Source organism: Borostomias antarcticus, assembly GCF_949987555.1.
Source record: "Borostomias antarcticus genome assembly, chromosome: 16".
Classification (NCBI taxonomy): domain Eukaryota; kingdom Metazoa; phylum Chordata; class Actinopteri; order Stomiiformes; family Stomiidae; genus Borostomias; species Borostomias antarcticus.
Window position 1 is genome coordinate 15,765,177 of NC_140249.1, and position 70,000 is coordinate 15,835,176.

Below are 70,000 nucleotides of genomic sequence, written 5' to 3' on the forward strand. Positions count from 1 at the left end.
CTTATAGTGAAAACAATCTATCTTCCTGTCTCCTACTGGTGTCTCAAGTGTGGACGTCCTTGAATCTGCTGTAATTTTGCTTCCCTCTGGAATATGTAGGAGTGGTCGTATGCCCACCCTCCCATTGCTCTCTGTAAAGCGCATTATGTTGCCTCTGTGTATGAAATGCGCTATACAAATAAAGTTTTATTTGATTTGATGATCTGATGACGTTGTTGTGGTGTGTGACCGACAGGTGAAGGGGAAGGAGTTGAAGAGGGATGAGAAGTTTGACCTGTCCGTGTCCGACGACGGACTGACCTACACTCTGAAGATCAAAGACGTCCGGGCCAGCGATACCGGAGAGTACACCGTCGACATGGGGGACCTCACCGCCACCGCGCCCCTCTTCATAGAACGTATGTCTGCCTGTCTCTCTGCCTGCCTGTCTGTCTGTCTCTCTGCCTGCCTGTCTGTCTGTCTGTCTGTCTGTCTGTCTGTCTGTCTCTCTGCCTGCCTGTCTGTCTGTCTCTCTGCCTGTCTGTCTGTCTGTCTGTCTGTCTCTCTGCCTGCCTGCCTGTCTGTCTGTCTGTCTGTCTGTCTGTCTGTCTGTCTGTCTGTCTGTCTCTCTGTCTGTCTGTCTGCCTGCCTGCCTGCCTGCCTGCCTGCCTGCCTGTCTGTCTGTCTGTCTGTCTGTCTCTCTGCCTGCCTGCCTGTCTGTCTGTCTTTCTGTCTCTCTGCCTGCCTGCCTGTCTCTCTGCCTGCCTGTCTGCCTGTCTGTCTGCCTCGCTATCTGTGTGTCTGTGGAAAAACAACCATGATGATCTATATCATTCCAAGATGGCCACATTCCTAGACCAAGCAGTCCTTGTCTCCTTTTGGGGGAATAACATCCCACAATTTGCATCAGATTCCGTTCAGAATTTCACCTCCCAGATCAAAAGACTTGTGGCAATCGTCTCTCTAGTCGTCTATTAGAGTCTCTCTGATTATAATCCAATAAAATCCCTGCTCACGCTCCGCTAATTCATTCCAGAACAAGTTTACCTGGGTGTTTACCAGCTCAGGGTACCAATTTAGTGTGTAAACACCTTCACAAGGACACGAGCCTCTCCCATGACAGCAGAGCTACAGAGTAATTGATTTTTATTTTATTGAAATGTAACCTTTATTTATGCGTGGAGTCCCACTGAGAAAAAGATCTCATTTGCAAGGAGGCTTGCGCACAACAACACATACATAAAACACAGAGCACGGATCTTCGCCCGTGAATGCGTTATGTGGCTCGGTGCCATGGATGTATTAGCTCGGTGCACACACGGTTGTGTTGGAGCAGGGCATTGTGGGATATTTTGCCCCGACTGGTTGATGTCTTGATTCTCAGATAGAAAAGTAACAATACTAGTTTGAAGAGAAAATACTCTCACGCAAAAGTTAAGAGTTCAATGATTCTCGAAGATTTAATGATTAAAAATGATTAATTTCATGAACTTTTCAGTACCACATTGGAGAGCGCTCAGACCCATCTGACAGATTTTTCAAGGTTCTATACATTCTCCAAATCATAAACGCCACTGCAGTGTCCAATCACAGATTAGCTGTAACATATCTTTACATAATGAACCCAGCTAATGACCAGAGCCCCTGCTCACCTATCCTAGTACTTTTCCCTACCTGACCAGTGGGTGCAACATGAAGTTACACCACCGGACAGGCCTGAACCAGCCCCCCTTCAAGGACAAACAGGTCACCCAGTCCCCTTCAGACCCACAGCCCAACACTTAATAAGCAGGCCTGTCTCAGAATCAAAATAACCCACAGCATGTTTGGTATTGCTGTATTCGTTAGGTCGAGAGCTTTATCCTAGTCCAAACCCTGTGTCTCTGTGACCTCTTCATGTCGAGATATGGCCGTTTCAATTCCCCCTATTGACAATGAATGAGGGGAATTTTTCACTCCTCAACTCCTATTCAAAATCCAAACCAAATCTTTCACAGCGACTGTGCAGAGTAACTAAAGCCGACTTTCCTAGTTCTGAATTGATCAAGGGAACCTCAAGGGTTCACCAGTCCTTAGTTCTAGAGTTAAGAGTCCAATAGTTATCAAGGAGCCTTGCAGGACTCCCTCCATATACTGTAGATTCACACAGAAGCACAGACTTGCTCTCTAGGCTAATTGCCGTCATTGCCAGAAGCATTGGTCTGGGAAACGAATAGATCCCCCCCAAATGTGCTGATGAAATAAAACGTTCTATCGAACACTACATAGGCTATTATATTTTATTCAGTTGTATTCCCACCACTCATTGGCTGCAGGGATCCCCATCAAGTTCTCGCACCATCTGAAGAACGTGCACGTGAAGGAGAAGGGCACGGCGCGTCTGGAGTGCGAGATGAGCGCCAAGGACGTGCACGTGCGCTGGCTGAAGGATGGCCGCGACATCACGGACTCCCCGCGCTACAGCTTCACGCGCGAGGGCAAGAGGGCCGACGTCACCGTGGAGGACTGCGACCTGGCGGACGCCGGCGAGTACGCCATCTTCTGCACGCAGGACAACGACGCGCACGAGTACGTCAGCTCCGCCAACCTGTTCGTGGACGGTAAGGCTCTACGTCGTTGTCGTCGTCGTCATCTTCTTCATCATCATCATCATCTTCTTCTTCTTCATCTTCAGTAGCAGCGGCAGCAACGTCATCTTCTGCTGTCCTGTTATCTTCTGGCGTCGTCTCCATTCTGTTGAAATGAGCGCATTTCATCCAGTTAGGCCGGAAAGTTCCGTCGTCAATAAGCCGGTAAACGCGTTGTGTGTGTGTGTGTGTGTGTGTGTGTGTGTGTGTTGCCAGAGCGCTTCGCCACGGTGAAGAGCGGGATGTCGGATGCCCAGTGTCCCACCGGCTCTCCCGCGGAGCTGTGCGTGGTTCTGAACGACGAGAAGGTGGACGGAGTTTGGCTGAAGGACGGAGTAGAGGTGAGAGCAGCTCCTCCTCCTCGTGACGCGGGCACAGGAAATGACCTCGTCTGACTGGAATTGTGCTTCTGAGATGGACATAGTACTTTCCATGTAGGGTTACAAAATTCACAAACTTCCCAAAATTCCCAACTGGTCAACCCTTGAGATCCTATAATTCCCAACCGGAATTTATGGGAATTTACAGGAATAAACTGGAAATGTATGGGAATTAACAAGAAGAAATTCTGTTTTTCCAGTTTATTCTTGTTAATTAGGGCCCGAGCACTGGCGGTGCGAGGCCCTATTGAATTTCGAAGGATTATTATTATTCTTCTTCTTCTTCTTCTCCCCAAACAAATGCCTTTTCGGCGGCCTAAACATCGATGAAAACGGATGAAACTTTGCAGATACGTCAGTCCCGGTGAAAAATTTGATAATTCATGGGTGACGGAAATAGGCGTGGCAAAACGGCTCAAGAGCGCCCCCTGGAAAGTTTAAAATGGCGAGCCCCACCTTTCAGTTTGATGTAGGCGAACGAAATTCGGTGGGCATATGTATTTCATCGAGCCACACTAAAATGTCTCTTGGAGCTATACCCAACATGCAACAGGAAGTCCGCCATTTTGCTCTTAATGTGCCATTTTGTCCTTGTTTTGACCATTTCCATGCCTCGTACTTCGACGAACTCCTCCTACAGATTTCATCCGATCAACTTCATATCGGGTCAGCTTCATCTTAAGACCTTTGTGATCAAAAGTTATCAAAAAAATTGAGTTTTCACCAAACACCCTTGCCGTGGCGCCCCGCCAAAGTTTGACATTTCGCCATAAAACACGAAGTCCTCATAACTCCTCCATACATTATCCAATTTGTCCGATATATCTCACGCTTCATGACGGTTCTGTCCTGAACACATCTATGTTTCAGTATTGCGTCATACTTATAGCGCCACCTATTGGTGAAACAGGAAGTCCTCATAACTCCTCCATACATTATCCAATTTGTCCGATATAGCTCACGCTTCATGACGGTTCTGTCCTGAACACATCTATGTGTCAGAATTGCGTCATACGTATAGCGCCACCTATTGGTGAAACAAGAAGTCCTCATAACTCCTGCATACATCATCCGATTTGCACCAAATTGCTGACGCTTCATGAAGGTGGCCTTCTGAACCCATCTATGTGTCGGTATTGAGGCACACTTACAGCGCCACCTACTGGTGAAACAGGAAGTCCTCATAACTCCTCCATACATTATCCAATTCGTCCGATATATCTCACACTTCATGAAGGTTCTGTCCTGAACACATCTATGTGTCAGTATTGCGTCATACTTATAGCGCCACCTATTGGTGAAACAGGAAGTCCTCATAACTCCTACATACATTATCCAATTCGTCCGATATATCTCACGCTTCATGACGGTTCTGTCCTGAACACATCTATGGGTCAGTATTGTGTCATACTTATAGCGCCACCTATTGGTGAAACAGGAAGTCCTCATAACTCCTACATACCTTATCCAATTCGTCCGATATATCACGCTTCATGACGGTTCTGTCCTGAACACATCTATGTGTCAGTATTGCATCATACTTATAGCGCCACCTATTGGTGAAACAGGAAGTCCTCATAACTCCTACATACATTATCCAATTCGTCTGATATATCTCACGCTTCATGACGGTTCTGTCCTGAACACATCTATGTGTCAGTATTGCGTCATACTTATAGCGCCACCTATTGGTGAAACAGGAAGTCCTCATAACTCCTACATACATTATCCAATTCGTCCGATATATCTCACGCTTCATGACGGTTCTGTCCTGAACACATCTATGTGTCAGTATTGTGTCATACTTATAGCGCCACCTATTGGTGAAACAGGAAGTCCTCATAACTCCTCCATACATTATCCAATTTGTCCGATATATCTCACGCTTCATGACGGTTCTGTCCTGTTCACATCTATGTTTCAGTATTGCATTATACTTATAGCGCCACCTATTGGTGAAACAGGAAGTCCTCATAACTCCTACATACATTATCCAATTCGTCCGATATATCTCACGCTTCATGACGGTTCTGTCCTGAACACATCTATGTGTCAGTATTGCGTCATACTTATAGCGCCACCTATTGGTGAAACAGGAATTCCTCATAACTCCTGCATACATCATCCGATTTGCACCAAATTACTGACGCTTCATGAAGGTCACCTTCTGAACACATCTATGCATCGGTATTGAGTCACACTTACAGCGCCACCTACAGGTGAAACAGGAAGTACTCATAACTCCTACATATGTTATCCGATTTACTCAAAATTGCTCATGCTTGATGAAGATCTCATCTTCAACACTTCTGTAAGTCAGTATTGCGTCATTCCTACAGCGCCGCCTGCTGGTGAAACAGGAAGTCCTCATAACTCCTACATATGTTATCCGATTTACACCACATTGCTCACGCTTGATGAAGGTCGCGTCCTGAACACATCTGTGGTTAGTATTGAGTCCTACTTATAGCGCCGCCTACAGGTCAAGCAGGAAGTCATCATAACTCCTACATACATTGTCCAATTTACTCAACATTTCTCACGCTTCATCAAGGTACCGTCCTGAACACATCTATGCATCGGTATTGAGTCACGCTTAGAGCGCCACCTACTGGTTACAGGAAGTTTCTCTCAGTACTGGACACCGAAATAGCACAGCCTCTAACGGCGCCACACCCCGACACGCGTGGGGTGCGAGGGCCCGCTCAATGCTGCTCGCAGCCCTAGTTCCCATTAATTCTCGTCAATTCCCATGGGAAGTTTGCGAATATTACCAGAATTGTCCAACCCTATTTCCATGTAGGTTTGTTTATCTCTGTAAACACACATGCAAACACACACACACACACACACACACCTGTCCATCCCCACAGGTGTCGAAGCTGAGCGGGGTGCAGGTGGTGAAGCAAGGGGCGGTCCACAAGCTGCTCATCGCCGGGGCGACCGGCGCCCACGAGGGGAAGTACACCTTCAGGGCCAAGGGGGCGGAGAGTGAGGCTGTCCTCACCATCGCAGGTGTGTGTGTGTGTGTGTGTGTGTGTGTGTGTGTGTGTGTGAGAGTGTGTGTGTCTGAGTGTATGTGTGTGTGAGTGTGTGTGTTTGTGCGTGTGTGTGTGTGTGTCTGTCTGTGTGAGTGTGTGTGTGTGTGTGTATGAGTGTGTGTGTGTGTGTCTGTGAGCGTGACTGTGTGTGTGTGTGTCTGTGTGTGTGTGTGTCTGTGTGTGTGCGTGTGTGTCTGTGTGTGCATATGTGTGTGTGTGTGTGTGTGTGTGTGTGTTAGTTAGTGCCCGTGTCCCTAGCCCCCTCTCCCTCTCCGTCCCTCTCCTCAGACCCCCCAGAGATGGACTCAGCGATGCTGGAGCTGCTGGGGTCTCAGCCGGTGACAGTGAGGGCCGGTCAGACTGCCACCATCAAGATCCCCTTCAAGGGCCACCCTCCCCCCAAGGTCACCTGGTACAAGGACGGCCTGGAGCTGGCCGACGATGACCGGACCAAGGTGGAGCGCACGGCTGAGGCCACCACACTGATCCTGAGCAGGTAGGGGACCGACACCTCGACTAACCACGTCCTGCACTCCACCATCAGCTCTTAAGTAACGTTTTATGATCAATAATTGTATTTCGTTACAAAGTTACCTCCCCTGAATGCTTAATTTCTCTCAAAAATAAAAAACGACACCAGATAAAAACAGGAAACTACTGTAGTAGTCTAGGCGTTTTTTGGGGACGGAGATGCTGTGTTGAGCCCAGTGTGACGTGTGTGTCCTGTCACCCAGGTGTGTGAGGGACAGAGATGCTGTGTTGAGCCCAGTGTGACGTGTGTGTCCTGTCACCCAGCTGTGTGAGGGACAGAGATGCTGTGTTGAGCCCAGGGTGACGTGTGTGTCCTGTCACCCAGGTGTGTGAGGGACAGAGATGGTGTGTTGAGCCCAGTGTGACGTGTGTGTCCTGTCACCCAGGTGTGTGAGAGAGGACAGCGGTGCCATCATGCTACGGCTGAAGAGCAACTGTGGGACGGCCATAGCCAACCTCCACCTCAACGTGTTGGGTCAGTAGTATCACTCGTCTTTCTCTCTCTCTCTCTCTCTCTCTCTCTCTCTCTGTCTCTCTTTCTCTCTCTTATGCTGGTCTCACACTACAGGATTTTTGGGGCCGATTTATCCCCGATTCACCCCTCCCGACAATCGGAGGAGAACTCAGGTCTGGAACGTTGGTCGGTACCCAGATGATCTTGTAATGTGAGGGGGCAAGATCCAATCTTATACCTCCTGATCGGCTCACAGACCCATCGGGGCGGCCCTGATAATATCAAACATGTTTGATATTTAAGATTATTACGTCACTACTTTACAAGCGAGACCAGTGGTTCGTTACTCCCTCGGACATGATCATATCCTGTAGTGTGTGATGAGCCGTTACTTTCAAATCTTGTAGCATGTGCTTGTTTGAGATTCACGAGAAGAACATCTGATAAGATTCTCCTTACTGTATGTGTATGATGCAACCCGATTTTGAAATCAGTTTGAAATTTTAAATGTCCTGTGGTGTGAGGCCGTCATTAGCCTACTCTCTCTCACAAACATGTAATTGAATTGAATGTATTCTTCGAATGCAAAATCACACCGAGGTGCCTCAATGCACTTGTGCAAATGTGAAAGCGCATGGACAGAAAAAGACAAGCAATATACCGTACAAGCATCACAGTACAGTGAAATAGAACAATATACACAAAAAAATGTGCAATATAATATATAAATAGAACACTATAAACGTTGAATAGTGCAATAATATATACGTTGTATGTATACAAACGTATACAAATATGTTCGGTGCTGTGCGTGATTGTGTCCCTCCCCCAGACCACCCCAAACCCCCCCAGGGCAAGGTAGAGTTCCTGCGGAGGACGGCAAGTTGCATCACCATGAAGTGGAAGGCCCCCCGCGACAACGGGGGCGAGCAGGTGAGCAGCTTCGTGGTGGAGCGTCGCTCGGCGGGGAAGAAGTCCTGGTCCAAGGTGGGGGAGGTGGAGAGCACCACCACCACGTTCAGCGACGCCAAGGTGGAGGAGGGCAAGGCGTTCCAGTACCGCATCCGGGCAGTCAACTCCCTGGGCGTGAGCGATGCCCTGGAGACCGACGAGGTCTACGCCGGAGAACCCATAGGTACGAGCCACAACACTCTCAACTCATCACTGGCAGCTTTTTCAAGATCAAAGTGTTTTCCTCCAAACACCATTTTTCTGTGCTGAGATCCATCTAGATTCTGTAAGCACTGAAGCGTGGTAACTCCTCCATCTCCCTACCTAAGCAAACTAACTCTGTTACATATAAAGAGTAATGCTTTTCAATAATTACAGGTCCTTAAGGGTCTTTATTTGCCACACGGCAAGTGACACAAAAACACAAGTGAGCGGCGATACGGCACACAACACACACACACACACACAAACATCTTCAGCGGTCGCCGGTGGAATTTGTCCTCTGCATTTGACCCATCCAAGCCGTCCTCCTCCAGGGGCAGCCAGGAGCAGTGGGCAGCCTCGTCAGTGGCGCCCGGGGACCAAGTCCCAAGTGCTCAGTCCAAGTCCTGGTCAGAGCGATCTGTTCTTCTGCAGGAAACCCTTGTGAACACGGCGAGAACATGCAAACTCCGCACAGAAAGGCCCGGGAGATACCCCACCTGAGTACCTGACCACCCTGGGAGATACCCCACCTGAGTACCTGACCACCCCGGGGAGAACATCCCCAGTGTCATCATCCCAAGTGGGAACTGAACCCAGGATTTTCTTCCTGTGAGCGGACAGTGCAATGTACTGTACCACTGCGCCACTGGAGAACTGCTACTGTCGTGCCTAATCTACAGTATCTCATCAGGCTTTTTATTTGAAAGCTTGATGTTTAACCTGGCCGTGGCCAGACAGCCTCTCCTAGCCTCAACAAAAGAACTCGACAAACTGTAAATCTTTTTCAACTCACGCACGCTACACTGACGCGGCTGAGAACGCGGGCTCTATGCAAGTGTTTGCGTAAAAGTTGCAATTTTATACATGACACACGTTGCTATGCAAGGACGCGTCAAACACACCCTGCGTAGCCATCAGTAGCCTGTGTAGCTTGCCCTAGCATAGCTTGTCCTAGCGTAGCTTTCCCTAGCATAGCTTGCCCTAGCATAGCTTGTCCTAGCGTAGCTTGCCCTAGCGTAGCTTGTCCTAGCGTAGCTTGCACTAGCGTAGCTTGTCTAGCGTAGCTTGCCCTAGCGTAGCTTGCCCTAGCGTAGCTTGCGCAGAGTAAGAACGTGCCCTAAGAAGTCAACGAGGACAGATTTGCTGCTTCACTGACTGCTGAATCATTGACACATATTTTTAACTCCCAGAGCCCCCGGGCATGGCGTCCCAGCCCCAGGCGTCCGACATCACCAAGGAGACGGTGACGGTGAGCTGGTCGGCGCCAGTCCAGGACGGAGGAGCGCCGGTGCTGGGCTACGTCCTGGAGAGGAGGAAGAAGGGCAGCAGCATGTGGGTCCCCACCAGCAAGGAGCTGCTCACAGGTCAGACGCATCGCACGGCGACGCTGGCGTCCAGCGCCACACACAACACCACCCACCGCTGAGACCACCACCAGACCACCACCAGACCACCAGCACATACAGCACCACCGCTGAGACCACCACCAGACCACCATCAGACCACCAGCACATACAGCACCACCGCTGAGACCACCACCAGACCACCACTACATACAGCACCACCGCTGAGACCACCACCAGACCACCACTACATACAGCACCACCACTGAGACCACCACTGAGACCACCACCAGACCACCATCACATACAGCACCAGCGCTGAGACACGTACTATCACTCTCTGACCCGAGCGTGAAGTCTGGGGCCAGCAGAGAGGAAGTGTGTGTTCTGCTCACGCAGCCGTCCTGATCTGCTGAGCTCACGTTCTGTTTCTCTGTCTGTCGTTCTCCACCATAACGTGTCATAATACTACAGTCCAAGCAGCCTGTGTGTGAAGTCAATCTTAAAGGTGATGATGTACTGTAGATAACATTTGTATGTAGATGAATCATAAAAATATAAGTAAAAACATCATAAGATAGGTGCGGAATAAAAGTATTGCCCCCCCCCCCCCCCCCCAAAAGAAATGTATTTGTTATGAATTCATCTCTATCTGAAGATTTGGTTTCCACCTCCAACAAGTCTCACTTTAAATGCTGTTGATGCTAGTCATTTCCTTAATGTACTTTAATAATTATTCTGCGTTGTCGCTTTTGTATAAAATACTTTTGTATTTTTGGTGAATTTCTCATGAGCCAATAGTATTGTGGGGGCGGTATCTCTGTTGGCTGATGAGCCTTGTTAGGGTTTTTTTTTGTTTTTTAATGATCAGTCTACATAAAAATGTTCTACATCCCCTTTAATTTCCTGCCCATCTGTAGATACCAAGTGTGTGGTGGACGGGCTGGTGGAGGATGTAGAGTACGAGTTCAGAGTGACCAGCGTGAACAGAGCCGGACCCGGGACGCCCAGCACCACCTCCAACGCTGTCCTGGCCAAAGACCCCACCCGTGAGTAGAACTACAAAACCCCACCCCTGACCACCCGTGAGTAGAACTACAAAACCCAACCCGTGAGTAGAACTACAAAACCCCACCTGTGAGTAGAACTACAAAACCCCACTCGTGACCACCCGTGAGTAGAACTATAAAACCTCACCTGTGAGTAGAACTACAAAACCCCACCCGTGAGTAGACCTACAAAACCCCACCCGTGAGTAGAACTACAAAACCCCACCTGTGAGTAGAACTACAAAACCCCACCCGTGAGTAGAACTACAAAACCCCACCCGTGAGTAGAACTACAAAACCCCACCTGTGAGTAGACCTACAAAACCCCACCCGTGAGTAGAACTACAAAACCCCACCTGTGAGTAGAACTACAAAACCCCACCTGTGAGTAGACCTACAAAACCCCACCCGTGAGTAGAACTACAAAACCCCACCCGTGAGTAGAACTACAAAACCCCACCTGTGAGTAGACCTACAAAGCCCCACCCGTGAGTAGAACTACAAAACCCCACCTGTGAGTAGAACTACAAAACCCCACCCGTGAGTAGTGCAACTACAAGTACCAACAGGAGCATCAGGGGAGCCATAAGGGGGGGGAAAGTTAGGATGATTCCAAGGGCCCTGTACTGCCAGGGGCCTGCATAAACCACGATTATTAATAATATTATTATTATTATTATTATTATTATTACTATCGTTATTATTATCACTATTATTATTATTATCACTATTATTATTATTATTATCATCATCATCATAAGGTCTAGGTTTGGGGGGCTCAATATTCTATTCTTTTATAGGGCCCAAAATGTCTAGTGGCAGCCCTGGGCTTCATACAGCACCCTGCTTCTCAAACGCGCCTCTGCTCCAACCCAGCTAGTGCACCGCTAATACCTCAATCACACACACATGGTCATACTGTGACGTCACTTGATCCAGGAATGTTGAATACTAGTTAGCAGAACGTATTCCTGCCCCTTCCCTCCCTCCCTCCCTTCCTCCCTCCCTCTCTCCCTCCCTCCCTCTCTCTCTCTCTCCCTCCCTCCCTCCCTCCCTCCCTCCCTCCCTCCCTCCCTCTCTCTCTCTCCCTCTCTCTCTCCCTCCCTCCCTCTCTCTCCCTCCCTCTCTCTCTCTTCCTCTCTCTCCCTTCCTCCCTTCCTCCCTCCCTCCCTCTCTCCCTCTCTCTCTCCCTCCCTCTCTCTCCCTCTCTCTCCCTCCCTTCCTCCCTCCCTCCCTCTCTCTCTCTCCCTCTCTCTCTCTCTCCCTCCCTCTCTCTCCCTCTCTCTCCCTCCCTTCCTCCCTCCCTCCCTCCCTCTCTCTCTCTCTCCCTCTCTCTCTCCCTCCCTCCCTCTCTCTCCCTCCCTTCCTCTCTCCCTCTCTCCCTCCCTCCCTCCCCCCAGGCGCCCCAGGCACAGTGAGGGACCTGAGCGTTTCTGACTCCACCAACTCGTCCGTGTCCCTGACCTGGAAGCCCCCGGCGCTGGGCGACACGCCCTCGGGGTACATCCTAGAGGTCCGGCCCGACGACGCCAAGGACTGGACCAAGGCCACCAAGATCCCCATCGCGGCCACCGCCTACACCGTGGGGGGCCTGCAGGAGCACGCCAAGTACTTCTTCCGCATCCGGGCGGTGAACGAGGGAGGGGTGGGCGAGCCCGTGGAGCTGGAGGGGGGGGTGCTGGCCCTGCCCCCGCCGGCGCCCCCCAGGTTCGACCTCCAGGGGAAGGTGAAGAACCAGCTGGTGGTGAGAGCTGGGTCGGCCATCTGCATCCAGCTGCCCTTCACTGTAAGAGCTCTCTCACACACACATGCATGCACAAGCATGCATGCACATACACACACACACACACACACACACATGCATGCACAAGCATGCATGCACATACACACACACACACATGAAACGTTTTCTTTAAAAATAAAATAAAAAACTTTATTTATGCAGGGAGTCCCACTGAGACAAAGGTCTCTTTTACTAAACACACAGGACTCCCTAAAATAAAGATAAATTAATACATCAATTACAAATGACTACAAAATACAATATGTCGAAAGTACAAAGTTGCTACACACTTAATGAAGCAAGTACAAGCATAAGAAAAAAGGTCACTGATCGGTCCTTTTGAATTGACCTAATGAATGCTCTACACCACCCCAAGCCAAGATGGAGCTCATGGCGGTCAGCTGACTGTTGTGTCAGTTGTGTCTGTTGTGACTTCAGCATGCAAGGCAAAGGTCCAAATAAATAAGTTAACTTGCTAGCTAGCTAGCTGTTTGGCTAACGACAGCGACATGAGCTCGAGTCCTGAATGTGATCCCAGCTCGAGGGCTAACCACAGCGCGAGTATGTAGTTCTACAACATACTACTTACTTTATTGTCTTTATTGACAAACTGTGGCCCATCCAACCTATTACCTGTCTCCCCCGACTACTCATGCTCCTCCCCAGGGCTCCCCGCCCCCTGTGGTGACCTGGCTGATGGATGGCGTCCCGATCCAGGACAGGGGGGTCATCACCACGGGCCAAAACCACTCCCAGTACCTCGTCTCCTCCTCACAGCTTTCCGACACGGGCATCTACTGCGTCCACCTGCGCAACGACCACGGAGAGGCCCAGTACCACATCAACGTCCAGGTCACGGGTGAGGAAGTTTGACCCTGGATTCCCCTGACTGACTTGTGACTGACCCATGGTTGACCCTTGCCTCTTAGGTTTAGGGTTACAATTGGTTGCTTGGGTTAGGGTTCCTTAACCCTAACCCCAACCCTACAATTGGTTGCTTGGTTGGGAATAAATCCCGACACTGAACTGATAACCCCCTGCCCCCACCCCCCCCCCCCTCCCGCAGACTTCCCACGGCCCCCCAGGAACCTCTGTCTGGTGGAGGAGGTCCCCGGGACGGTGACCCTGCAGTGGGACCACTCGCCGGACCTGGGGGACGCTGACGGGGCCCACTACGTCATCCTCAAACGGGACTCCAGCACCACTTCCTGGTTCACCACCGCAGAGCGCGTCTTCAGCAACAAGTACACCGTCACCGGACTACTTCCTGGCAGGAAATACTACTTCCGGGTCGTTGCGCGCAACTCCATCGGAGACAGTGACCCCCTGGACTCCAAGGAGCAGCTCTTCATCGCTAAGGAGAAAGGTGGGCGTGGCACCCAGGGAGCGAATTCAAGGAATATATAGAGACTCACATATTATAATGTAATCAGTTTTATTGAAACGACTATCTCTGATGGTTCCTTCTCTATACTGTACCTTCTGTGAAGAAATTCAGGAAGGAGGAGGTTATATTACTTGTGATGTCACGCTCTGTGTTTATCTCAGAGCCAATCAGCAGCCTGCTGATGGCAGAGCAGGCTCGTACGGAGCGCCAGGCGAAGCCCACCTTCATCCTGCCCCTCAAGGACCACGCCGTTCGCTGCGGCAACGACTGCACCATGAGCTGCGCCTACGTGGGCACGCCCACTCCTCAGGTAAAGTCGCTGTGGAAACGGGAGGTCATTGTTTTCGCGTTTGTGGTGTTATAGTGTTTTCTGTGTTACAGTATACAACCGCAGCAAATATACTTTTTTTTCCCACTTAATTTTTATTAGAAAATATTGGCAAGTACAAAATAGAGAAATACAGAGGTACATTTCCTCAATTTTGTTTTTTAAGCTTACAACCCACCCACCCACTCGAACACACAGAACACCCACCTAGGTGTACATAAATGGAAATAACAAAATACAATTGTGCATCCATCTGTGCAGATACCCTCTCACAAAATAAATAAGCAAATAAATAAATAAAAAAAGAGAAGAAATGTAATAAATCCAAGCATGCACTACTAAGAGGCAAGCAAATCTACATTTGAGCGTGGATCCCCCCAGGCGAGCTGGTACAAGGGCGACGTGGACATCACGGGGAACCCGCGGTTCTGGCAGAGCACAGCAGATGGCGTGTGCACCCTGACCATCCCCGCCTGCGTGGCCAGGGACCACGGGGACTACACCCTCCTCCTGGAGAACCCTCTGGGACAGGCCCGGTGCTCCTGCACCCTGCTCATCTTCGGTCAGTAACACCTCCTCACCAGCAGGGGGCAGACTGGGATGGATGGATGGATGGGTGGGTGGGTGGATGGATGGATGGATGGATTTTAACCACTGTTATATCTATATGTTTTTATTGACTAACAGATAAAGATGAAAAGAGACTCCTGGATAGTCTGACTGATTGGGATTCAAAGGAAAAGCTCATCATGTGAAGCTGACTCAAACTACAGTACCCAAGAAGCAGTTGGAATGGCTTTTTATCTCTCTTTGATGACTGTGTTTCTGTTTAAAAAATAGTGGTTAGATGAAGGAAAATTCTAAATGCTGAATCATAATTATGACTTTAATGGTGGGTGAAAAGTGAAAAAACGATATACCAATTATACAATGCACAGCAGCCACAACCCCACACAATCAAATTAAGACAACACAAACGCAACAGCACTTACCGCACAACAGCGCTTTCAAACGTGCGTCAGCCACAGCACAACCAAATAAGCAACAATAACAACAACACAACTCAGGCCACTACACAATCATATTGAGTTAAGAAGAAGTAGTGAGAGTGCTTCTGATGTTCCAATGACTTCTCTCTCTCCTTTTTGTATGGGACAAGCACAGGGCTATCGTAATATGACAACATGCTTATTAATTGTCTCAATTTGCTTGTGCTTTAGCCTTAATTTGATGTAACATTAAGCAACATTATAATTGGGTTGGAAGAGGCTATACATTGGTGTTGCAAAAACAAACTTTGGTACAATGTTGGTATAATGTTATAAATTAGGCACAGCTCAATGGAAATCCTGGCCAACTTCAGTTACACTCCAAAAATATTCTTAGTCCTACAACATGTCTTCATAATTGTCTAAATTTGTTTGTGTTGGCCTTAAAGTCGCACTGAAACGGACGCTTGAGATCATCTAACTTCCGTAGTTTGACGTATTTCCGATACAAACTATGAGGGTGGGACATATGTTTAGAGGAATTTGATTGGAACATTGACAAGTGGATGGGTTTTAAGAACTTTAGAGAGATTCGATAGAAGGATAGCGTTGATTGACGGGTGGATGTCGTGAGATTATTGGCCTAAAATCTAAGGTACCTGTACCTGTACCTACCGTTTTCCAGGAAGTAAGAAATTATATACTTTGAGATTACAACAAAAGTAGAATTTTGTAATTTTTTTGTCATACATCGTTGAATAGGTGAACACTATGACTAATTATGTGAACCAAAATGGGACAGAATGCTTTTTTCATTTCAGTGCGACTTTAATTTGATAATGTTGTCTCATTTGATTGTGTTGTGCTGTCGGAACTTGAAAATGTTTGTTTGCTTGTGTTGTGTTGTCTTAAATTGATCATGTTGTCTGAATTGGATTGTATTGTGTTGTGACTGCCTGGATTTTGTTGTTTTGATGTTTGCTGTGCTGTTGCTGCTGCACATTTGTAAATGCTGTTGTTCTTGTGTTGGCTTAATTTGTTGAGGTGTGTGGCTGCCACAAGCTTATGTTTGGTTGTCACTCTTGTGTTGCCTTAATTTGATTGTGTTGTGGAGCCTTGTATAATTGTTATTGTGTTGCGTTGTAGTGCATTGCCTTTTTAATTTGGGTTGCTCTTCTTGGTCACTGTAATTTGTCCATTAATTACTTTACAAACACACGTTTTAATCCTCTGGAAATCATTTCTGCCGTATGAAACAATTATTTAAACTTTCTGCCATATTAAATAATGATAATTAGCTCAATAAATAAAGTTGGTAGTGTCCTTATTGTAAGGCCAAACATGTAGCACATCTCATAATAATCATGATGAAGGCTATGTTATGATCAATGTGGACAAAGACAGTGTCATTCATTCAATAGACACCAGAGGTCAGACTTGCTCAAATCCTGACACCATAAGATTCCACTCACAGAATCACTTTGCTCCTGGGACAGGTTACTTGATACAGATGTAGCTCTCTCTCCCCCTCTCCTTATCCTCCCAACCCCTCTCACCTACCTGACACGCCCCTCTCACCTACCTGACACGCCCCTCTCACCTACCTGACACGCCAGATGGAAACAGTTTGGAAAAGGGCAGGCGCTTAAAAAAAAAAATACTGGTCAGGTGATTGAATGAACCATCTGTCTTTGGGCTGATTTCAACCGCTCCAATTGTTATACCTAACCCCACCCTCATAGAACACTGATTGGCCCGGTTATTTCTTGACCGGGCCCGAATGGATCTTCCAGACTGATCGGCAGAGTGAAACTGTGAGGTGGCGAGATCAGGATGGTCTCACTAGGCTACCTCGCTCCCCTTCTCCCGGTCCAAACTACATTTCTTTAGTCACTATTAGTTCCACTCAGAGCCTTTCTCATTAAAACTTGTGACTGACAAAACCTCTCAACGTGAACAAAGAGAGAGAGGGTGTGTGTGTGTGTAAGGCCTGCCAGCCTGGCTGTGTAGGAGAGTGTGTGACCCCTCTCCATCCTGACGTCACTGGGCTGGCCCCAACACACTGGGTATCCGGTGGCCCTGGCTGCATGACCCCCTCAGGCTGCCAGGGACCAATCAATTAAGCACCATTAGGCTAAACACCTGTGTCATCGACTCCTTCCTTCCTCTGCCTCACTATTCACTGCTCACATAGAGGTGGACGTGCTATGAATTGGCTCCCTGAGGAACAAACTGCTGTGTTTTGGAGAGAACTTGGAGCATAGTTTTTGTTAACGCTGAATTAGACCAATCTGAATTAGACCCCCCCCCCCCCCCCGTCCCCCCCCGTCAACTGAAGTGAGTTTGATTTGGCTTCGAGGGCAGATCAAGTTATTTCGATCTCACTGAAGGAGTCTGAAGAGAAGGAGAGTGTTTGGAACTATTGAGATGCACCCTGATAACCGTGGCGACGGCCGGCCTGCCTTTCAGCAGCACACCTGTTAATGGAGGACTTCTGAAGGGAAGGACGCACTAGAGCGGTCTGCTTTCTTCTTCTTCCCGGCGACCACATTCCACCACTTCTCTCTGGACGTCATCTCGTGTCATGATAGGATCCAGGACTCTCCTCAGTAAACCCTCACGACGTCTAATATAGCACAGTTCACGGCCGTCAAGCAGATATTTCATTAAAGGCTCATTTTCGCAGAAGAGCGAGGTCATTTGCTGGGAAGGCTTGGCAGCGTCTGAATGAGACGCATTGGCACGACTGGCATAGCGCCCGCGGGAGTGAAGCCTCATCTTTGTGTGCGAGAGAATATGAGAGAACGAGAGGGAGAGAAAGAAAGAGGATTGGACGAATTCCCAACATAGTGAAACCCGTTCAAGTTTCCTCCAGACAGACAATAGAGTGTAACAGAGCGACTCGGCGAAACATGACCCACTCTCGTCCTCTGCCTGGGGCCGGACTAATGATGCAACCCCGGAGCCGTACTAATGACGCAACTCGTCCTCTTCAGACGCCGTGAATCAAACCAGGGCTCGTAGTTTATTGATTATCACCCAGCGTGAAACAAGTGTCCAGCCATGGTGGCGTTTCTCACTGGCGAGTGACTCGTCATTCTGCTAGCAAGGAGGAACAAGGGAGACGGGTTTGAAGTTGCATTGTGTTTGCATTTATTTGTCCTAAAGGTCCAGTCACATTCAGAGCAGGTTCATTGCAGGGAAGGGACAGGCGTGATCCTTTCTGTCTAACGTCATGAAATAATAAAATCACAAAGTGAAAGTCAAGGACGGCAAGGGGAAATATTGGGTAAAACTTCACCTTAATTTTACATTATTTACCCCCAGGGGAAAGTGATTAATATTGATCTTATGTGGGTAACACATCATTTGCCCAGTCGTCTTTTAATGCCCATGGCAATACACTACAGGTATTTGCAATTATTGTAAATTTAAGGTAAAGTCTTACCAAATATTGCAATAAGGAATGTCTAAGGTGAAAAAAACAACAAACTCAGCATTCATCTGCAATATGATCAAGTTAAATCTAGAACTCTTTTCCCATCATGGCCTCTGTTGATGTCATCTTTTGGTGAGCTTATAAAAGTATAACACTTTATAAAGGCTACACATATGGGTGATAACTAAGACCTTGCGTAAATAAGAAAGTAATAATGCCATCAAAAGAAGATCTGAGGAGATGCACTCCGCGTCTGATTCAGCCGGCCGGCCACACACACACGCACACACTCAATCGTCTCGTACAGCGGCTTTCATCCATTCCTCTCTTCACATCAAATGGAGGAAAGAAATCCCAGGGGCAGAGGAGGAAGGAGAACACTTGAAAGGATTTACGCAACAATAGTGAATACCACAGAGGCCAAACGGACACACAGATTGAGTTGAGAAGCCATAATCTGACTGGTGCACTAAAGATACCTGGATACTGTTTACTGCCCACTACTCCTAATGAAGATTAAAGGATCAAAACCTGTCGAATGTATCAATATAACTGAATCAAATTCGTAGAATTTGCTGCGTGTAGGCTATCTGATTTTGTCAGATTCATACATTTTTGTTGATCCAGCAGGAGTGAGAGGCACCATTTGATGTGTTTGCGTGTGTTTATCCTCACAGCAGAATGGACAGTCAGCCACGGTCATCAACAGCACCTCTATGGAGACCACTGACCCCTATAGGCCTCACATAACCTCCCCTCAATCCCCAAGGGACTATCAACAGCACACAGGCACACGCACGCACGCACACACACAGAAGAGGTCATAAGAAATACAGCAAATCAATAGAGCAGTATGCTTCCCTCCCTCCATATTCTTTCCTATACACACTCGTCTAGCTCATCACTCACACACCACAGCCAAACAATACCGGCCTCCCACGTGCCTTTCTAGCCCCTTCACCTTTCTGACAGAACAAAGGGGAGGAAACGACAGGGCTGTTGATAGCTGAGGTAAAGCGATGCGCGCGCTAACCAGACGGCCTGCCATCTGTAGCAGGCCAGATACGAGTGGGAGTCGTCCCCTGTGTCACCTCTCCTACTTGGAGCTGTCTAACAATAGCTCGCTTCTTAAGAGTAGCCTACCTATAGAACACATGCTGCTAATTCTGTCCATAACACAATGAAGACAAAGAATGACCTGATGGCACTTGGGAGAGTTGTAGATGAGATCTTGAATTCTAGAGGTTCCGTTAACAGAATTCGAATTCTAACTGCCCTCCTGGGCGCCCTTTGCATGTTGGTTATCTGTGTCAACAGTGAGGACATGCAGAAAGCCTTCACCATCCAATCCACATCACGACACCTTATCTGACAAATGACCATTATTAACCCATAGCTAGTTCTTTGAGCCAATCTGGGTTTTTGGTTCGTTTATTTTGCCTTACAGGCCATCACACACATCTGTCACTCTACAACTTAACTTAAAGCCTTAACAACATTTCAGTAATACTCCCTTTCACATGGAAAACAAACACTTATTTGGGAGATAAGGGAAGGAAGGAAGAAAAGAAGCAGAAACTGCTGAGGTGATGAAGACGGGCCGACTCAGACCTGGCCTTCCCTCATGTTTCGGTCAGCGCCCGCACCCGATCACCGACCGGTTTCTGACTGACCAGGCTGAAATATACTGCTGATACAGCACTCGACCAAATACAGAACTTGAAACCGTGTGGCGAGCACTATTCCAAAAATATTGACACAAGCTGGTGTCCGCGAGTTACCCAGTAATGTCAGCGCCAGACTTGTCGTCCTCCACGCCGCTTTGATTGTCAACACCACGGTCTGCCTGCAGATCTGGGATGGCGGGGGGTATTTTACGCATAAACACACTTTGGTGTGTGCGCGTGCGCGAGTGTGACAGCCTTGGGGTCGCTGCCCCAGGTGACAAAACAAATCTGCTGTTTTTTGCCATCCGTTTTGTTTGTCCCTTATTCAGTTTTCCACGAATCATGATCCATCCACGTGGCTAAAGACACCCACCACACACAGAAACTTATATTCGGATGCTTTGATGGTCTATGTGTCTGGGAATGGACATGTAAATACTCTGTATAAACAGCCACCCATGAACAATAGGATTTGTCTCTGAGATTCAACCAAAAGAAGCAAATATACTAAATTGAGTACGTTAGAAATCAATGTCAGAGTTAAAGTAAAATCAATACTTTTCATGCCTTACATTTTTAACACATTTTGTAAGTAGCTACATTATATTCATTCCAAAACAAAGTTAGTAGCATCGATTATAGTTGGATAAAGCAATGTGGATAACGGGCAACAAACAACACAGGCAAAATGAACAAACATTTAGTGGAGTCAGCATTTCCCCAAAATGTCCTATGAAGGACACATATCCACTCCCTGCTGTGAGGGTCTGTGTCAAACTGGTCTCCTGTCCCTGGCATAGAAAATAATAAAAACAAAACCACTTGAATGGCACTGATTGGTCCCAGACTGAGGAACCAATGGGGTCATGAGACGAGATTTGGGAGGAACACTAGATATTTACAACCGATAAGAGTACAGTATTGAAGAGTACAGTATAAAATTCAGCCTAGTGGCAGCTGAAGGAGGCATCAATGATTATACGACGACCGTTCACAGGAGTTATTCCTCTGAGTGGGCTTTGACCTGTCAGTGATACAAACTCATCCTCTCGCTCACTCAAAAAAAACACATACACTCGCTAACACACATGCAGATTTTTCTGTACATATATATTTTTGTATATATATTTTTCTATATATCATTGCTGAAATATGCTCTACACCGATTGAAAGTAGACATCTTAATCACTGTGGGGGGAATGGTGGATGACTAGGTGGTCAGAATAGGGCTGGACTTGGATGATATCTACCCTATAAGCAGTGAGGAGGGATATCTACCCTAAAAGCAGCGAGGAGGGATATCTACCCTAGAAGCAGCGAGGAGGGATATCTACCCTAGAAGCAGCGAGGAGGGATATCTACCCTAGAAGCAGCGAGGAGGGATATCTACCCTAGAAGCAGTGAGGAGGGATATCTACCCTAGAAGCAGTGAGGAGGGTAGTTGTTTCCTAGCAGCCGGTCTTCTCTCCCTTTCTTGCTCCTGAGTTGCCCTGAGGGCAGTGTGCGGCCTGAACACCGCTGGTGAACACCGCCAACACCTTTTCACCACAAATCTGGTGGTAATGTGGCGGCGGGAAAGTTTCCAGCAATACGGCCCCAGCAGCTCATTTTAATAACTAAACCAGCAGGATCTGAGTGTGAGGACAGTGAGAGAGAGGGAGAGAGAGAGAGAGAGAGAGAGAGAGAGGGAGAGATAGAGAGAGAGAGAGAGAGAGAGAGAGAGAGGGAGAGAGAGAGGGAGAGAGAGAAAGAGAGAGTGTGTGTGTTGTTGGGTTTGCTTGAGTGAGTGCATAAGGGCACAGAGTAACAAACAGTGGGCAAGGAGAACACTCACCTACCTGAAGAACAGAGGGCACACACACACACACACACACACACACACACACACACACACACACACACAAAAACTAAATTACGACACTGAATGACACTGGGCCGGGAACACTATACTGTGAGAGACATACTGTATGTTAGGAGTGATACAACTAGGACGAGGGCAATATCCTTTCAAAGTGCAAACACCTACATTCTTTATCGTTCCCTATCCACTTTCACCCTTTTCTCCCTTTCTTTCATTATATTTGCTCAACCAGACATTCAAGGACTTCCCATAAACATCATGAGTAAAAAGTCAAGTCCCTTGTGGAAATGCTGTGGGCAGCTTTGGTTGTCTATAGTGAAATGGGAGAGACTAAACTCAATAAAAACGGTTATGCCCCCTGACTTTGCCAACCATCGCCCTATAGATAAACTCTATAGAATAATACACGTGTTGTCAAAAGAAAAGCGCTCCAATTTGAAATCGCAGTACTGGACCACAGTAAAGGGGCAGCAGCCCTGGACTGGGGTGCAAAGGGGGGTACTACTACTGTTTGAGAACAGCTCAATCTATATATACACACACACACACACACACACACACACACACACACACACACACACACACACACACACACACACACACCTTCACCCCTTGAACACTACCCACGGACATCCCCCTAAAATGAGAAGCATACAGCTACAGTACAGTCATTGATACTGAGGTCTGGGCGGGTGGGTTGGGTTTGTAGTGTTCTCCATGGTAACAAGGGGGAGTGGCTCACTACGATACGTAGCAGGGCAGTGGGGTCAGTATGTAGTCGAGGGAGGGTCTACACTCCATGGTAACCGATGTGTGACTAGCATACTAGAACATAAGCAGAGGCCTGGGGGTCTGGAGGTGGATTCGGTCCTGCAGGGGGAGGGGCCACGCTGCCGGGCGCGGCCGCCAAGACCGCGCCTCCTCACGCTCTCTTCCTGGCCACCTCCATGTCCTGGCACTCGACGGCGGACAGCGCGATCAGCATCTGGGCGGCGTAGTAGGTGGCCATGATGATGGCGCGGGAGTAGGGCACGGGGAAGCAGAACTTGTTGACGGCGATGGTGAGGTCGGACACGATGAACAGCACGGAGCCCAGGCAGGCCGACAGCTTGGTCCAGGTCCACAGGTCGTTGGCCAGCTGGACGCCGGCGATGGCCCTCCAGCCCATGAAGCCTATGAGGGCCACGTAGACGCCCACCAGGTAGGTGAACGGGCCGGACAGGTAGGGGTAGAGCAGGACGTAGCTGAGGGCCGACCCGGAGGCGATGACCAGGCCAGCGCCCGGGTTCAGGGGTCTCATACCGAAGGCGGAGGAGTAGAGGATGTGGGTGATCGCGAACATCAGCAGACCTGGGGGGGAGGAGTCAGCGAAGGGTCACTCATTCACATGTGGTAGTAATTCATTTACATAGTAGTAGGGATGCACCGATATGAACATTTTGGCCAATACCGATAACAGATATTAACATTGCTGTTATGGCCGATAACCAATATTTACCGATGTCGATATGTTCTGTATAAAAACAAGTTTCTATGACAATCAAATGTTATACATACTGAAAAACAAATGGAAACACCGTCTTTATTTCCAAAACATTTGATTAAGTCGATAAATAATAGATTTCCTACATTGTTTGCTCTCAAAAACAACACACACAACAGCAGCTAGACAGAAATAATTATCGGTTGTTCACATCGGCCCTGTTGTGCACATCGGACCGATACCGATATATTAAAAAATGAGTAGCTTCAATCGCTACTATGTATCCTTGGGACAGCGATGGAATGCTGAGCGGAAACCCACAATAGCCAATGAGATCGCATTTCCCTGGAATGAATCGCCACTCTGAAATCGTGTGGTGTGCGGTCATGCTTCTTGACTGAATCGTGGAGTGTGCGTTCTTACGATTAAAATATTTTAAGATTATCGTTATGTCTGTGGTCTCCCACGTTTATAAAATCGGTTAAGATTTGAAAATCCTCTAGTCTGCACAGGGACGACAAAACGGAGTCTGAGCCGGCTGCTTCAGTATAACAATGTTTTCATTTTGTTGACAGGGGGGTGGGGGGTGCTGAGCGATTATCCTAGCGGCCACCTGGCGACCAACGGCTGTTATCGCCGGCGGCCGTTCTGTGATCCTCGAGAACCTACAGATGGCCAGCACGGCCCTGAGTCTGCACCCGGCATTAGGAGCGTCGGCTGCAGTTGACTGTGCAGGTCGTCCGAAATCAAGGCGCCGCAAAATGCTTGTCTACACGTATGCGCAGTAGCAAGTATATCGTGGGCTTGGTTAGGGCTTGTTGGCGTAATGCTGTGTTCCATTTGTCTGGGAGGTGGAGAGATGGGAGGTGGGAGAGACGCAGAACGACGCCACCCACACGGTAACCGCGGTACGGTAGAGAACAACAACAGCTCGGAACAAAGATGGACGTCAGCTAGCTTTGTTTGCCAAACCAGTAGATAACGCACTACGCGGTATTTTGCGCATACAAAAGAGGTCGCGAACATGTCCTCGATAACAGTTGGGGAATACAGTTGTGTACAACTAATTTAAAGGAGTAGTAAAGGGATTAATCATGTTTAGCCCCGTTTCAAAGTTACTTATGACCATATACAATGGTTCAGATCAAAACGTTGATAAAACTAGCACTTTTGAGAAAGTCTGATAATCGCTCTACCACTGTTTTTGGTCATACAATGGATGTGGGTGGGCACCGTGAAAAATCATTCAAAACCCATGTTAAACTCTCAATTTCAAAGACAAGAAACTCACCGAGGTGTTAGTTGGCGTTCTGACATATAATTCGCCATAAAGTAAGATTCTAGTTCATCTGGATAAAGGCTTTTTTAAATATTTAGCATAGAACTATTTAGTCGCAGCACATACGTGTGTAAACTTCCGCAAACTAGGTAGCCTAGCAACATAAACAATAACAATAGCTACCGTAAGTAGTTCCGCTTCCTGAATCCCCTCTGCGGATTGATCTACAACGGTCGCGTCAATACAAGTCAATGGATTTCATAAAATGATCAATAAAACCCTACAGGATTCATACTTTGCGGAGAATTTGATGTCAGAACACCAACGGACACCAATTACCCCCTCGGTGAGCTTCTTGTCTTTGAAATCGAGAGTTTAACATGTTTTTGAATGATTTTTCAAGGTGCCCACCCACATCAATTGTATGACCTAAACGGTAGTAGAGCAATTATCAACTTTCTCAAAAGTGCTAGTTTTGTCAACTTTTTGATCTGAACCATTGTATATGATCATAAGTAACCTTAAAACAGGGCTAAACATGATTTTTCCGTTTACTACGCCTTGAATGTGACACAGATAAGACAGAAATGCTAATAACACAGTATTATTAAAGTTTCACTTAGTTACACAGGGAGCTGCCATCTTGTTCACGACTTCCAGAGCTAACTGTGGGGACGGGCGAGTGGTACGAGTTCACGAGCCCAGAAAACAAGTCGAGAGGGGCGTTCTAGTTAAAACTGCATCGCGTGAATCACGACTTCACGAGCCAATTGGAACTCAGCATAAAATACCCTCGTTCCTGCCCAACCACCACTCACCATAGCTGAATTATCCTTGTTCCTGCCCAACCACCACTCACAATAGCTGAATTTCCTTGTTCCTGCCCAACCACCACTCACCATAGCTGAAGTTCCTTGTTCCTGCCCAACCACCACTCACCATAGCTGAATTATCCTTGTTCCTGCCCAACCACCACTCACCATAGCTGAATTATCCTTGTTCCTGCCCAACCACCACTCACCGTGGCTGAAGTATCCTTGTTCCTGCCAGATGAGAAAGGCGTCCCCCAGGGAGGAGAAGATGAGGCCGGCGAGGATCTTACGGGCGCTGGAGTGGGCGCACAGGAAGCTGAAGCCGTGCGCCAGCAGGAAGACCCACAGGCAGAAGATGGGGAGACATTTGATGAGCGCGCTGAACCAGGAAGGGCTGGAGGTGGGCAGCCAGAGGACAAAGTACACACAGGTGGCCTTGAAGAAGGGGACCAGCTTGGGGCCCTCGCTCTTTACCTGGAGGAACACACACACACAGCATTTAGACTTATATTTACCCCTATGCCATAGTGTGTAATTTAATACGCATTATTCAAAGTAGGGCTGGGTTTAAAAAAATCATTCATCGATTCTGAATCAAATGATTCAGAATAGATTCATGAATCCCAAAATCAATCTTTTATTTGATGAAAGAGTTTTTTCGCCTTGTGAGGTGTTGCTCAAGAATTCAGTTTTGTTCTTTTTGGTTTCATAGGCTTCCATATTTCATTCACAAAGCAAAAAAAGAAAAGCTGGAACAGTCAGCTGATGGCCAAACACAAGGATGTCTCAACCTTAACTAAGAAACAGAACAGACGGTCGGACAGGGAGAGGTCAGTGTTAAAGAGCCGGCTGAGAAGGTACCGAAGAGCCAGATGTGTTGTACACGTGTTCTCTGACCTGGCTACATGAAACGAGCTCACAGGGGATCTAAAAGCAGAACCAGGGATTGGGGGAGAGGCCATCGACTCCCAGCAGAGTCCTTCCTCTCACCGAGTCCCTTTGGCCCAAATCGCACCAAGCTGACGGTCAGACAAGCGCTTCCGACCACTCCAGACGCTGGTCAGTGCCGGCCAGGAAGGAACTATTTCAGAAATGAGTTGGTAGTTCATGAGGGGTCGTTCACCCTGTCTCAAGGGTCGTTCACATTTCGGGCTCTGGTCACGCGAAACCGCCGACGCTATCGTCGAAGGCTAAGATAACACCTCAGAGTAGGCGGAGCTGTTCATGGGAGAGTCCATCCATTCTCAACTATTTTTCACAGGGGGTGCGGGAAATAAATGAATAGCCTCCATTAATAAAAAAAAAAAAAAAAAAAACATTTCTGGGAACATTTGCATTGGGCACTGTGACCATGCACTGTTGTTATATTTATTTATTTATTTATTATATTTTATATTATATTTGCAAAAATATAAAATTAAGCATCTGGCATACAAAAGAGCTCAAAGCAAACTCATCTAAATGTTACTTAATGAAGTGCTGAAATAACTTAATAGACGTCTCAAAATTCAAGAGGGAGATTTATGCTGTTTTGGGAAAGGGGAGCGGGGTGTATGGTGTAATGAGACACTCTTTAATGAGAACTATTGACTCCTATAAGCCACTCTGGAACACAGTAGGAGGAGAATCATTTGCTGAGCCGAAGTAATTTGAGCGTGAACCACTTGAACTTTAATGGAGTGGAAAGCCTTGCGATGCTCATAGTGGCAGCGTTACACGTTGAGCGCCCAGCTTGGGTGTGCTCATGTAATCGAGTGACAGAGTGTCCGTCCCAGGTAGTGGTAGTGAGTGGTTCTGGTTGGTTAAACTCACTCCTCAGGAGCGCTGGCAGTCCCTCCGAGAGGGAAGTCCCTATTGGCGCAACTGTTGGACAGGACAGCGTGGGTTTGAATCCCGCCCTGGGCAAGCCCTTAACATGGGTTACATTGGTGCCGTGACCTGGATGCTAAGTAGTGTGGAGTGAGTTTAGAGGGGTGAGCGTAACCGAGTGAAAGTGTCCTTGTGAGTCCCAGGTAGTGGTGGTGAGACTAACTCCTCAAAGGAGTGCTAACAGTCCCTCCAAGAGGGACGACCCTATTGGCACAACTGTTAGAGTGTTCGCCTCACAAGCCGGACAGCGTGGGTTCGAATCCTGCCCTGGGCAAGCCTTTTACATGGGCTACACTTATAGAAGACAGTTAACCATTAAATATGTAAGTCCGTGAAAATTGTAATGGAGAGCATGAAAAAGTTATTATAAAGTAATTGTATTAAGTATACGTAAATTATATGAAGTGTGTAATGCTAATAGTAGTCCCATTGTATTGTACCATTACTATTATTATTTAAAATCAAAATTCACATATACAATATGGGCCAGTGGTTTCAGTAACTGTGCCGATGCACAAGGCCTGTGTCAAATGTATATTCATGTTATGTTATGTTATTTTTATTTGTAATGCGCCCCCCATCCAATAATTACATGGGCCCGGGGAGAGCCCGGCGCAGCCCAGGAGACAGATAGGTAATGGAACGAGATATGACAACACAGAGACAACAGTTAGAGAACAGGAGACTGAAACATTCATGACAAAACACATAACACGCTAGCTCTGTCAAGCCTTGACCCCCCCTCTCTCTCTCCCTCTCTCTCTCTCCTCCTCCTCTCTCCCTCCACTCTCTCTCTCCCCCCTCTCTCCCTCCCTCCTATTACATACTGTCTGTTTGCCTATGTGCTTGCGTGGCTGTTTCTCCCCCCTCCTGTTTTCCCAGCCTCTCTCTGTCCCCAGCGCTGGGGCCCAGGGTAAAGGGAGCCGGGACTGGAACAGTGGGGGAGATCTCACAACTGGTCTAGAACCATCCCCACTCTGGCTGACTGGGTCAGTGTGGTGGAGGCCAGGGGCCCTGGGGCCCAGGCAGGGAGACCAGGGAAGAGGGAGGGGGCCCTGGGGCCCAGGCAGGGAGACCAGGGAAGAGGGAGGGGGCCCTGGGGCCCAGGCAGGGAGACCAGGGAAGAGGGAGGGGGCCCTGGGGCCCTGGCAGGGAGACCAGGGAAGAGGGAGGGGGCCCTGGGGCCCTGGCAGGGAGACCAGGGAAGAGGGAGGGGGCCCTGGGGCCCAGGCAGGGAGACCAGGGAAGAGGGAGGGGGCCCCGGGGCCCGGGAGACCAGGGAAGAGGGAGGGGGCCCTGGGGCCCAGGCAGGGAGACCAGGGAAGAGGGAGGGGGCCCCGGGAGACCAGGGAAGAGGGAGGGGGCCCTGGGAGGGAGATCAGGGAAGAGGGAGGGGGCCCTGGGAGGGAGATCAGGGAAGAGGGAGGGGGCCCGGCCCGGGAGACCAGGGAAGAGGGAGGGGGCCCTGGGGCCCAGGCAGGGAGACCAGGGAAGAGGGAGGAGGCCCGGCCCGGGAGACCAGGGAAGAGGGAGGGGGCGAGTGACAGAGGGAGGGCTGGGAGCGAGGCGGGGGTGGGGCAAGAAACCGAGGGGGTCACTACAGGACAGGCTACTAGTGGAGAGGTGAGGGAGGGAAGAGGCCCATGATTGCGCAATAACCCATATCACACAGCAGGCGACTCCGAGAAATCATTTCCCAGGGATCGACTGACCTCTAGCCTGATTTATCTCATAACAAGCGAGGCATTCCCCTGAGCATTCTGCGGCCATAGCCTGCCTGCATTCTATATAAAGAGGATTTCTATATTGCCATGATAAACCAAAAGGTACAGCCTGTGATTGTACACCACTGTTTGGCTCTGCTACAGCAATTATAGTAATTATTATAATTTGATGCTGGGTTGACACCAGAACGTTTTAAAAATTAAAAAATTAAAAATCGGAGAGCACAGACCTCCGCCCATGAATGCATTCCATGTCTCGTGGACACGTGGATCTCGGTGACCGTCCCATGTAGAGATATGGTCGACAATGAGCCGGGGGATTTTTTGCCAAATCCAAAAAATGAAGGGAGGTGAATAGCCGAATGTTGACAGCTCGTGGACCCGCCCCATGATTCAGATCTGCTCCAAAATGTAATGGGTTCCAAGTTGGCCCATGCTACGACCCTCCACCGAGTTTCATGAAATCGGTCTGGTAGTTTTTGTGTAATCCTGCCAATATAACCAATAAAAACCAACCTACAATAAACCAACCAATAAATAAACACACACCACCAAAAATATTACCTCTCGCCCTGAAATGTTGCTGGAGCTGAGGTAGTCTCTCTCCAGACTCAAATATTGCGTCAAATTGCTGCACTCCACATACTACATAATAGAGTCTGTGCCACTTCGTATATTCTTGTTCATCGTAAAGTCTGTGACTAAAAACTCCACGTCTAGATGTGAGAGGGTGTCATTTTTCAAAGACTATTTCAAATGCTGCTGCTGTGTCTTTGGAGATTGCGTTTTGACTGTAATAATGTATAAACGAATAACATAGAACAGATTACAATAGCAGAACATTATCAAGTAAAATAGGGCCTAGAATATCCTAACAAAATGAAATAAAGATAGATGCATTTTTACAATGCGCAACCATGCATGTTAGAGATTGGGCTGGAGAATTTGTCAGCAGCAGCCCAGCCTACGCTTTGTATGGAAGCAAATCAGTCATTAGTCTTAACATAAATTAAGAAACTCGTAGTCTATTTTGTATATAGCCTATTTCTGGTCTGACAAGCTTTATTGCTCGACTATAGATCTATAGAATCTTGGTCGGACGAATTATAACAAAATTACGTTTTGTTATAATTTAACTGTACAATAGTCGAATGTCCTCCATCGTTATCAAAACGAGATCGTCTTTGCCTGTTCACACGACGAGGGAATCCAGGAAAATGAGAACGAAAACACCCCTCGCGGCGTTCTCGAAATTTCACAGGTTTTCAAAACGCTAACGCCGTTGCCGTGTGCGCGAGGTGCAAACAGGAACCGAGCATTCTCGAAACGTTGCTGTGTAACCCAGGTCTGAGAGCTGAGAGAGAGAGAAAGAGAGAGAGAGAGAGAGAGAGTGAGTGAGTGTGTGGAGTAATTCCATCCCTCCAAGCTGGTGCCATGCTGACTCCATGCTGACAAGATTGCAGGTTCCTGGCAGTGAGCGCGGTCTATTGTGAGGAAGATTATCTAAGAGTGGCCACTTAACAATAACAGCACACACAGGCCTGCTGCTGCCTGAGACACAAGGAAGAAGAAGAGAGAGGAGACACACTTCCTTGCAAAAAGAGTACAGCTCATCACTTTTAAAGGAAATGTTTGGAGAAGGAGGAAATAGCCTGGTTGAAGATTACCTCTCCCCACAGTCTCTGGCCCTTTTCATGCTTTGTTTGAGCAATAATTCTGTTATTGTTCGTCTGGAGCTTCCCCTTGTGTAAACACAACTTCAGCACAATCAGTACTCTTGTCTGCACAACTCTGTCTACAGTATAGCCTACTGTACCTCCCCATCTGTCTACAGTATAGCCTACTGTACCAGTATAGCCTACTGTACCTGCCCATCTGATTCTCATGGACATGTCAATCCCGGTGTGTCAGAAATACTGGACAGCACCGGCACCCTGTGTCATAACCCTGTCACACTACTAGACTATGGTAGTAAATTTCCAGATTGGGAACCTTTCAGCGTCTAGCTGCGCACCTATTGTAGAACTGGAATTAGGAACTGATTAGTGCTGATAAGATACTGTAAGGACAAGCAATAACAAGAATTCCAATGTACCTGTACTTATTACAAATGGCTAAATAAGTGTTCTACTCTATTGTTAATGACAGGGGCAGTGAGCTCTATCAACACTGTCAAAGATCTTAATACAGTAGCTCAGTTCCAGAGAGACTGTCAAAATGGTGCCTCGGTAGATAGCCAACTGTCAGAGCACTGTCTCTGTGTCCATCAAAACTTCATACATGTCTACTTTCACAACTTCACACATTTATAATAAATAAATAATTTTATTTATAAAGCACTTTTCATTGTGAGATAATTTCAGAGTTCTGAAACAATTACAAAGTCATTACAAAGGAGAATAGTAACAGAGACATTAATTAATATATTGCCTAAAATATATACATATTACATACAAAAAGCATTTTAAATAAATAGGCCTTTAGACCAGTCTGAAAAGAACCCAGAGTCTGTGGTGCCCTCAGATTGTCAGGTTATATTATATACAATACAATATATTAATTAATGTCTCTGTTACTATTCTGCATTGTAATGACAGAGCCCAAACTGACACGAACCAACACAAAAACCTTAGGTCTATCATGGCCTTAAATAATACTCTTGTGCGTCAACAGTGTCCATGTTTATACATCAATAATACATAGAAGGACCAAGGAGCCCCGATGTCTGCCCCAAACATATGATAAGACATGTAACCAGCCTTGTTAGTGACCAGACATGTTAGTTATACCTTAGGTCATCATGGTTCTAAATAACTCTAAATATCTCTATCAAATATCACCCAAATCCCACACAGACAAAAAGGCAGAAAGACACCAAGCAGTTGAAGCAACGTTTTCATTTGGGAGTCAAAGTAAGTGAATCGCTTATCAACCCATTTTGATAAGCACAAAACAAACACAAGTTGTTTACAGAGGCGATGTTGGATGTTGGTTGATTTGCTATGCGATGCTACGCCAGTCTTCAGTGACAGAATTTGTTTTTCACTTTGTAGCACGAAAAAAAGATTGAGTGATATTGGCTAGACTGAGGAACATGATAAGAGATCATGATGCATTTCTATGCTCTGGAGTTTCCTTGTGGCCCATTGAATAAACCATATGCTTGAAAAAACATAGATGAGCTGATGAAGAAGTTGCGAGTAAAATCAGGCTCCTTTTAAATATCTCCCGTCTCTTACTGAGAAGCAGAAAACTAGAATAAAATAGAACGTTTATTTGGCCTGTGTAGGTTGCAGGTACATTGGAATTCTTGTAAATGTTCTTGTCCTTACAGTACATTATCTGAGTTAATCAGTTCCTCATTCCAGTCCTAGGTACTCGGCTAGACATTGGAAGGTCAAGGCACCCAAACCGACAATTTACTATACTATCCGTCGTCTATCAGTCTATCAATCCATCATCCTCATCTACTTATCCCATCCGACCATGGATGACTATGTCTGTGTCCATGATGTAGGCAGTGCAATTAAGTAACATTCAAACAGGCGTGCATAATGTTTAACTGGTCGAGTGTTGTCAGGTGTTGGTTCAAGTGTACAGTACTGCAGAGTCCATTGTCTATTGTATTATTGTATAGACAAGGTGCAGGGTGCTCAAAGTGTCAAGTGATCAGTTATTGGTCGGGGGGAGGTGGGGGGGGGGGGGGGGGGCGAGCAGGTGGCAGGGCAGCAAGGGCAGGGGAGTGGGATTGAGTGACTGGTCCTTCAAAACAGAACAGTCGCAAGGGAGGCGGGGGTTAACGGTCCACGCAGAGGGGTGGTGGGGGGAGGGGAGGGGGGTCTGACCAGGGGGTGTTTTCAGTGTCAGACTACTGCAGCTGTTGGCTGTTAAGCTTGTGGACCGCGTCCAGTGAGATGGTGCGAACAGGTGGTAGATGGAGTGATTGGTTTCTTTTGTGATGGAGATGGCCTTCCTGCGGCAGTGCTGGTTGTAGAGATCCTCGATGGCTGGGAGCTCCACACCTTCTACACTGTCTTCACCACCCTCTGGATGGCGTGCCTGTCGTGGGCGGTGGAGTTGCCGTACCAGGCTGTGATGCCTCCAGTCAGGATACTCTCAATGATGCTGCGGTAGAACTTCACAAGTGTTTGTGTGCTCATGCCCTATCCCCACAGGCGCCTCAGAAAGTAGAGGCGTTGTCGTGCCTTCTTTAGGATGGCCTCTGTTATGCCACTGTACCGGTTTTCCAGTCTGTCCCTGTAGTTCTCTTAGGCCCCTTTGATGGCCTCCTCCAGGAAGTATCTGCTGCGCTTGTAGAGCTCCGTGTCCTCCTCTCCTTCATTTTTGTCCCGATGTCTTTATTCGTCCAGGGTTTCTGGTTGGGGAACACCTTGGATGTCCTGGTGGGGATGCAGCTGTTAATGCAGTCAAAAAGTAAATTGTACACATATGTAAATACTAGAAATGGTGGTCGGAGAGCACTCTCTGCCCATGCATGCATTTCGTGGCTCTTTGTGCTGGTGCCGTGCGTGCGTGCGAGCAGGACATGTTTGGTATTGCTGCATTCGTTAGGTCGAGAGCTTTATACCAGTCTGAGTCTCAGTCACCTTCCTACGTTGAGATATGGCCAGTTTCCCTCCCATTGACGATGATTGAATGAATGGTGGAGATTTTTCATGTCCAAGTTGAGTCCAAGTCCAAAAAATTAATTGAGATAATTGGGCGGCCGTGTTTGGGCAACTCTGTGGCGCCCTCCTCGGGTCGCAGCTGGCGGGGCGGGGGGGGGGGGGTGTTTCGGTGCACTCCGGGCTCTCCCCCCTATCGCAGCGCACAGCACTTTATCACTGTGCTTTATCACTGCTGATCATTTGGCCTTCTCTCAAGTCACACATATTGATTCATTGCTCTCTCTTTGTGTATAAGGCCTTCTTACAGAAGCTAGAACCCACGTACCTAACCTAAGTTTATGTACATAGACTGCAATGGTGACAGAACAGCATTGTGTGTACAGTATCTCTCATGGTAACTGCGTCAAACAGCACATCCAAGGCAGTTTTGGAATCCAGCGCAAAATGAGACATTGTGGGGTGTAGGTAGGTCCCAGTTGATCATGTGTAAAGGGCAGGAATCAACAGAACTGTTCTTTCTTTGTTCACACAATAGAATCACTGGACACCATGCCTAGAGAGGCTGAGCTATTGGCCACGGTGGAGACTTCAGCAGTTTCCCACGAGCCCATCGTCACACTCTCTCCTCTGCGTCCCCCAGCTTGGGGCTGTTGTCAAGGCAACTTCACTGTGGAAAACTCCACTTCACTGTAGCCTACTGCTATGCTCTCATATGGGCATATCTGAACAGTGTAAAAGCATGCAATGTAAAAGCACAGGTACAAATATTGCTATCACAACGGTGCCGTCGGGAAATTGTAGATCTTTCATCTTTCATCCACTCATTGCGCTAGTTGATACAAATGGCTTTGAATGATATAGATAAGCAGCAGCCATACAGCATTATGTTTTTAAGTCACCACAGCGGGACAACTGTTCGGCGCATGCGTTGCTGTATGGTGCAGGAAAAAAAGACACAAAGATCGTCACGTGACAGGTTCCTTTTTCATCAGAGGCTTTTGTAAATGTGTGAAACTGAAAGGTACAAAGTAGGATGATTCGACAAGAGCATCTAGGCTACCAATGAATTCTTCAGGGACGAGTTGAAAAACCTGTTACTGTTGCTCCTGGATTTCTGCATACTAGGGTGAATTTGTTCTGCAGCTTAATCGTAACAACCAGACGTGAAAAAGTCCCCCACAGTGCAACCTAAATGAGCGCTAATCCTTCATTAGCCTACATTGAGACCGGAAGAAATGAGTGGGTGGGCTGTGCACTAAACAAAACGCTTAAAATAGTGCTCATTTCCGAGGATGCTTTCAGTCGAAATTACATCAAGAATATGCATTACAAACATCGATTTTATCACCACGCTATTCAACATGACTACTTTGACTTAACTTTCTGTCATTTGAGCTTAAGAATAAAATAATGTGTGTATGGATGCCGCAACGACAAGCAAAACAGCTTTGCCATTCAACCTGGTATTCAAATAGCCAATTTGGCTTAATACATCTGTGATCACAGTCGCTGATTGACTTTGACACTAACGAAAATTATATCTCAAGTTGTTACATTTTGATGGTGGAGAATACGTCAAAACAGCAATAGTCAATACTCACCACTGTGACCGGCGAGACCATCTTTCTTCGGTTACTAGCCTACTATTTTGGCAAAGACACTATAGGCTGTGACACTTACGTCCACTGGAACACGGTGTAATAATATGTTTCTGGCTGTGTTTCTATCTTCCTGAGATGCTGATTGTTTTCGGCCCTTTAGAGGCAGACTTTGGGGGCGGGGAGTACCAACCATAGTTGTGGGTGGAGAGAAGGCGTTGCTAAGATATTCAACCAGTTAAAAGGGAGAAACACAATGAAAGGGGGCCTGGCTAACACACCGGAACGCCCTTTGATAGGAGGAGTTTGACTGTTTACTTATCGGAGCAGATGGCCACTATTTACATTTAGAATAAAGACTACTCGTTGTCCTGCAGCATTTTATCGTTGTCATTATTTGTTTTTTCAGGTGTCTTTGGGCGACATTGTGGCGGCTACTAGCCTAATGCTGGAACTATCCAGATGTTTTTATCACAGCATTCTGTAAACCAGACACTTTGGGGACAACATCATCAGGGGTGGAAGCAAAAATGTGTTTTCCCAGGCAGCGGTGCAATTTCATTCTGTGGTAAAAACAAGATGAGTGGTGACATCTTCTGGCAACGTGTTTTTTTATACGGATATGACGTTTTCAAAGCGGATGTCAGTGGTAGCCTTGAAATAACTCGCATATCGCCACGAAACGGAGACATCGTTGGACCTTTTCCACCAGATTTCTCGTTTTTCTTTTGTTGAAACCTCACCAGGACAAACAGTTATAAGTTGTAATAGCAGCATTTCGGATTTACTAAAGGGATTTACGTCTTAATTGTTTGTTACTCCTCCCAGGGAGTTTTGGTCTTGACGTCAGCTAATAGACCAGCTGAGCTAACGTTAGCCAACTCAGCTGGTTTATCTGACAACGCTGCGTTAGCTAGGCGTCTACTAGGCTAGGTATTTGGCTATCCAGACAATTAAACCCCGCTCGTTAACTAGCTATAGTTGTTTTTTGCTTTTAAGCAGCAACACATTAGGTAGTTTGTAGCCTAAGAAGGAAAGTACTGGCTATGTTTGACTACTTTGTCAGGAGCTAGTAGCTAGCTTGAGCTAAAGTGTGCTGCTAGCAGGATAGCTAACGTTCGAGCCAACAAACACGCCAGTTGTCACACCACCTGCCCAAAACAATATGGACTTCGAAAACGTGCTGTCGATGGCCTCCCAAAACCAAGGCCTCAGCAGCGTACCAGTAAGTAACTTATATCTACAGATAACTATATAAAACACAACCGACGGCAGGCGTTTAGCTACAGCAGTAAGCTAACCGCAATGCAAGGGGCGATCTGCTACAGTATGTTTGTTGCTGAAATGTGCTATACAAATAAACTTGCCTTGCCTAATGGCTTTGGTCACGGCATGGCAAGACCGTGGCATGACAGAACTAGTTTTCAAAGCACTTGTTGAATCAGTGTCTTGAATCAGTGAATCGACACAGCTCTAGCGGATCTAACTTTAGCGGACCTTGGATAGGTCTTCAATTATTTATTCTTTGATGGTAAATAAATCACGACTTTACAGCAAGCTAACTGTCACCTCAACTATTGGATTTGGCACGATCCTACTAACGCACCGTGAACCCAGCAGGGGTTGTAGCCAATTCAGTGGGGTGTTAAAGGATTAGGATATAGGCCTACACGTTTCTTTTTGATATCACAGAACTTGATAACTATTAAGACACACATCACTCAAACATTAGAACCCTTCTGTACTTAATCAATACAACCCAACTGCAATTCGATTGATATTTAATTGAAAAATGATTTGTCAAAATGTATCAAAACGCACGTTTTTGCAAATGAACTCTTTAAATGTAAACGTTTTAATCCAAAAAATAAAATAACAAAACACCAAACTCATGACTCACGACTAGTGAATTAGCTCTTGGTAGTGTTGTTATAAATGACCCATAACACTGTGGTCCTCATATTCAATGTTCAATATATCTCTCTTTTTCATTTTCCTTATCACTGCAGAAGCGGTACAGCTTGCAAACTGGACCGCCCAAAAAAGACCCAAAAGTGAAAGGTGTCAATTCAGCAGCTGTGCAGGCATTCCTCAAGAAACAGGAGCTGGAGAGCCGAAAACAAGGTAAAACCAAAGTGTTCTCTGTTCATAACACGTTTTAACTTCTTGACCATATCAAAGTAATTTGATATCACTCTAGAATGAATATTGTCGCTTGTGCCTTATTATTATTTAACCCTTTTTTACCCTAGTTTTTAACCATTTACAACCTCTGAACACCTCCCAGCCCTGGGACCAATCAATGTGTTCTAAACAGCTCATCATATGTGATATTAAGATCAAAAACAGAAATTGGAATATTCGTTTCAACATTCTGAAAACTTGTATCTCCATTTTGGAGATGCAAGGTTCCCGCCCGACAACGACAATATCATACTCGGATAGCTGGAATTCTCTTACATTATTATTTTTCTTCTTTCCTCTCAGAGCAACAGATGAAGAAAAAGAAGGATGTACTCCTAGCCAAAAGGGTTGAGCTGAAGTCAGACCGCAAGGCTCGTGCGATGGCCTCCCGAACCAAAGACAACTTCCGGGGCTACAACGGCATTCCCGTGGTGGAGGAACCCAAGAAGAGGCGGTCCAAAGGGGAGGCGGGAGACGATCAGCCGAAGAGCAGCGCTTACGACGAGGACAACTATGAATATGAAGAGGATGACTCCGAGCCGGAACCAGAGCCCGACCCAGAGCCACAGAGGCCAAGCAAAGCCCCCACCAAGAAGCCCGGTGGTGGACCGCCCAAGGCTGCACCTCCACCCATGAACTTTGCACAGCTGCTGAAACTGGCCGAGAAGAAGCAGTTTGAGCCGGTGGAGCTGAAGGCCAAACCAGCGAAGAAGAGCGAGGAGAGGCTCCGGACGGCGGATGAGATCAGAGAGCTGGAGATGGAGCGCAAGGCTAAGAGGCTGGAGCAAGGCAGCAGATCCCAGTCGAGCTCCAGCTCCTTTAAGAGAAGTTCTTCCGATAAGGAGTCGAGAAACGGGAAGCCGCACAAGAGTTCCTCTGAGAGGCCTGTTCCGGGCGGGTCAGGGAAGAACCCAAAGCCGCCCGCGCCGAACGAGAGGCACCACCGTTCTGCCAAACTACCCCACGGAGACAGAGAGCCAGACAGAGACCGGGAAAGAGACCGAGAAAGGGAGAGACCCAAATCTGCTGCTAGCTCCTCCAGGCATTCAGGTACTTTAAGCAGCAAAGCCCCTTCCAAGGAAGCCTCTTCTCAGGTCTCAGCCAAACAGCCAGCACCCAGGCCCTCATCAGGCCACAAACCCCCAGCCACAAGTGCCCTTAACCCCAAGAAGGGGAACCTCTCTATACCTCAGGGGAAGGCCGGGAACTCCGGGTCACGACAGCCCAGCACATCGAGCATGGGTCAAAGATCACAACAGGGGAGCAGCGGGCAAGCCCAACCCCGCCAGGGCAACTCGGTACGGGACGGACCTACAGGAGGACCCCCCAGGCCTTCGAAAGGAGAACCAGCCAGGCCTGGAGGTAGCTCCATGGTGAAACCGGGTAATGGACAAGTAGCACGACCAGGGGGTAGACCGGGGAGTAACGGACAACTGCCAAGGCCTGGAGGTAACCCGACGGTCAAACAGGGGAGTAATGGACAAATGAGACCTGCATCAGGTGGCCCTCCCAGGCCAGGGGGCCCACCTCAGGCCAGGCCAGGCGGGGGTGGTCTCCAGGGTCGCCCGGTGAGCGGTGGGGCCAGACCCTCGGGGAGTGGACCTAGCCGGCCCGGAAGTGGGGGGTCGGCGCCCGTCCGACCGGCCAGCAGTATGAGTTCCGGGCCCGGCAGACCCCAGTGTACTATGGTGGTTGAGACGATCTCATCCAAGAACTTTGGTGGGCCGCCGAGATCAGGATTACCACCTCGACCAGGCATGGCCCCCAGACCCGGAATGCAACCTCAACCTGGGATGAGGCCGCCAGGTAGGAGGATGTGTCTCAATACTCTATGTAATGGCATCTTCTGACATGATGCACTGTTATGCTATCATCTATATCCTCGCGTACTATTTTTCATGGATAAACTGATGAAAATTAATCTAGAGTAAGGTTGTTTGGCTAATACTGTGACTGCTAGCTCTCACTATTTGTGTCAGTAGTCTCTTACACAGCTGATTGCCTCCCACAATGATTGTACAGTCATTATGAGTGTGTTCCTGGCTGGTGGGTCTGTTTCATGAAAGGGCAGGGCCAGGTTTAAATGACAGCTTCACACAATGGAACGTTATGCTCCCCACAGGCACGATGCTACCACCAATCACATCCAGCTACAAGCGACAGTATGAGGATGAGGAAGAAGAGTATGACCCAGAGATGGACGACTTCATCGATGATGAAGGAGAGGGACAGGACGAAATCTCCAAACACATCAAGGAAATCTTTGGCTACGACCGGACCAGGTAAGACGGTCCACCAAGCCAATGGTCCTCTAGATGTTTACCAAATAATCTAGTGTTATACACGCTACAAAGACAGACACAAGCTGGTCTCTACATGCCCCATTACCAGGGTTTAGAAGTTCTGTGTCTGATTTCTACGATTGCAAAGCTATTTTGTGATCTTTATTATAATTACTTGCTACAGGCATCATCGTAATGCAAACCTTAACGTATGTCATGTTACATCCCGTTCTCTTCCCTCCAGATACAAAGAGGAGAGCGACTATGCGCTCAAATTTATGGAGAGCAGTTGGAGAGACCAACAGAAAGAGGAGGCCAGAAGGTATGTTATTTCGGGGAAATGGAGCACTAGCTTAATGTACATGGAATCTTATCCTCTGTCCATCTATGATTTTTACTTACAATTCCATATCATTGCCTGTCAATTCCTTATCAATTCCTATCATTTCCCTTAACATGATGTGGCATGGGTCTGTATTTTGAGGCTGCTGTGTAGCTTGGATGCTCAAGAGTGCACACACAGTCGGATAAACACCGCCAGTGGTTATCCGACTGACTGCAGGTGGTGTTCATAGTCGTGGCCAACTGTGGTCCTACAGTTTTGAGTTCAGGGCCCATTTACGCTAAATGTCTCAGTGTGGGAGTGCTGATTGAGCATCTAGTCTCCTTATACTATTCATTATGATCTCAAAGGCTAAACTGATCCTAGATCAGCTCTCATACTCTGACACGCTTAGTGGAATACAGACCCCAGGCCTTTTCTCATGCCCAAAACGGACATATCAGAGACTTATCAGTTTACCATCTAGATCACATTTTGGTAAATCATTTACAGTTTAATCAGATGTCAGTTTGATCTCTAGGTTTGTCCAACCCTGGTCTGTTATGACTGCTACACATCACAGACTATGCTTACTCGTGTGTGTGTATGTACGTACTCTCTGTTATGCCCCTGTGCCTCATTGCCCCTGTGCCTCATCGCCCTGTTAGCCTGAAAATGGCGGTGCAAGAAGACCAGGAGGAGGAGAAACGAGACGAGGAGGAGCTCAAACAGAGAAACGCCAAGAGGAAAAGACCCAACTGAAAAGAGAGAGACAGAGAGAGAGAGAGAGACCATAAGAAAATATGAAAATATAATGTTCAGCTTCGCTCAATTTCCGCTTGGGTATGAAGGAGGATGAAGAGGAGCTGCATCTGGAGGAAGAAGAGGTGAAAAGGAATGTGCAAATAAATGCAAAACGGAAAAAGACTCAAATACTATATAGACCTAGATAGAAAATGAGATTGACAGACCAGATTCCACTATTGTCAGTTATATTTATTTTACCCTCTTAGGAAGAGTCAGGTTTGTACTGTCCAGAGTCCCCCTCGTTTCATTGCTGTGCTTCAGAAATAATATAATATATTACAGCACCGACCATCACCTACCTTTTTGAAACTAACAGCAATCATAGTGCGAAGTGAAATGTTGACTTGCCACATTGTGAACAGCAACCATGTTGTATTTTTCCAGTACAAAACAAACAGTGCTCTATTTTTATTGATTCCAATTTAATTTAATGATGGAAATAAGAGATATTGCCATTTGAAAATGTGTAGCTTTTTAAAAGGATTTGTATGAACTCGTGGCTAATGGTTTTTATTTGCTTGTGGTGTTCCTAATTGTCTCTGCGAGTGTGTTTGTTTTGAGAGCATCACACTCGACACCACCATGATTATGAGTTAATTGATCTGACTGCGAATTAAATAGAAAGGAGCAGCTCTTAGTCTACTGCTGAGTTGAAATAGCATTCAATTGATTTATGGAAGCTTTAGAAATCTATCCAGTGGACAATATTTTCATGCCATGCTGCTTTTGTCTGTAAAATGTAGGTACTGGTGATGTCATATTGTGGACATCTTAACATAATTTCACCCAAATAAGTGCACAGTACACATACTGTATGGTCCCCACCATGATCATGCTATATGGCTTTTACGTGTTTGTGAAGTGTGCTTTTCTCTTTTCTTTCAATGGCGATAAGGTGTTTGAGAGTTGTGCCTATTGATTTCATTGATTGATTTGATTAATCGTTTTTAATTGACTTTTCAAGTCGTTTTGTAGCTTATTAAGTTAGGGGTTTGTTTTACAAATCGATAGTCTATAATGAAAATGATTGGATGATGATTATTTTCTCCCGGAAGGTTAAACTATAGTTGACATCTTTGTTTATTCCACGTTCTCCCATGGCCAAAACACAACGCCCAACCTAATAGGGAGGGAAAGTAATCTCATCGCCCCCTAGCGGTAGTGTTCCTAATGCCGAGAGATGAATGGGATTTCTCATAGCACATTTTCTGAAAAATTATATCTCGGTCTACATAGAAAAGTAAGTAGAATGCATTAAATATGATATAATTGGAGAAAAACTTTATTGATTCTGGTGATCATAGTTCATTTTCAATCACAATCCGAATTATGTATACATTTTTTGCAACGAGGTGGTAAAGAACTACATACGACATGCATGATGTCATTTTGTGCGCCTCTGCGAGCTTGCTGACTACCAGATAACATCTAACACAATACAACCAAATTACAAATCAGTACACCTACGAAAATGCCGATATGCATTGCATGGCTGGCAGAATACTTCCGCAATAACAAGAAGTGCATCCCACGTGCTGACAATCATTTTAGATCTGGCCATGTAGAAAAATGCCGCTATTCGCAGGGGGAGCTGTTAGGTGTCGTCAGGGCTAGCGTGAAGGACCGGTCATATGTTATGGTGAGTTAGCATCATAAGTGAGCCTATTACGGTTAGGGGTTAGGGTTACGGACCCGTAAGAATAGCCAGACACACCTGCGGATCAGACCAGTCTGACCAGCTAATACCATCCTAACCAGCTCACGTTAATAGGAGGCTTTGGTTATGACATTTCACAACGTAGCACTGTCCATACTAAACAAGACCAACTAAACTTATTATTCGTATCCATCTTTCCAGCTCTTTGGGATCTCTTGGAAATGAGTAGAATTTGCAACCATTCGTCTCATACCGATGGGAGCAATCTGGCGCAAAGCACAGTATTTTTCCTCGAGAGACGTAGTCTACATAAGCGTAGCCTACATAACTTAGTTATCTAACGTTAGCGGATCTTAAACTTTCGTTAAAGTTACAGGTAGATAGCTATGCTAGCTAGCTTTAGCCTGATATCAGACAATGTCACGTCAACTCGTTTACACTCCGTTGAGCTCTTCGGGTTCGTCTGGACCCTGGCTAAACTATAGTCTGTAGGGTCACTGAGTTGAATCGGTATGCCAGATATCCATTTCAGTGAAAATATAATGTTCAGGCTAAGTTATTCAACGTGAACCAATCTAAACTTGTAACTACATTGTCGTGACATATGAGGGCAAACTAATACATCCATGGGGCAAACGCACACAAGCTGAATGTCATACATGGCTCGCTAACGTTAGGTCGCTATAGAGCTGCTAACATTAATGCATGGATGTGTATTAATGTCGATTTGTCCAGCTCCTAGGGCTCGTAATTACCAGGGCTCGTTGTCACTATGGGTTGGCTACTTGCAATTCTGGAACTCGGCAACCTTCACTTCCTTCTGAATGCACCTCCAGCGTGGCACCTATATGTCCGATCCACTTGGGGGCGACGTGAGCATAGACATTGATGCGAGTCAAATCATGCAGCTGACTACAAATGAGGAGGGGAAAAAGCCAATAAAGTGGGTCAACTTTTCACCCACTGTTCTCCATTTTGCGCGACGCGCGTGGCCGTGCCCGTTCACCTACTGAAGAGTGCATAACAGTGGAGATCTCCACCACTGCCCCGAGTCGTCAAATCGTAAGGATGTTCTCTCTGATTCTGTTATCGTTAGGCTTTTGGCTTCTCTTCCTCCTCCTCCGGATCCAGAGGCCGAAGAACTTCCCACCGGGCCCACGACCCATCCCGATATTCGGTAACCTGCTGCACCTAAGTTTGGACAATCCCATGAGAGACTTTGAGAAGGTATTCTACAACAGTCGTGCAATTTTCGCATTCACTTAACTTGTGTCTATTTTGAATCAATAGGCTATAGGTTTAGAATACATTTAAATACATTGGTCCACATATTGTTAACTGCAAAAGTAAACTGTGGACGACCTGATGATGTAAAAGCAAACTGGACTTTAACCAACCTTTGGCTCAGGACTATTGCGTAATCCCTTTCTATCCCCGTAACGTGCTGCAGTGCAGTTTGTCGGAGTTATGAACAATTGATTGTTTTCTGGACTGTAGCCTATTGTGCTGGTGCTGTGTGCTGCTACCTCTTGATGGAAGCTGTCTCAAAAAATAGATCTCTATAGGAGATATCAATAATGAATTGGATAAGAAGAGATTCATTTGAATGATTTCTTGAAATCAGTGCCAATACTTTGGTCTTGTGTTTGTACTATTACTACTGTTAATAGTAGTAGTTACATTACATTACAGTCATTTATCAGACGCTTTTATCCAAAGCGACTAACAATAATTGCATTTAACGTAGGAAGAGCCAATGTACTACTACTTGCCAGAACTCACAAGTGCATCTTATTTCTAAAACAAGTGACAAAGAGCATAATCTAGTGCTGAAGGCAAAGTGTTACCATTAGGCTACTGTTTTGATGTTCAATGTTAAATGGTGTGTATTTTGTATAGATGGCCGAGCGCTATGGCAGGGTGTACAGCATGTACATTGGATCCAGACCCGCCGTGGTGTTGAATGGGTTCAGTGCCCTGAAGGAAGCTCTGCTCACCAAGGCTGCAGACTTCGCTGGAAGACCCCAAGACCTGATGGTTAGCCATACTACCCGAGGAAAAGGTCTGAGCGACAGACACCACACCCTGCACGGTTGTTGCTTCGTGGTTCGGCATCTGAGTCCCAGAGTCCCCTGCTCTTTCCATTAAAAACACCAGGGAGGGATTGAGAAAGCCAGATAGGTGAACTGTTATTGTGCCATGGAGGATATTTCTAAACTATTTTTAATTGATTTCAAGAGGATTAATAATATGATTGTGAATTGCTTTCATGCTTCAGTTTTCTCTTTCTAACCAGTCTCATGCTGCTCTCCTCCCAGGGGTGATCCTGGCTGACTACGGCCCCAGCTGGAGAGAACACCGCCGATTCGCTCTGATGACGCTCAGGAACTTGGGCCTGGGGAAGCAGTCCATGGAGGAGAGGATTCTGGGAGAAATAGAACATATTATGGCACCGCTGGAGAAAAGTGTTGGTACAGGAATTAAAGTTATAAGCTGTATAGCTGTATTTTGCTGTTAGGCATACAGCCTTACCTAATCACACATTTTTGGAAAGCCATGTTTGTTTTCACTTATTCACAGATGCTTTTGTGTATGTAGTGTTAAAGGACTAGTTTGGTATTTAGGAGCATCATAAGCCCTGTTATAAGTTTATTTACGATCATATACAATGGACCATGTAGAATCTTTGACGAATTGTGCACTCTTGAGATATTAGTGCGTATTGCTCATGTCACAGCTAAGTACACAATGAATCTCTATGGGCATATACCGCTTGGTCCATAGATATTTGGACATTGACACAATTTTAATCATTTTGGCTCTATACACCACCACACTAGATTTTAAATGAAACATTCAATATGTGCAGACTTTCAGCTTTAATTTGAGGGTATTTACATCCAAATCAGGTTAACAGTTTAGGAATTACAACACATTTTATATGTGCCCCCCCCCCCTTTTTAAGGGACCAAAAGTAATTGGACAAACTAACATAATCATAAACCAAATGGTCCTTTTTAATATTTGGTTGCAAATCCTTTGCAGTCAATGACAGCCTGAAGTCTGGAGCCCATAGACATCACCAGATGCTGGGTTTTATCCCTGGTGATGCTCTACCAGGCCTCTACTGCAACTGTCTTCAGTTCCTGGATGTAAACACCCTCAAATGGACGTTTTAAAGCACATCTTGATTGTTTCATTTCAATTCATCCATTGCGGTGGCGTACAGAGCCAAAATGATTAAAACTGTGTCAATGTCCAAATATTTATGGACCTAACAGGATGGCTATGACATGAGCAATGAGCATCAGTATCTCCAGAGTGCACAGTCTGTCAAAATGTGATATGGACCGTTGTATATGATCGCAAATAAGCTTATAATAGGGCTTATGATGCTAAATACCAAACTAGTCCTTTAAATACTGCTCAGATCAGACCCTTTTGGGAATCTTGTAGCTTCCTGGTAGTGCAGCCAAGGGTCTCTGGAATTGGGGTCAGTGACCTCTAGCAACCATGCACTTAAATAGCTTGGCTGTCTGGCTGTTGATTTCAGGATAATATCAGAATACGTCACACATGTTTCTTCCATTTTTTTCATAAATATGTGGGTTTCTGAATTGTAAGTTCATTAAACTAGTATCTCATGGGTGAAGGACCTGGTAGAAAGCAAACCGCCCTGTTCTGGTTTTTCAGGCATTCGCTGCTCTGAATGCTAAGTTGTTCTGGCTTGTTTTTGACTTGAGTAGTGACTCGGTTCTCTCATTGTGATAAATGCATATTCACCTGCTCGAACTGAATGCACAAATTGTAAGCCGCTGTCGATAAGAGCATCTGCCCAGTTATCGTAAATGTAAAAAATAATAGTAAATGTTCTGAATGCTGTTTGAGTAGATTTCATTGACTTAGCAGTTGAGTGAGTTTGTGTTGTGTGTTGCCAGGTAAGACTATGAACCCCCAGGTTCTGTTCCACAATGCTGCCTCCAACATCATCTGCCTTGTCCTCTTCGGTTCACGCTACAACTATGATGACGAGTTCCTCAAGAGGTTTATTCAACTCTACACTGAGAATGCCAAGATTGCTAACGGACCTTGGGCCATGGTGAGAGAAGGTTTCTGTAAACTACTGTACTTACTGTATACATTACTGTTAAAAAGGGTGGGCTTATTGGTTGCAACAGCAGTGTTAATATGTTTAAAACTCATGTGAGCGCATAGTAGTAGTAATAGTAGAACTTTATTTGTTCCCCAGTGGGGCAATTGATTCCGGAGCAATATCACAATACACGATAGGCACACAAATTAAAGAACAGAGCTAAACTAAAAAACACTATTAACCAAGCGTGTTTGAGCAGACAAGCTGGTTTTACCTTTTGCTATTGGAATTAAGCAGTGCGATCACTGAGGGTGTGAAGGAGTGTTTATATCTGTTGGTTTTGGCTAGTGGGTATTTGAAGCGGGAACCCATAGGTTCTGGGGGGGACGGGCATATAATGGACTAAATGGCCAATTACTGATCGCTCCAACAGGTATCAGAACCAGCAGATCAGTTGATTGGATAGGCTAAGCTGGAGTGATAGCAGATGTACAGTATTTAATTGCCGTCCATAGTGCTCCATCGGGTATCAGAACTACTATAATCTGATTGGTGAAGACAGTTCAGCCCTAAAGCCCTTCCTCCATGGTCCTCTGCCCCCAGTTGTATGACGCTCTCCCCATGGTGAGGAACCTGCCTCTGCCCTTCCAGAAGGTCTTCAGGAATGCAGACATGGCCCAGAAGATGTCCATCCAGCTGTTGGAGGAACACAAGAGGACCAGGGTCCCTGGAGAACCCAGGGATTTCATGGACTGCTACCTGGATGAGCTGGATAAAGTGTGTGTCTAGGTTTAGCTAGGAGAGAGAGAGAGGGAGAGAGATGGAGGGAGAGAGGGGGAGAGAGAGGGGTCACATCATATCTGCTTTACAGGGAGATACCAGAGACATCTGGGCTGGTTTATGTAACCCAGGCACTGAAAAGTAGAAAGACCTCTTTTTGCAGCTCTCATTTTCGGAGCTTGCATAATTTATAAAGTAGGCAAATCCCTATTACAGGGACAATATTCTACTCTATTCTGAGAGAGAGAGAGAGTTCAGTTCACAGGACTCTACATTTAGATGTGAGAACTCTAACCCTGTGTGTGTGTGTGTGTGTGTGTGTGTGTGTGTGTGTGTGTGTGTGCGCGTGCGTGCGTGCGTGCGTGCGCGTGCGTGCACACTGTTCCCTGTCCTCCAGCGAGGGGACGACGGGTCATCTTTCGCCGAGTCCCAGCTGGTGATGTACGTCCTGGACCTGCACTTCGCCGGCACGGACACCACCTCCAACACCCTCCTCACCACCTTCCTCTACCTCATGGCCTACCCACACATTCAGAGTCTGTACACACAGCTCCTCCAGTCACCCCCAGTATCTTCACACACTCGTATAATAAATATACAAAATAATACATATAATAAATAAATATACAAAATAGAAGAAATAAATGGACATAATGAAAGTAGTCACTGACCGCGTCCTATCACGTCAGGTCGATGCCAGCAGGAGATAGACGCAGTCCTGGAGGGGAAGGCTCGGGTCAGCTTTGAGGACAGACACAACATGCCCTACGTCCAGGCTATGGTCCATGAGGCCCAGCGCGTCGCCAACACCGTCCCCCTCAGCGTGTTCCACACCACCACCAGGGACACGAGCGTGGCTGGATTCAGCGTCCCCAGGGTGAGGGAGCTGTAGCTCAGTTGGTAGAGCGGGTTGTTCAACGATCGAAGGGTCGGTGGTTCGAATCCCAGCTCCGACTGTCCACATGTCTAAGTGTCCTTGAGCAAGACGCCTAACCCCAAATTGCTCCCAATGAGCAGGTTAGCACCTTGCATGGCAGCTACCGCCATTGGTGTGTGAATGTATGGGTGAATGAGAGGTCATTGTAAAGCACTTTGAGTGCCGATAAGGTGGAAAAGCGCTATATAAGTGCAGTCCATTTACCATATAGATCAGGATATGGACAAAGGCACGCACATCCAAAATGTTTAAAAACTGGGGAGACAGAAAAACTCATCAGGAAAAGTAGAGTGCACACAAGAAATATGCTCCCAGGATTTTTAATTGACAGCGTTTCAGGTCTGAAGAAGGGCTTGTAGCCCGAAACATCACCTCGGTGTCAATAAAAAATCCTGGGAGCATATTTCTGGTGTGCAGACTCTACTTTTCCTAAACTATAGATCAGGATCATTTTTGTACGGTGTCACTACATCATCTCAGCCTGGTCTGGGATGTCAAGGAGAGCATCTTCCGTCTGGATGTATATAAATGTCGTACACGGTTACTGTTTGAGAGCGTACGCGCACACACGCTCACTCTCTCTCGCTGGCCCTGACAGGGGACTCTGGTCATTCCCAACCTGACCTCTGTGCTCTGTGAGGAAGGCCAGTGGAAGTTCCCTCATGAGTTCAACCCTGAAAACTTCCTGGACGATCAGGGCGCGTTCCACAAGCCAGAGGCTTTCATGCCCTTTTCTCTGGGTAAGGGACAGTTCAGTTCATGTTTGTTTATGGTATTATAGTTTATAGTGACATTTTCTCAATAGACACTAATTATTAATTCATTCATGTATTCATCCATCGATCCATTCAGTTAGTCATTTATAACACCACAGAAAATAACGGGATGATTGAAAGGTGATTTTCAGTATGTTTTCATCCCCCAGGACCTCGTATGTGTCTGGGAGAGGGTCTGGCCCGTATGGAGCTCTTCCTGATCCTGGTGACCCTGCTGAGACGATTCCAGTTCGTCTGGCCGGAGGACGCGGGCAAGCCAGACTTCACCCCCGTGTTCGGGGTCACCCTGTCCCCCAAACCCTACAGACTGGGCATCGAGTTGAGAGAGGGCCAGTAGGGAGGGGTGGGGGGTATACCTGCTGGGTCAAATTCATAGTCTTAATAAAGTACCTGAGGTGCGTTTGATTTAGCTCGCCTTGCATGTAAATGACTTTTCAGACTATTCCATTGGTGCGTTGCACCTGGTTAGGGATATCGAGTACAACCTGAATTATCTACAATCAAGTACTGTATGTGGGCTGGTGGGAGACAATGTCTTAGGCCAATGTCAAATACTTTATCCATGTAATATAGTTTCCATGGGATATTATCGTATATTTTGACCATTATAATAACAGGTACATTGTAGTGAATTTCAAATGCACACACATACTGTCTCTTGACCAGTTTTTCAACTTTTGTCCATTTCTACTGTAACACACGTATAGGAGTGAAGGCACAGGCCTACATTGACGCTAAGAGTCTCCTGTGTGCTGGCGTACTAGGGCACTAAGTGCCTCCTATATATTCACTAAGTGCCTCTTATATATTGTATGTCAAGTTTCTGTCTACAGGATGAAGTATCTCAATACCAAAACACTGGTATTTAATCAGTTAACCTGACACACACACACCGACACACAAACGGGCACACAGGATTTGTTTAACTGAACTGTTTAACTGTCTTAACTTTGGATAAGGGAATGGAGAACAGGACATAACTCAGAGAATGAGATCATGGATCACTGGAAAACACCTCTTCATATATCTTAAAAATGTGTAATTATTGTCCTTAACTTAGTTCATACAATGACAACAATATTATTGTTATGTGTTACTCTTATAAATTATACATCTTTTATTTTCTATAAATAATGCTTCAGAGAAAGGATCTTCAGTTCACATGTAGCTACTACTGTACATCCTTTAGTGTTCACTATATTAAAGCTAGGAGACAGTTGGCCTTGTGGTCTGAAAAGTAATTTTGGGCTTGTTGAATTGAAGTCCTTGTGGGGAATTCACAATAAAGAAAGATATGTTGAGTGCTATCTGCTATCTAGTACTGTATATCTGAACCTGAGCACACGGTTCAAGGTTTATTTACAGTTCAGGTTCCCTATCAGTTTACTGCAGGTAGCTCAGTAACACAATAAATCTCTTGTATTAGTCCAGTAAAGTCATTAGAATAAAATGTTGTGTAAAGTAGCAAAGTGCATTACATGCTCTGAATGGCAAGTAGATTGGGCATCTCAGCCTTTGGGTTACCTAAAGTTTTGTCAGGATCCCGCAAATACAAGTTTGTCTCCAAGTTTGTGGATCTGTTAATGGTAGCGTCGGGCTTGGAACTCCTTTTTCACACTGCGGTCAAGCCAGCCTATGAAGCCAGCCTTCAATTCAGAAATACAAATCATGTGGGCCACAATCAATTCCCCTTAGCACAAACATTAGCGTCATTACGGTAAATTGTATTTTCTCTTGTAAGGACTTGCCACCTTTGCGCTCACCGACAAGTAGTGAAGTCAAATAACTAAAGAAGTGAAAGGCGGTTGTGGTGTGGCATTTCAAAATAAAGGCCCTCTAAACTGTGCTATACAACCTACTGTTTCCTGCTATTTCAGATTAGGATTAAAAGGAGACCGCCCATAATGCCTCAACACTTCCACTTCAGAGTAGACCACCTCAGGTTGTCACCCAGTTATTTTCAGGACATTCTGATGTGGCATTTCAAAATAAAAGCACTCTAAACTGTCCTTTACAACCTACTGTTTCCTGCAATTTAAGATTAGGATAAAAGGAGACCGCCCATAATGCCCCAACACTTCCACTTCCGAGTACTAGTAGACCACCTCACGGTGTCACCCAGTGATTTACAGGACATTCTGATGTGGCATTTCAAAATAAAGGCCCTCTCAAACTGTGCTATACGACCTACTGTTTACTGCAATTTCAGATTAGGATTAAAAGGAGACCGCCCATAATGCCTCAATACTTCCACATCATAGTACTAGTAGACCACATCCGGGTGTCACCCAGTGATTTTCAGGACATTCTGATGTGGCATTTCAAAATAAAAGCCCTCTAAACTGTGCTATACGACCTACTGTTTCCTACAATTTCAGATTAGGATTAAAAAGAGACCGCCCATAATGCCTCAATACTTCCACATCATAGTACTAGTAGACCACATCCGGGTGTCACCCAGTGATTTTCAGGACATTCTGATGTGGCATTTCAAAATAAAAGCCCTCTAAACTGTGCTATACGACCTACTGTTTACTGCAATTTCAGATTAGGATTAAAAGGAGACCGGCAATAATGCCTCAACACTTCCATGTCAGAGTACTAGTAGACCACCTTACGATGTCACGCAGTGATCTTCAGGACATTCTGATGTGGCATTTCAAAATAAAAGCCTTTTAAAGTGTCAAAAACTGCTTGAATCAGGGTTAAATCAGGATTAAAAGAAAAATACCTGAGTAATCAGGGGAGAAGGGTCTTGGTCAGGAAGGTGACCAAGAACCCGATGGTCACTTTGACAGAGCTCCAGTGTTCCTCTGTGAAGATGGGAGAACCTTCCAGAAGGACAACCATCTCTGCAGAACTCCACCAATCAGGCCTTTACGGTAGAGTGGCCAGATGGAGGCCTCTCCTCAGTAAAAAGCACATGACAGCTCGCTTGGATTTTGCCAAAAGGCACCTAAAGGACTGTCAGACCATGAGAAACAAAATTCTTTGGTCTGATGAAACCAAGATTGAACTCTTTGGCCTGAATGCTAAGCGTCACATCTGGAGGGAACCATTGTTTTATATGGTTGTTGTGGGTGGGGTAATCCTGGACTTTCTGCCGACGGCTAGACACCAGAGGTCCTCCAGCGCTGATGCTGACGCTGTGCTACTCAGAGGGGGCGAAAATCTCAGCGGCCTGCCGACGGCTACACGCTAGAGTTCCTCCAGCGGCATTCCACCAGAAAAAAGCTAGTGGCCTTCCCCCAGCGGGCCACCCAATGCCCGCTGAAGGAAAGCCACCGCCAATTGCTAGCTGGGCACCGGCCTGGCCAATACCATCCCTAACGTGAGGCATGATGGTGGCAGCATCATGCTGTGGGGATGTTTTTCAGCAGCAGGAACTGGGTGACTAGTCCAGATAAAGAGAAAGATGAACGCAGCAATGTACAGAGAGATCCTTAATGAAAACCTGCTCCCGAGCGCTCTGGTCCTCAGACTGGGGCGAAGGTTCACCTTCCAACAGGACAAGCAGGTGTGAGTTGGTGGTTCAGTATTTGAAATGGTTTATGAGAATGTTGGATTATAGTGTAGAAGCACTGACAAAAAACACCAGTTAACAGTGATGTAGCAAAAACATTTTTTTAATAATATACAGAAACATTGCAGCTATGGCTTTCATAAACTGTCAATTGAAATGTAATATTCATGTTAAATACTGTACTATACAATAATGTTCATAAATACATAAAAATTAGTTTGACCCACTATGGTTTAAGGCTTGGATAAAAATGACTTAAATGTACATATAAAGCCTACACAAATTTGTGTCGCCCCCCTGTAACTTGTGCAGCAGCACGCCTCTACCAGCAGATGGGGGTATTACACACAGTGGTATAAATGGGTGACCCGAGACCTGGGTCAAAAGTATTTGAGGTGATTTGATTTATCTCAACAGTTTGCAGTTTTGGGACTGTTACATTTATCTAATTATACTGTGTGGACTAAATCAAGTGTACCTCAAATAGGCCTATTTCACAGTATTTGATCATAGTTATTTGAACAAGGTGCTGATGTCTGTACAGTATCATGTCCCCCTGTACTCTGCACTGTTACATACAGTATCAAGGATATCACTGTTATCAATCACCTGATCAACAGAAAAAATCAACAATCAAAGGTGCAATAATGATCTTTCAACAAAACAAAAAGATATTGACTTAATAGAAGTAATTCTTACAATGTAGATGTAGTCTATAACTACACATTGATTTATGAGAACAGAATGAGCATATATCATATAATCAGATACTGTAAATACATAGACAGACCCCATACAAAGTTTACAGTCTACAGAAGTAAAACTCTTTACATCAGAAATACCTTTAAGGTAAAAGTGGATGGAAGGAAAGTATCTTGATAAAAGAAAGTCAAATCAAATCATCTTATTGTTTGAGTGCATTCAGGGATATTATTACACAAAACACAAATATTGAGCATTATAAATATATATATATATAGTAAAGTACTTCTTTTCGAATGGTATACATTGTATAGGTAATGGACAGTGTGATTATCAATTGTATGTAAATGTAAACTTCAATGCGACATTTTAATGGAACAATCTGTTTTTGAGGTCTTCAGAAACATGAATTCAAGTATTGTGGAAATAGTTGGTAAAATGCCAATTTCAATTAAACTTCCTGTAAAAGCCGAAGGAAGCTTATAGAAAGCATAAAGCAAGCCTTTCAGAGAGGCTTTATTTTCGGCTACAAAACATTTCACATTTTGCTATGGGACTGTCAACTGTTTCCGTACTATGGAAACTTTATGTAACACGATCAGAATAAACATATGATGTACCAGGCCATTAAAATCATGTCCTTACAAAAATAATCGTATTATTAGCAAGGTACTTTGAAACTTTCTTGTCAGTGAAATATGCAGGAACATAATAATCTGCAAGCATTAATACCTCAAAATGCCACCCTCGTCGTAATACCTCGTCTAGCTCCATGCCTCTCTGTCGCCAACCGCCTCTAAACAGGATTGGTCCTGCAATGCACGTTTTTTTAAAACTCTTAAAAAATTGTTTACATCAACTTTAAGCGACAAAATCTAAATGAAAGTCCTGAGTCTCTAGTTGTGCAAAGCATTTAGTGACTGACTTGTCTCTTCAGCCTCAACAGAACAGAATCACCTCTGTTCTATGCTTGACAGTATCCAGCCTATAGTATCAATGCACCCTGATGCTAGCCAATAGATTTCATTCATCTTATTCCACCTGTAGAGGGCAGGGTGGTCTGTGTGATGGTCTGTACCGCTAGAGAGATGGAGGGAATGAGGAGAAGGATGGAGAGAGATGGAGGGAGAGAGAGGACAGTGAGATGGAGGGAGAGAGAGAGGAGAAGGAGAGGGGGAGAGAGAGAAGATGGAGACAGAGGGGGATGGTGATGGTCCTGTAATGTTTTGGAAGTACTGGACCCTACTGAGCAGACGGGAGGCAGAAAAGGGCTAAGCCCAATGGGCGTTTTAATAGAGGCAACGGTACAGTCCAGAATGCAAGAGTCAGAAAGGTGAACAAGGCAGGGGTCAGGCGATCTGCGTCTATCAAGAAGGTCCGTAATCCAAGTCCGTGGTCAGGGTTCAGAAGAGGGGGGTCGGGGAGTCCGTGAGTCAGTCCAAATGTGGTTGGTGCTTGATGATGATGGTGATGGTTCTGTGTGTGTGATGGTTCTATGTATGTAGTCATGTAGTCAGGTTCGCCATGTAATTTTTTATATATATATATATTTTTAATATTTTATTATTTATTTTAATTTTATTTTTTTGGAGGGGGGAGGGGGTTGCAAAACTATACATTTTTGGAAAGGGTATTCTATGAGGAATCAGAAAATCTATGTTTTTGTCCAGATAGCTATGTGGCGGCCATCTTTGAATTTACCAAATGGCTACCGTAAAATGAAGGTTTTGTAATATCTCAGCTTCTAAATAAGGTGGAACATTGATTTTAACTGCTAAACCTACCTATCCCAGGGTCAAGGGATCCAATGGTGCCAACATAAATGTGGCAGAACTGACTAAAATGCATTTCAACAAACTTTTTATTGAGGAGAACAGATCGTTTGTCTTATGAGTTTAAAATTAACAAGTGTGAACTTTGGATGTTTCTGTAACCATCTTCAACATCATGACATGCACGTTAGACCACAGTATGATCATGATTAAGCAACCTTTTTCATTAGACAGTCTCTATACATCATCCTTATCATCATCGCTTTTGTGCGTCACAGCTTGAGAATCATGATTGTTCTGGCACTGGCTGATGACTGTCAGTATCGGTATAGGCTAAGATTGGACCGATGAATGATGTCATTGTCCATCGCCAACGATTTATAGCCGAATACGATGGTTGAGAAAACATTGTGACATTGTGTTAAAATTAGGGCTGTCAACATTAACACGTTAACGCTCGCGATTAATCTGGAAACTTTGACGTATTAAAAAGACTGTGTCTGTGTTCAGTGTAGTGGAAAAAGAAAATCATTAAAAACAATGTCATAAAAAACAGATGGCCCAATGCAAGTGTAAATCTGACTGTTCTTTTGACAGATGTTCCTATAGAACTAAGGACTTAGCCTGTACCAATATGTGTAGCAGCCAGTTCCAGAACAATTATTCCCAACCCGTGATTCATGGAAGCATGATGATCATGATAATGATGATGTATATCATATGATTATCATGATCATTATGCATCCATGAATCACCGGGGAATCGGGGAATCATTGTTCTGGCCATATTTACACTTGCATTGGGCCATCTGTTTTTTATGACTAATTGTTTTTAATTATTTTCTTTTTCCACTACACTGAACACAGACACAGTCTTTTTAATACTCAAGCTGTGACGCACGAAAGCGATGATGATTAGGATGATGTGTAGAGACTGTCTAATGAAAAAAGTTGCTTAATCATGATCATACTGTGGTCTAACGTGCATGTCATGATGTTGAGGATGGTTACAGAAACATCCAAAGTTCACACTTGCTAAATTTTAAACTCGTAAGACATAATCTGTTAACTCCTTAATGAAAAGTGTAAAAATGCATTTAGACAATTCTACCTTATTTTTGTTGGCACTACTGGATTTGTCAACCCTGGAAATGTAGGTTTAGCAGTTAAAATCAATGTTCCATCTTATATTTTTACGGCAGCCATTTTGTAAATTCCAAGATGGCCACCACCTAGATATCCGGGCAAAAACATAGATTTTCTGATTCCTTATACAATACCCTTTCCAAAAATGTATAGTTTTGCAAATTCCCCCCAAAATCCAACACGTAATGAACCTGACTAATGATGAGTCTGTGATGGGTGTGTCTGTGTAAGGCTTGGGGTGTGTGTGTGAGGGTTTGTGGTCATTATTTGGGAGTGGCCATCTCCCTATGGACCCGGAAACGATACAGGCAGGTGTGCTCCTGACCCCAGTTGTTAACGACCCGCAGCTCCACCGTGCTGTACACCGCTCCACTAGGATCCTGAGAGGGAGAGAGAGAGGGGGGGGGGGGGGGGCAGATGATATTACATTAGGATCCTGAGAGAGAGAGAGAGAGAGGGGGGAGGGGGGGTCTCCACCGCGCTGTACACCGCTCCACTAGGATCCTGAGAGGGAGAGAGAGAGGGGGGGGGGGGGGGCAGATGATATTACATTAGGATCCTGAGAGAGAGAGGGGGGAGGGGGGGTCTCCACCGCGCTGTACACCGCTCCGCTAGGATCCTGAGAGGGAGAGAGAGAGAGGGAGGGGGGGGCAGATGATATTACATTAGGAACCTGAGAGAGAGAGAGAGAGGGGGGGAGGGGGGGGCTCCGCCGCGCTGTACACCGCTCCACTAGGATCCTGAGAGAGAGAGAGGGGGGGGGGGGGGGGGGGACAGACGATATTACAGGTATTTCATAAAGACCTATTCTGATAACCATTGGAGAAATCAGTAATTGGCCATTTAGTCCATTATATGCCCATTAACCCCCAAGAACCCAAAATCCGGGTATAGGAACTGGGCGGCATACAGAATGGGGAAATGTATTTTGCTCCTGAGCCCCAACTGAATGGTGGTGAATGGTTATTCTCTGTGCTTAGAATGACACTAATCAACTACAAACAAATTGTGTAGGTCGAGAGGATTGTAATCAAGTCTACCCTTTTGAAATTTTGGTAAATTTTACTGAAGCATTAATTTTGGCAAAATAATTCTAGAGTAGCCTACCTGGAACACTGGTGAGAGGAAATAGCTCAGTGTTTGTATCAGGGCTGCTAGCGGCACTCATTTTGGGCAAAGCTGAGCAACAGCAAAATAATTCTGGAGTAGCCAGCTGTAACTCTGGTGTGAGGTAATAGTGTCAGGCTGGGCCTCAATTCGGAGCAGTATTTATACTGGCTGGCTTGACTTGTGTGCAGTGTTTGCTGGAGCAGTGCTTTGTGAAAGGAGGGCGCTATGCCCAAACCCGTGAGCCCTTACCTATTGTGATGTTGGCCAAATAAACAAGTGGAATAATTAGTATCTTGGCCCTCCTTGACTGGAAATTGAGATGTGCTACCTTTTCCATTTTGGGGGGTAATATGTTTTGGATTTTGGGTTTAGCACTCCATTGAGAATCCCATTGTTGAAGTGCAAGTTTGGGGCTGCGTTCAAATTCAGCGAACAGAGGCGAACGTTCGTGGCGAACATGTTTTCTTTGAATGGATACATTTGAACAGAGAGCCCTTCTGTGATGAACGAGGATTTCCTCTCTGGTGAGAGGATGGAGGACTCACAGGCAGCGGGAACGTCTGGGTGGAGGCTCCATGCTCCTCAAACCTGAACCTGCCCAGGAACGTTCCCTCCTCGGAGTCAGCCAGGCGACCCTGAGAGAGAGAGAGAGAGAGAGAGAGAGGAGATAGAGAGAGAGAGAGAGAGAGGGGAGATAGAGGGCCGGGGAAGGGTAGGAGGCAGGGAAACAGAAAGAGAGACAAATACTGTCAGCTAACCAACACTTCCACACTAACTACAGGTTCAGGGTCAAAGGTCACGGTGGGGGACCACTACTCACATAGATCTCAAAGTCCCTGGGCGCGCTCTTAATGAGGCCATCAGAGTTGGCGGGGTTTAGGTGGTCCAGGGTGACGTGGGTGATGGTGACGGCATGGGACAGCGCGATCACCATGCCCCCCTGCTCACCCCGGAACGGCCAACACCTCCCAGGAAGGACAGAGTCCCCCTGAGGTGTTAGAGATACAGAGAAAGACAGAGAGAGACAGAGAGAAAGGAGAAGAGAGAAAGAGACAGACAGAGTTCTCAATTATTTGTACGGTCATTTTTCAAACTGCAATGTCCACATTTTTCTTAGACATGTTATTCTATACGTTTTTAGTTATTTATTTTAGACTTGCTTTGGCAATGTAAATGTATGTTTCCCATGCCAATAAAGCCCCTTTGCTGTGTGTGTGTGTGGTACCTGAATGACAATGCGGGGGCTCTTTGAGAAGAACGGGAGGCGAATACCAAACACTGAACAGTCAGAACCATAGGTCTCGGAACTGCTGACCACACTGGCACCTGCACACACACACACACACACACCACAAAGACATGCGCGCACACAACACACACACACACACACACCCACACGCACGCACACACACGGGCGCACACACACACACCAGATGCATACACACACACAGTGAGTGATGAGCAGGTTAAAAACATTGTACATGATGGAAGAGGGTGCTGTAAACATCAGGTGACATGAGACATGAAATCAGCCTATCAGGACGCTGAAGAGTCAGTGATGTCACCAACCTATGGACTCCAAGGCAAAATCTGCCATTCTGTCAGCTACCGGCCTCTCCTGAGAAACATAGACACAGTTATGCTCGCTAGCTCTCTCTCTCTCTCTCTCTCTCTCTCTCTACCTCTATCCTTCTCTACTCACTCACCGGTAGCTGGTCCCTGCAGAACTCCTCCATTTGTCTCAGCTTCATCTCCATCTACAGAAAAACACACAAACTAGAAGTGTGTGTATTCTGTGCTTATATCCTCTGCCGGAGTCTATTATATAACCTCGCCTCTGTGTGTGTGTGTGTGTGTGTTTGTGTGCGTCTACCTGGGAGTCCAGTGCCTCCAGTTGATGTCGCCGATCAGTGGCGGCCCTGGACAGGACAGGACACACATACTTTAACACCATAACATTACTAGAAGTGATTCTGGGAGAGCACAGACCTCTGCCCGTGAATGCATTTCATGTCTCTGTACGTACGCAAGTGCGTGCGAGCAGGATATATGTTTGGTATTTCTGCTTCGTTAGGTCGAATGCTTTATGCCAGTCCAGCCCCCCGTGTCTCTGTGACCTTCCCACGTTGAGATATGTCCGTTTCAAGACCCTCCCCCCAATGACAATGAACGGGCAGCCATGTTGGGCCGCCCCGTGATTCAGATCCGCTCCAAAATGTAAGGGGTTCTAAGTTCGGCCCGTGCTACACCCTTCCATACCAGACCAAGACAAAACAAAACAAGAGGCCATCAAAGCAGAGCAACTAAACCAGTCTCACCTCTCCTCTCTGTCTCTCATCTGCCTGAGCTCCATCAAGAGAAGATAAACACACACAAAAAAAACAATTTAAATTAAATCACTTGTATGGAAAATGAGCAGGTCCACATACTGGAGTTCAGGTAGTAAGTAGCCTTGAGAACTAATGGTTCTGGAGCCTAGTGGCGCATAGGGCAGGAGCCTATCTCCTGATTCCTTAGCGTCAGGCAGCTTGATGAACAAGTTCATCCCTGGACATGACGCTGGGATGTCTCAGGGTCTTATCCCCAATCCAACCCTTGATGCTGAGTGCAAAGCAGGGAGGCATTGGGTACCATTTGTATAGTCTTTGGTATGACTAGGCCAGGGTTCGAACCTCCAACCTCCCAATCTCAGGACAGGCACTCTAACCACAAGGCCAGTGAGCTGGTCATTGGAGTGCAGGTACTGTACCAGTAGGCTTTGAGTTTTTGTTCATTCTGATCCGACTGCTGATTGGTCCACCTGTACCCAAGTGGCTGTCCAGCAGGTTTCACACTGAGCACTACCTGTTAAGACTAGTGGTCCTGGGATCACACTCACCGTCAGCTGGGTCACCCTCTCCTCCAGGGCCACACTCGTGGCCCTGGAGAGAGAGACGAGACATACAGAGAACAACCTGAGGAGAGGAGAGGAGAGGAGAGGAGAGGAGGGGAGGGGAGGGGAGGAGAGGAGAGGAGAGGAGAGGAGAGGAGAGGAGAGGAGAGGAGAGGAGAGGAGAGGAGAGGAGAGGAGAGGAGAGGAGAGGAGAGGAGAGGAGAGGAGAGAGCTAGGACTGCTACTGATGTGGACCGTGAATGTGGCTCTAATTATTAGGGCTGGGTTTAAAAAATCGATTAATCGATTCAGAATCGATTCATGAATCCCGAAATCGATCTTTTATTTAATGAATGAATGAATAAATGAAGGAATGAATAGTTCATTCAGTCATTCAATGATTCATTCATTCATTCATTTTTGGAAATCAGTATCGATACCCAGCCCTTGTATTGATGTGTTGTATAACTTGGCAGTCATGTAATTGAGGTTAACAAAAAAACAGGTTTTAGTAACACTAAACGAATCGATATTGAATGGAATGGAATCGAATTGAATCGGGATAATCGATTCTGAACCTTGTGAATCGGAATCAAATCGATTCTTGAAATTCAAATCGATACCCAGCCCTACTAATTATCACACTTTACTACCAACTATAGGACAAACTGCTCACCAGTTATCAGGAGAGCAAGGAGGAGGAGCAGGGGGAGGTACACCACACCTGCTGGAAGAGAGAGAGAGAGAGAGAGAGAGAGAGAGAGAGTCATGTTATGCTAACCCTAGCAACTATGCTGCTCAAACTAACACTAGCCGAGTGGCTCAAGTTAGCGAACGCGAAGCCTCCTCTCACCACAAGAGCCCAGGCTGTTGGTGTTCACCTCAGGAGAGGAGAACACACACACATTTACACTTCACCCCAACCCAACTCACGTGTGGGCGCAGCTCTGGGCACAGGGGGGGTCACCAGGTTGCCCCTCATGGGTGGGGCCATGCCTGGGGGCGGGGGGTGGGGGGAGAGGAGAGAGAGAGAGGAGAAGAGAGGGGAAGAGAGAGGAAGGGTGAGGAGAGTCAGAGAGAGGTAGAGAGAGAGGAGAGAGATCATTCAGACGAGCTACTGTGCGTTACGGTATCTAGCCCTAGAAAGCGTATTTATTTCAGAGGCGTCTTAGACTTGAGTGAGTGCCGACAGGAAGTGAGGTCATCAGTACCGATGTTGCTGGCTGTGCTGGCTGTGCTGGGTGGCTGTGCGCACCTCTGCCTCTTCTTAAACACCCTGAGAGAGAGAACAAAGGTAAAGACAGCAAGAACGAGTTTTACTCACTCATTAAACAACCCTTTACGTCTATGATTTCTCTATACCTACAGTATGCACACACACACCAATATCCCTCACCTGTAGGGAGTCTCTTTGTAAGACACCCTGTCTTCATCTAACGATGACAGACGTGGACTATGACGTGACATGACTGAGGGAGGGAGAGAGAGAAAGAGGGAAGGAGAGGAGGGCGAGAAAGAGAGAGAGGGGGGAGAGAGAGAGGGACAAAGAGAGGGAGGGAGAGAGAGGGAGTAAAGGAGGGAGAGAGAGGGAGTGAAGGAGGGAGAGAGAGTTACGGTATCTCTATCGTCAGAGAGAGTATTTACTGGGTGTCAAACTGCATGCCCACAACAACACTGGCCCGTTTTGTGACATTGGTGTCCTGGGTTTACCTCCCCCCCAGTAGAGATCTAGTCAGAGCTAATGTGCTGTTAGGCTGTAGGCCATGGTTTTGAGCAAAACGTCAGTTGATTAAGCTGTAAAATATATTGATATATCTAGCTGACTATGTTAAATACTGTACTGTCCTGCTAACAGCTGGTGAAAACTTGTTTAATGAAACAGTACCTCCCAGAGGGAGCGGAGAAGGAGCTAGCTGCAGTGTTGAAGGCCACGGCATAGAGAGGCCTCCATCTTAGCAAGAGAGATGTGCAGCAGCTGGCTTTTCGAGAGCGCAGCCCTAAACAAGATCAGTGTTTTTTTCTCAAAAGGCAGGGCATGCTGGGTACTACTGGGTTATTTTTTTTCCTGAAGCACAGTGCAACCCAGAGCTGGGAATGAGGGCCAAGGTATTAAAGCAGCCATGGTTGTGAACAAAGCTCAATACCATCAGACATGCAGGCTGAAGTACGATCGAACCGTTCTGCAAAGAGCGTAAAAGCGAGCGCTGGGAACAGGCAGTGAAAGTCTTGACCCACAGACAGAATATAAGCACACAAGGTCCCAGTCATCAAGTACTTCTGAAATGAGACAAGACACCTGCTTCTTCTGCAGACTACCTGCTGGCCATCGTGGCCTTCGTGATTCTGCAATGTTTCAACTGGACGAACGGATGCACAGTAGTGCAACCCTACTTCTAATCACAGAACTACTACGGCGACGTAGTGCCGGGGACATGGTGACCCTTGAAGCCAAGTATTACACCCAGGGCTGAAAATTAACACCTGCCACCGGCCAAATGCAGGTAAAATTTCCTATTTCATCTACAGTCCCCTTAGCAGGTGACTCACCGTGAGACAAAAAGTTAATTTTCACCCCTGATTACACCCGATGCCTAGTAGACTCAAAGAATCACACCCGATCCTCCCAATCGCTCTTCAAAGCAGTGAAGATTGGGGTCCACTGAGTCATCACGACTACACTGGGACAAGCATCCCATAGAGGCCCTGCATGCACAATTCTGTAGGTTCATATTAAACCCCCAAAGAAAATCACCAACAAATGCATGCAGGGCAGAATTAGGCTGTTATCCATTGATCATTAACATAAAAAAAATAACTCTTACATCTCAAATTGAGCCTCAAAGACACACTGAGATTTCAGGCATTACAAACCCAAGAACTAAACTCCCAAAAGAGTTCCTTCTGTCAGCTGGTCCTGAGACTTACTGATCACATAACACCCACACAATACTGTACAACCTCAATCTCAGACCAGCACTGCTTTAGTCAGAGTCAGAATCAGAGTCAACCAAATTATTAAATTAACATAAGACGCCCATCTGGAACATCTGGCCCTAAACCATGAATATACATTGTCAGAGTACCTCTTCACTGTCAGAGGTACAAAGCAGAGACAGATCTTGACCAAATACAGACTGAGGGACCAACAGTCTAGCCATAGAGAAAGACTGAGTGACCAACAGTCCAGCCATAGAGAAAGACTGAGTGACCAACAGTCTAGTCATAGAGAAAGACTGAGTGACCAACAGTCCAGCCATAGAGAAAGACTGAGTGACCAACAGTCTAGCCATAGAGAAAGACTGAGTGACCAACAGTCTAGCCATAGAGAAAGACTGAGTGACCAACAGTCCAGCCATAGAGAAAGACTGAGTGACCAACAGTCCAGCCATAGAGAAAGACTGAGTGACCAACAGTCCAGCCATAGAGAAAGACTGAGTGACCAACAGTCCAGCCATAGAGAAAGACTGAGTTACCAGCAGTCCAGCCATAGAGAAAGACTGAGTGATCAACAGTCCAGCCATAGAGAAAGACTGAGTGATCAACAGTCCAGCCATAGAGAAAGGACGAAAAAAGAAGTCCTGGCTATTGACAAGAGAAGCACTTCCTCCTACACTCATAAATTCAATGAAATAAGGAAAATCTACTTTAACAAGTTGAACTCTGTAATTCCAGACATCAAAGAGCTGAATGACCACTCAAAAGTCAAAATGACTCCTAGGAGAAGGAGACAGGGCATGTATAGCTGCCCAATACAATACGTATCAGCATGCCACAACCTGAGGGACAGTGAATGACCTAGACACACAGCACATGCACATATTCACACACAGCACACACTGTACAGTATACTCTCTCTCTCTCTCTCTCTCTCTCTCTCTCTCTCTCTCTCTCTCACTCACACACACACACATACACCTGTTACTGTACTAATGTTATGTATATGTGTATGTATACAGTATGTATCTATTTTTTTAATGTAAATATTTTTATATAAATATCACTATAATCATTACACATTACACATACACACAAACACGCACATATCTACACATGCACGCGCACACACTCACACAAACACACACACACATCTGTTACTATGTTAATGTTCATTTACTGTGTAAATCTGTAATAACTGTTACTGTTAATTGCTATTGTATTGTAATATTGATAGGCCAATATTATTTATTTATTTTCAATTTACATACATTTTAATGTACCAAAAGCTTTGGCGACACAGGTGAGCAATTCGTCATCATTTAAAATGAATTGAATTGAATGTCAAACGAATATCACGAATAGCGACCATCATGCTATCTTTACCGCGGTCCCGAACCGATCATGATGCACCTGGCCTATTCTACCTGAACACACCGCATCTCAAAAATGGGGGACAGCTGATGTTTCAACAGCTATAGGGTCTAAACATTTATATTTTATTACATCAATTTAATACAAAAATATTAAAAGTCATTATTAATCATAATAAGTGTTTTAACTTTTATTTATTTTAACTTTATTGAACAAACAAACAAACAAACAAACACACGACAGGAACTCTACTGTCAGCTCTCCTCGGCAGTCGTGCCCCAGGTAGGGAGGGAGGGAGGAGAGAGGAGAGAGAGAGAGAGAAAGGGAGGAGAGGGATGTGTAAGTAGGCCAGTAGAGGAGGCTGTAAAGACAGCTGTGCAGCGTAGCTCCTCCCATGCCAGGCTGGCTGGCTGACGGAGTGGTCATGAAGACGGAGACAGCAGCTTTGTGTCCAGTGTGCTCTGCTTAAACCCCGGTGTTCTCACAGTCAGATCCAGACACACACTGTAGTGACTTCTTACTCAGCATGAGGTGTGACTACGTACAAATGGGCCTGTGTGCACTGTATATACAGTGTGCGTGTGTGTGTGTTTGTGTGTTTGTGTGTGTGTGTGTGTGTGTGTGCTGTGTGTGTGTGGGCGCACGTTGTTCTGACACAGGTGAACGTCACCCTCCTGGTCTGGTTGGGCTTGGACGGGGCTTTGGGTCGGGGGGGCTCATCGGTGTAATCAAACTCCACCAGGTAGATAGAAAAGAGGTGGGAGGGGGGGGGGGGGCTGCATTTCAACAGTGGATGAGGGAGACACTGCAACACCTTGCATGTTAAGGTGGTTGAGAGAGAGGGAGAGACACACACACACTCAGAAACATGTGTGCACACACACGTGTACACACACACACACACACACACATACACACCGAATAGGAGAGAGAGAGCAAGACAGACAGAGAGAGAGACAGACAGACAAACACACACATATACAGGGGGAAGAGAGAGAGAGACACACACACACACACCCAGGACAGGGAAGTAGCTCAGGTATCCGATGCCATTGAGCTGCTGTCTCGGAGCCTCTGGCCATCTTCCTCCTGCCTGGGAGACACGCCGCTCACTCTCAACCAATCACTTCTCACAGGAAGTCACATCACATCAGCTACGACGGCAGCCAGATCCTAGACCCCCGCGAACCCACCCTCATTTCCTGCGCTTCCTGTGAGGGCTGATGATGTGGGATTTATTCAGAGCGATTTACCACAAGGGACACGGCGTCACAGGAAGGAGAATCGAGGGAGGTAGCATGAATCCACAACATCATTTCTTTTTTCAAATATGGGTTTGTGTGGACTGGAGAGGCGTGTGCAGACTCTATCTTCCGCAGTGCTGAAGGCCACGCCGTGCTGGTCTTGCTCCAGGGGGCGGGACCATCTGCTTGCTGGACAGGACCTCCAGCCAGTGACGGTGGTGATGGACAAACTCCTTCTCCAGTGAGCAGTGAGAGTGTTTATGCATGTCAATGGTGCACCAAAGCATTAGCGTTTTCCAATGTGGTACTTTCGATTAATCTTGTTGTTTGTGTTATTGTTTTAAAGGCATGGCAAGAGGTTTGTCTTCTACCACTCTAAAAATGAAATCAGTGGACCTTTAGCCATTACTTAACTATATACTGTATATATATATTGTTATGGGATAAAAAAGCAAGTTCTGTGATATTGTTAGACTTTTTATTTGTAATTCTTATTTGCTTGAGTTCGGATGACACAGAATATACTATTGTGACTAAACTGAGTTTAAAATCTTACGTTAATCAAAAAAGAGCTTAGTTTTAAGTTCTGGTAAATTACATTTGTTTGACGGCTTATTTCACCACCCAGTTCCCTCTCCGGCCCACAGACGAGGCCAGAGCGTTGCTCCAGGGAGCCCTACAGCCAGTTTCCCATGTCCCAAGAAACGTTCCATCACAGAGTGACCTCACTACATGCACTCCACTCCATATGCAGGTGGTCATTGACCGCACTGCACAGGAAAGGAGACCGGTTGACCTGATTGTCCAGTTGAAGGGAACCAAGCAGCATTTGGTGGTGCTTTGAGAATGTTCACATTTGCTCATCACTAGACTCACAGAAAAGATTCACCCTGGGCTTTTGGTAGGAATATCAACAGACCTTTCAGTCTATGCGGCTCATTTATTGTATCTTTAATGCATGCATGTATTTAATATAAGTCATTGAACAAAAGTGGCATTAAATGTCAAACAACTACACACACACACACACACAATACACTCATAAAGTACAATTCCCACAAAATAAATGTTTCTGTACCTTGGTTTGCCCTTAGGATGTACTCGAGGGGAAAGCTTCGAAGTGCTTTCAGAAGTCTCGGCTCTAAGGGGGCAGTGTACCTCAACAGTGAGGAGCAGCAGGACAGCCTTTTCAGCTACCTGAAGCCACTACTGAAGAGAACAGCTCCAGCTTCACGGATGAAGTAGGATGTTCTGTTTCCCGAGGTAGACCTAAAGTGTTCCTGCTGTTGCAAAGCGTATATGAACAACATGCCTGCCATGGTGCTCCATGAACCTGTGTATAATAGGTTGTTGTTCCTTATTGGTAAAATTTTATGTTTCAATTATTTTTTAAATGTAAATAATTTTGGTAGGCCATCATATAAGACCTGTCTGTGCTGCTGGATGTGTGCTTGCAGCAGGCTGAGCAGCTCTTCCTGTCTAGTCCAGATATTCATCCCAGGTACGAGTAGAGAATGTAATTGTTTTTTATTATATTATTATTTTTGTTTTATTATATTTGCCAATATTTCTGTTAACCCATCTGTGATTGTTGTCCATTACTATTTCAGTGAAGTGATTGACAACCGTTTCAGGTGAAATTAGTTTTTGATTGACAAGACGATTGTCAGCCTCTGATTGGCCAAAGTAAAAATTGATTGACAGTTGACCTGCCCCCTCGTAGTCTCCGGGCCGCGAGATTACTTTTTGCAACCCAGTTTAGCAAGAACACCATAGAGTTTAGGGTTAAGGTTAAGGTTAGGGTGAGGGTCAGGTGTAGGGTTAGGTTTAGGTTTAGGTTTAGGTTTAGGTTTAGGTTTAGGTTTAGGGTTAGGGTTAGGGTTAGGGTTAGGGTTAGGGTTAGGGTTAAGGTTAGGGTTAGGGGTTAGGGTCTTCCTTAACTCTAAATTCAATGGTGTTATCGCTAAACTGGGTTGCGAAACACATAGACGCCTCCAGAGATACCCTTCTCCGCAGATTGGCTGGAGGCGCTAACTGTCGGCAACTCGTCCAAAACATTTCTAGAGACTGAGTCGCAACACCGGATCGGAGAAATCCACAGCCTGGCTCCTGCTTGTGTGAGAATTGATCGCTTTGCGGTGCTTATTCCTCATCCAGTGATGGATGGGTGGATGTAAAACTTTCAACTGAATGTTCATATTGTTCTGATAATTGTAGGCTATAGCAACATAAGAGTGGCAGCTTTGACAGCAACCCAAATGAGCTAATCCCATAGCTGTACCATTGCTAGCTAGCCATGAGCGAACTGTTGGATACTGCATTTGCTGTTCAACGTATTCCATTGTCCAGTTGTCAAATCTATTTGCCAACAAACTGTTTGAGAGCCAGCACACCTCAGTGTCCCCTAATCAAAAACATTTTTCATATATCACCTAACGACTAGAACAACCTCCTAGATCCCCAACAATCCGGGTTCAAGGCTGGCCACTCGACAGAGACCGCCCTCCTTGCAGTAACGGAGTCACTCCATGCCGCGAGGGCAAACTCTCTCTCTTCTGTCCTGATACTCCTAGACCTGTCAGCAGCATTTGATACGGTAGACCACCAGATCCTCCTCTCCACCCTCGAGGAGAAAGGCAACGCTGGCTCTGCACACTCCCTGTTTGCATCCTACCTGACGGGCCGCTCCAACCAGGTGACATGGAGAGGATCGACGTCGGAACCGCGTAGTCTGACTACAGGGGTTCCACAAGGTTCTGTGCTGGGTCCTCTCCTGTTTTCCCTCTACACTACATCTCTGGGCTCTGTCATTCGCTCGCATGGCTTCTCCTATCACTGCTATGCCGATGACACCCAACTGGTCCCCCTTCTGATACACAAGTGGAGACACGCATAGCTGGGTGCTTGGCTGACATCTCGGAGTGGATGACGACACATCACCTCAAGCTCAATCTGGACAAGACTGAGCTGCTGTTCCTCCCGGGGAAGGGCTGCCTGCACCGGGACCTGGCCATCACCATTGAAGACACAGTGGTGACCCCGACTCGGACTGCGAGGAATCGGGTGTGACCCTGGATGACCAACTGTCGTTTTCCACACATGTCACATCCGTCACACGTTCCTGCAGATTCATGCTCTACAACATCAGGAGGATTCGCCCTTTCCTCACTAATGAAACGGCGCAGGTGCTCATCCAGGCCCTGATCATCTCTCGCCTGGACTACTGCAACTCCCTCCTCGCTGGGGCGCCGGCGTCAGCCATTAAACCTCTGGAACTTGTCCAGAAAGCTGCTGCTCGCCTGTTGTTCAACCACCCCAAATTCTCCCACACAACTTCCCTCCTCCGTTCCCTACACTGGCTGCCTGTAGCAGCTCGCATCCAGTTTAAAACTCTGGCGCTAACCTACAGGGCAATGAAAGGAACAGCCCCCTCCTACCTCCAGGCCATGGTCAAACCCTACACACGACCGCTACGCTCTGCTACCTCAGGGCGACTGGTTGCCCCGTCACTCCGAGGCTCCTGCGGTCGATCGACACGGTCACGGCTCTTCTCTGTCCTGGCCCCGCAGTGGTAGAATGAACTGCCCACTGATGTCAGGACAGCAGAGTCGCTGCCCATCTTTCGTCGCAGGCTCAAAACTCATCTCTTCAAGAAGTACTACAACAATCCTCCCACCTAAGCACTTATTGTATTATATTATATCGCACTGTACTTTAGATTGCTATTCTTGCACTTTGCCTTCAGCACTAGATTATGCTCTTAGTCACTTGTTTTAGAAAGAAGATGCACTTGTGAGTTCTGGCAAGTAGTAGTACATTGGCCCTTCCTACGTTAAATGCAATTATTGTTAGTCGCTTTGGATAAAAGCGTCTGCTAAATGATTGTAATGTAATGTAATGTAACCTCTCCAGCACCTCACCAATATCAATTATTTTCTCTCTTTAGAGAAGAGTAGGCCTACAATCCATTACAACAACTATTGCTTACAATGTTTTATTGTTGTTTTGTAATATTTTATCAAGAATATGATAAATAAATGCTGCATGTAAAGAAAGTGTTATTCAGTTTTTCATATGCTC

General features: G+C 46.2%; 4 protein-coding genes across 4 annotated transcripts in view; 3 read left to right on the forward strand and 1 right to left on the reverse strand.

Annotated features, from left to right (window-relative positions):
* Positions 1-15,627, forward strand: part of LOC311319718 (immunoglobulin superfamily member 22-like) — a gene marked incomplete at its 5' end in the record, with an annotated part of 27,505 nt that extends 11,878 nt beyond the window's left edge. Inside the window, 14 exons of the mRNA XM_084451321.1 lie at positions 236-398; positions 2,295-2,579; positions 2,823-2,947; positions 5,860-6,001; positions 6,316-6,523; positions 6,945-7,033; positions 7,845-8,147; positions 9,358-9,531; positions 10,431-10,559; positions 11,960-12,345; positions 13,009-13,201; positions 13,409-13,708; positions 13,891-14,039; positions 14,439-15,627. Of these exons, the coding sequence (XP_084307447.1) occupies positions 236-398; positions 2,295-2,579; positions 2,823-2,947; positions 5,860-6,001; positions 6,316-6,523; positions 6,945-7,033; positions 7,845-8,147; positions 9,358-9,531; positions 10,431-10,559; positions 11,960-12,345; positions 13,009-13,201; positions 13,409-13,708; positions 13,891-14,039; positions 14,439-14,627 (2,835 nt within the window). The 3' untranslated portion in view covers positions 14,628-15,627. The remainder of the gene's footprint in view (positions 1-235; positions 399-2,294; positions 2,580-2,822; positions 2,948-5,859; positions 6,002-6,315; positions 6,524-6,944; positions 7,034-7,844; positions 8,148-9,357; positions 9,532-10,430; positions 10,560-11,959; positions 12,346-13,008; positions 13,202-13,408; positions 13,709-13,890; positions 14,040-14,438) is intronic.
* Positions 15,628-17,993: 2,366 nt separating this feature from the next.
* Positions 17,994-35,533, reverse strand: tmem86a (transmembrane protein 86A). Its single transcript, XM_084450897.1, has 3 exons — positions 35,410-35,533; positions 25,797-26,061; positions 17,994-23,363 (listed from the first exon to the last, which is right to left on the reverse strand). The coding sequence occupies exons 1-3, from the start codon at positions 35,428-35,430 to the stop codon at positions 22,936-22,938; spliced, it is 714 nt and encodes a 237-aa protein (XP_084307023.1). The 5' UTR covers positions 35,431-35,533; the 3' UTR covers positions 17,994-22,935.
* Positions 35,534-35,860: 327 nt separating this feature from the next.
* On the forward strand, positions 35,861-41,092 carry spty2d1 (SPT2 chromatin protein domain containing 1). Its single transcript, XM_084451164.1, has 6 exons — positions 35,861-36,631; positions 37,416-37,530; positions 37,894-39,396; positions 39,713-39,872; positions 40,117-40,194; positions 40,863-41,092. Exons 1-6 carry the CDS (start codon positions 36,572-36,574, stop codon positions 40,954-40,956), a joined length of 2,010 nt encoding a protein of 669 aa, XP_084307290.1. The 5' UTR covers positions 35,861-36,571; the 3' UTR covers positions 40,957-41,092.
* Positions 41,093-43,594: 2,502 nt separating this feature from the next.
* On the forward strand, positions 43,595-51,013 carry LOC311319364 (cytochrome P450 2F2-like). Its single transcript, XM_084450896.1, has 9 exons — positions 43,595-43,885; positions 44,558-44,720; positions 44,977-45,129; positions 46,597-46,757; positions 47,355-47,528; positions 47,929-48,067; positions 48,221-48,408; positions 49,067-49,208; positions 49,394-51,013. Exons 1-9 carry the CDS (start codon positions 43,727-43,729, stop codon positions 49,579-49,581), a joined length of 1,467 nt encoding a protein of 488 aa, XP_084307022.1. The 5' UTR covers positions 43,595-43,726; the 3' UTR covers positions 49,582-51,013.
* Positions 51,014-70,000: the final 18,987 nt, after the last annotated feature.

Excerpts from the sequence above, each read along its gene's own strand:
- tmem86a (XM_084450897.1), bottom strand. The coding sequence starts at position 35,430 with ATGGTCTCGCCGGTCACAGTG. Across the intron at positions 26,062-35,409 it reads TGGTCTCGCCGGTCACAGTG|GTAAAGAGCGAGGGCCCCAA; the intron begins GTGAGTATTGAC and ends GTGTTCCTCCAG. Across the intron at positions 23,364-25,796 it reads ACAAGGATACTTCAGCCACG|GTCTGCTGATGTTCGCGATC; the intron begins GTGAGTGGTGGT and ends CCTCCCCCCCAG.
- spty2d1 (XM_084451164.1), top strand. The coding sequence starts at position 36,572 with ATGGACTTCGAAAACGTGCTGTCGATGGCCTCCCAAAACCAAGGCCTC. Across the intron at positions 39,873-40,116 it reads TTTGGCTACGACCGGACCAG|ATACAAAGAGGAGAGCGACT; the intron begins GTAAGACGGTCC and ends TCTTCCCTCCAG. Across the intron at positions 40,195-40,862 it reads CAGAAAGAGGAGGCCAGAAG|CCTGAAAATGGCGGTGCAAG; the intron begins GTATGTTATTTC and ends TCGCCCTGTTAG.
- LOC311319364 (XM_084450896.1), top strand. The coding sequence starts at position 43,727 with ATGTTCTCTCTGATTCTGTTATCGTTAGGCTTTTGGCTTCTCTTCCTC. Across the intron at positions 43,886-44,557 it reads CCATGAGAGACTTTGAGAAG|ATGGCCGAGCGCTATGGCAG; the intron begins GTATTCTACAAC and ends TATTTTGTATAG. Across the intron at positions 47,529-47,928 it reads ACCTGGATGAGCTGGATAAA|CGAGGGGACGACGGGTCATC; the intron begins GTGTGTGTCTAG and ends CCTGTCCTCCAG.